Source organism: Nannobrachium achirus (genome assembly GCF_963921795.1).
Source record: "Nannobrachium achirus genome assembly, chromosome: 4".
Taxonomy (NCBI): domain Eukaryota; kingdom Metazoa; phylum Chordata; class Actinopteri; order Myctophiformes; family Myctophidae; genus Nannobrachium; species Nannobrachium achirus.
The window spans coordinates 35,608,963-35,681,051 of NC_137813.1; the positions used below are offsets into that span (position 1 = coordinate 35,608,963).

Below are 72,089 nucleotides of genomic sequence, written 5' to 3' on the forward strand. Positions count from 1 at the left end.
ACTGAGTCAGTCCACCAATTATGGTCCATAATTAATATGTCTATATTGTAATGATGTTACCGATCAATCGGCAATGGATCGGATCGGGCCGATCAAAGCGTGATCGGCGATAATCGGTGGTTTAGATCAAAAGGTAAATTCACCGATCCGATCGGTGCATCCGATCAACCAGCCGTTCAGTATGCCCACTTGAGGCCATTTTGGGGTATTGATTTCCACAGTGCTGAAGGAATAATTAGTTACTGCTATGATAATAAATACATAGTAATGCTGGTAAATAACTATAAGGCAAATATATAAATGAATTGTGAAATGAATAAGTGAATAATTAATTAAAGTTAAAACATTAACATTTAGAAAATATAAATAATATATAAATAATAACTTGATCGGATCGGTGATTGATCGGTATCGGGTGATCAAACTTTTGTGATCGGTGCTCGGTGATCGGTTCCAAAAAACCTGATCGGACCATCCCTACTATATTGTCATATACTCCTGGAGATAAAATTAAAGAAACAATACATTAATTGTCAAACCACATATGTATGTATATTATAAAAAAAAACAATAGATTAGGATAAGAATAACAAATCCCAAAAGACCTATTCAGTACAGATGATAATCACTGAATTACACCAGGTATGGTGTCGGTTGATTTAATTGTGTTTCTGTTGTTGGAACGTGGCTTCTAGGCTTGGTAAAGAAAACTAAAGTTGCAGGGCAGATATATGACAACATACACAATGAATGACTTTATACTATATAGGTATAGCCAATCTATAAGCTCAAAAACACATTGCATCGCTGCATGTTTTGAGCTTGTAGATCTGACATTTCTATTACTTTTGAAAATGTCTGAAAATATGGGACATTTTTTTTTACATGGAAACGATGACAATTATGCAATAATTAATTGCGATTATTTCAAATAATTACGATTAGGTGATTCAACAGGCCCAGGGGTCACTCACTGTTCATGGCTCCAGCCATATCCAATTCGATGCTCCTGGTAATCAATCCTGGTTCGCCTCGCAGCGTTGTTTCTTATTTCGTTATTTCTGGCGAAGAGGAAAAAAGTACAGAGCCAAATGTAAAGTTTACTAATTGAGGGTTTAGAAATCTTGTGAAATAAAATGTCGCCAACCAAACCGATGAAACACGAAAGTAGTAGTTGTAGTGTGTGTAAACAAACAAAACCCATGTATTTACACATTAACACTGATAACTACTGTGCTGTCAAACAGTCTATGATACCATCTATGAAAAAGTTTAATCTACAACAAAACTTTACACAATATGCACTGTTCAGGGGTTGACACTAAGGTCTCAGAGGCACTTGTCAGTCGGGCAAGTACAGGTCATGTTCTACTTGCCCAAAGGTCATGCCCACTTGCCTGAAAAGTAAATTGTCCATTATAAAATTAATTTAACATTTATTATCCAAATACCTATAGCCGAATTCGCCAATTCATGGTACAACACCACATTTAGGCCTACTGAGAGTGCATGCAATCATGGTTGACACTTACTGACTGACTGCAGTAGTAGTGTAGGGCAGGCTATTACTAACACAACGGGTCACTATAATAACAGAAAGTTTCTATAACAGAAAGTTTGTAATATAACGGCATTAATGTGACGTATTCCCAAGAAAAGTACACGATTTATAACACTTTACCTGGCTGTCTGTAATCTTGAACTTGGCGCCAGTTGAAATGCGTCATCAAGTTCCCCCTCCACGTCAATAGAGGGCGCCCCTTATCCGTCGCAAAATATTAAAGGACGGTGGTTGAGGGGGTGAAAGGAGGTCACACACACACACACGCACGCACGCACGCACGCATGGGTGCGAAGCTGAAGATGACAACATTGCGACCGTTCCCCATCCCCCTGTTAAAATGTAACAACATGTGAGTGAAATTGCCATCTTAAAAGATCCCCGCCATCTTTTGTCACTGACCATTCCCTATATGCAAAGTACTGTGTTCTATCCGTCTGTCTTTCAATGTTATATGAGTGGTTCCTATGTAAATAAGACGAAAAGCTTACTAGGATCTCCTTTTAGATGGATGACCTTGTACCAGTGATTTGTACTGTCACGAAACTGTACTTTTTCCAATGCAAACTTCTAATAAATTCTTCAATCAATCAAAAAACTGTCATCTCATATAGCTGACATTTGTTTTTTTTGGCTGAGGAGGCTTGATGCATTGTTTTAAAAGATAATTATAACTCATTGATCTGATGCCCCATTATTATATTTTAATTACACAGGTAAATATAATAATACTATACTACTGTAATGCAATAGGCTATTGTAAATAATATTGAAAGATAATTTATTTATACTAATCTATACTTCAACAAAATAACTTTCAAACTAAATATGTGATGCATCGATAAAGTATAATTTAGCTGTTAATCTGCCAATCAAGAAGCAGCAGCAGTAGCAAACCTCTGGAGCATTAATTCCACATCTATCTTTACAATGAACAGTTGGCTGGGCACAGGTGTAACTATAAATGACACACACAAAGGCTCTCTGTGTTTGTTCCAGATTAACACCATTCAACAGTTAGACATTATGCCAAAAGAACCTTGACAGTGACATTATGGAGCTTGAAGCAGAGCTCCCCTAAAGACCCACTGGAGCCTTACATCTGCTGCCTGCTGCTGGCGGAAGCAACAAGCAGAGCTGGATTTCTGGGATGTCACCCCTAGACCCGGGGACATAACAACAACACTATGCTGGACAATGCATTGAATGTAAGATCGTCATTGTTCAATGATGGAGACAGCTTTCTAAAAATGTGCAATATTTTAAGCAGTGCAGACATGTATGAGATGTTAAATTCACCAATCCCTTGGATTGTTTCTACAATGTACGGTTGTCAATAAAATGTAGCCTACTATATAATACATTTTGGGGGGCTTTTCTCCTTTTGTTGATAATACAGTGAAGATTAAAAAACAAGGTGAGAGAGTATAGAGGAGTTACAGCACATTGTCACTGTCGGGCAGAAACCTCATCTCTCTCTCAAAAAAAGCAACAGAATATGTATGTAGGCCTCCCTAGTTTATAGGAGAATACTGTAGCTGCATTCTGCAACCAAATTGTGTTTTTACTGGAAGTATTATTATTGTTATTATTATTGTTATTTTCATGTAATTCCTTATTAGCCCTATTCACGGCCCACCCAGTCAGCAAATTTCTCAGCAACTTCCTGGTGCTGACGTCAGCTTTGAAGGGTAAAATAACACAGAAATTGCTGGACTTAAAGCCAACAAATCATTATTTCGAACAGTAAAGTAAATTATAATGCTTTGTGCCTTTTACTATCTTGTGTTCTTGATCATGCTAGCCGTATTTTATACTTAACTATTCGGAAATTACATTAAATTTGCGATTTCTGTGTTAACTCTATGGGCTTTTAGCAGGGTTATAACCTTCAAAACGTGACTTCAGCACCAGGAAGTTGCTGAGTGGGCGGGCCATGAATAGGGCTAATTTCAGCCAAAAAAGCATCACTTAGGTTTATGTCAGCACTACATCCTTCTTGAGCTAAGGCAGTAAGTCTTGAGGAAGATGCCTTGGAGAGGATGAGCAGGTGCTGCTTCTACTGTAGTACAGGATGAGCTGTGAGATCAAGAAGGATCTTAGATATCAAGGGTGGATGAGGTATCATATTTGTTTCCATCCATAAATATGCACAATGACAGTTTCACCCAGTAAATACGTTAAATACAGACACACACACACACGCAAACGCGCACGCACGCACACACGCACACACACACACGCACACACACACACACACACACACACACACACACACACACACACACACACACACACACACACACACACACACACACATACACACACACACACACACACACAGTAAAAGTTAAATATAAAATTACACTGGTTGCAATTGATATGATAGCATTATTTTGTAATTAAATACATTTAGTTACATAGGGTAATTTGGTGTTCTAATTTACTCAGACTGTTATTGAAAGTGACTTAAATGTGTTTCTTATTGTAAATTAGACCTTGGATTACCGAGTTAGCTAACAACAGTAGGCCTACTTCACAGGACGGAAGGCATGTAAAAATAGTGCTTGGGGATAATCACCTGTTGCTGGAGACATTCTTATTACCACTTGAAGATCCTCTGCCAAATGTGCCGTGCAGAAATTGCTAATGTGACTTGATTGGGATTTGAATAGCATTACATTTCCAAATATGGACTGTGCCTTTTGCTTGACCAGCACATTCATCTTGATAAAAGGAGCTCGGCCTCTCTCCCGTGGTCATTAGGAGGCTTGTCATTGACTAAACAGTGGTAAGATCTTCCATTTCAACTCAAGCAAGCATCTATTAAATATAGCTGGGCATCTGATGTGCTCTTTATATAAACTTCATGGGACTGTTTGTGCTTCCTTTGCGGTAGGCTACAGAGGAACATTCAATCGGTCAATTCTATTGGGTCAGCTGACCACGGTAAGGCAAATAAGAACTGTTGTCAGTATGATGGATGCTGGATCATTCTGTACTTTTTGTTTTCAATAGTTTTATTCATGTCACATATGCTTATACTGTACTTTTTTTAAAAGCATGATGGATGATTGAACAGCAGACTGAACTCAAGCGGAATGTGTTTTTGTGTTGTTTTTCTCTCACTAAATTAGTGAGCTAATCACAATGAGCTCTGACGCGGAGATGGCCCAGTATGGGCCTGCGGCCATCTACCTCCGCAAACCTGAGAAGGAAAGGATTGAGGCGCAGAACCGACCCTTTGACGCCAAAACAGCGTGCTTTGTTCCCAATGCCAAGGACCTGTATATCAAAGGTGTAATTCTGTCAAAGGAAGGTGGCCAAGCCACAGTGAAGACGGAAGATGGGGAGGTGAGTCATAGCAAAATCCTGGGTGTTAATTAAAATGTTCACACCACCACTGTTGTCAGGCGGGCTAGATAAGCGATACCTACAGTATTTATCAAAAGCCATACCACCAGACTATGGAACAGTTTCCACCGTCTGTCTTGGTGACATGGGTCGTCACACAGGCATTATCACTTTATGACTATGAATAGAACTCCACTCCTGCCAAGTGATCTATTTTTTGCACAAGAGACTGTGATATTTGCCTATTTTTAATGAGCATGCATTCCTATATTTGTGTGTACTATTGTCATGTTATCTGATATTTTTCCATTGTTACTTTCTCTATTATTATGACTTTTACTGCAACATATTGGGTTTACAACATGTAAAATGCTCATGTAAACTTGTGATGTGAGAATGTTTAAGTTGAAAACATAAGAATGACTAATGGATTTGGACGCATGCTTCACTCTGAATGTCATTGTTTTTTATCAGACGGTAACAGTTAAGGAAGATGACTGCCATCCAATGAACCCCCCAAAATATGACAAGATGGAGGACATGGCGATGATGACCCACCTCAATGAGCCATCTGTGCTGTACAATCTCAAAGATCGCTACGCAGCATGGATGATTTACGTAAGGATTCTTCAAATCCTTCAAATGGACCCATAACCCAATTTATACTTGTTTGTGTTCTGGTGTCGCACACCCAAAATAGCAGATCTATCAAAGACACAACTAATTGGCACTGTATTGTGAGTTTTTTTTTTACAGTAGATTGGCTATTTTCAGTACATGTGACACTGCAACTAAGTATAAATCACCCTTAAAGCATAAATGGTCAATTTGGGTCCATTTCTAGACTCTCAAAGTTAAATGAACACCTCTGTGTATTTGACTTTGTTGCAGACCTACTCTGGGCTCTTCTGTGCTACTGTGAACCCTTACAAGTGGCTCCCAGTGTACGATGCAAAGGTGGTGTCTGCCTACAGAGGCAAGAAGCGCATGGAGGCCCCGCCCCATATTTTCTCTGTTTCTGATAATGCATATCAAAATATGCTTACAGGTAAGCTGGAATGATGGAATCTTTAAGCTGATGACTGTGCGAGCCCTGAAGCTCACAGCACGACACTGAGTGCTGTGCTGCGAGCTTGTAGATCTGCTATTATTGAATAGCATTTGTGAAAGTCTTGCTCAGATGGAATTGCCACTGAAACTTGTTTCAATCCTCCTCTAACCTCCAGATCGCGAGAACCAGTCTGTCCTGATTACGTGAGTCTGTTGCATTTTCAGAACCCTTGACATCTATACTATAATTTTGCGAATGTCTGAGTGAGTGTCTGTCTGTCTGTCTGTCTGTCTGAGTGAGTGTCTGTCTGTCTGTCTGTCTGAAACAGCGTTTCTCCTCAGTGGCTGGAGCAATTGATCTGAAATCGCATCACCATTAGCATATGAACACACCTGACATAACTGTGAAGCCCGTTTGTCACTTTCACAAATCGTATGCTGTAGATTAGCATTTTTATGGTGTATCTATATTAGCCTACAGTACCTTTTGTGACCACACATGTTAAGGGAGGGGCGCTGTTCAGGCCATGCACAATCACACACAAACACACACACACACACACACACACACACACTAAATGGAACGGGTATTTCTTACATTGATGCTCCTACATATTAGCATGCAAGCACCAGTTAAAGTTACTTTCCATCCCTCATATACTGTGTGCACAGTGCACATCCCATAACCCACACACTGCACATCATTTCGGAGCTCATATCTTTGAACGGGTAAGGGCTAGTTTAACAAATATAGAGGCACAATCTATAGGATTCAGGTCCAGTGGGCACATGCTGTAAACCTTGTGGGCACCTAGATTGGCAGTTTTGTTCATGTAAAAGAATAAATGTATGCTCCAGAAATAATGTGTGTGAATGGTTGAATGTAATGCATCTATGTAAAACGACTTGGATAAAGGGGCTATACATATGCACCATTTCCAATTGACCAATGTCAAGTATACATGATTTTAACATGCACAGTAATCAGACCTAAATGTACCCTTCAACCATAAGGTAAGGTGTAATTGGCTGGGTATGTATGTAGGTGACTGGGTTTTTTGAAGACCGTAGCCCTGAAACGGCTGGGATTCTGGGAATGTATGTACCGGTATGTAGGTGACACCGACAGCCAATGAGAGACCAGCATTCCTGGTGATGATGTCAGCAGAGTTTGGTATATAAGAGCGCTCTTACGCAAGTACTGTTTTTGGTTTGGTATGTACCGGTATGTACTGTAGGTGACTGAGATTTTTGAAGAGAGTAGCCCTGGAATGGCTGGGAATGTATGTATGTAGGTGTCCCCCTACAGCCAATGAGGGACCAGCATTGCTGGTGATGATGTCAGCAGAGTTTGGTATATAGGAGCGCTATTGATAATGTCTTCATTAACGGGCGAAGACATTAGGGACAAGAGCCCAGCAGTGCACAGCACGTGGCGGCTCTGCTTGCGCACAAGTAGGCCATGTGTGGCCTGCTTGAGCGTGAGGCGCAAGTTGGCACCTCGACAGAGTGCAGTTCTAGTTTCTACTGTATCTAAAATTACTGTGGTTTCGTAGCAATTTGTAACATTTTAGAAAAATTGGGCCTTAAATGTATTATAACAAGACGAACCTCGGTTCGAAGTGAAGCGGTGGACAGATAAAACCTCCAATAGCACATGAAACCAAGTCATTTGATGAGACGATCAAATTGTAGATGTTCCTCTCCATGCTGACTATAGCAAAGTTAATAATTATTTAGTATAAACCATGCTATTACCTATAGGGTTGAATTGTCATGTGAAGCTTCACCAATCCAATGCAATAGGTGAGACCTATGCAATAAGTGAGACCTATTGCATATTTGAAAAAGCCTATTCATTCTGGACTGATATTTTACACGTACGGGACAGGAAAAACCTGTTCATTCTGGCCTGGAGTGACCATATATGGACATAAGGTAACAGACATTCTGTTTTTGAAAAAACCTGTTCATTCTGGACTGAAATGACCATATATGGGTGTGATACACAGAAAGCCATTCATTGGAGGTAACGGACATTCTGTTTTTTAAAAAACCTGTTCATTCTGGACTGAAATGACCATATATGGGCGTGATACACACAAAGCCATTCATTGGAAGCGGTTTCCACCGCTTCAAAAATATATGTATTTTCCCCCTCCTTAAAAAGATATCAAATAAATAAACATTAAATGAATCGTGCCCAGTGTTCTAGGGGCCCACTGTTCCGGTTACCAAACTATATTGATGTCCCTCTTGTTCTATATCCACAGTGGAGAATCTGGTGCAGGGAAGACTGTCAACACCAAGCGTGTCATCCAGTACTTTGCGACAATCGCAGTGTCAGGTGGTGGCGACAAGAAAGAACAAACTCCTGGAAAAATACAGGTATGCAAAACATTTCACTAATAGAATGCATACTGTACAATGTAAGAAATAAACATATTGACGACATTATGAAGTACTGAGGGAGCTGGGTATCCTTTCCAGGGGACACTGGAAGATCAAATCATTTCAGCAAACCCTTTGCTCGAGGCCTTTGGGAATGCCAAGACTATGAGGAATGACAACTCCTCTCGCTTTGTAAGTATGATGATCTCCCAAATGCTGATCTAATTAAATTACTTGACAGTTACTTAGACAGATACTGATCATCTTGGTATGAGAACAATCAAGATATTTCCCAAATATCTGACAGTACATTTATTTCTCTTAGGGTAAATTTATCAGAATTCACTTCGGAACCACAGGAAAACTGGCTTCCGCCGATATTGAAACCTGTAAGTTTGTCTTGCCCGAACCTTATCACATTTGTTTCATAGGATGCTTGCAATGGATAATCCTTATTCTGTGCAGATCTTCTGGAAAAGTCAAGAGTGACATTCCAGTTATCTCAAGAGAGAAGCTACCACATCTTCTATCAGATAATGACAGGCCACAAAGCAGAGCTTATAGGTGTGGTAAAAACACAATAGTATGCGAATAGTACAGTAGCCTATCAGATCAAAATACAGCTGTGTAATGCTCTTATTTCCCTCTACAGAGATACTACTCATAACAACAAACCCATATGACTTCCCCATGGTAAGTCAAGGGCAGATCACTGTGGCCAGTATCGATGACAAAGAAGAGCTGGTGGCCACAGATGTAAGTGTAACACCCGAGATTCAAACCTCCTGCATGGAAAGCCAAACATTTACCGCTAGGGCCTTTTATCCATATTAGCCTTTTAGGCTTCAGGCTAAGCTACTCTGCTACATTAAACCCAGTGACCTCCTTCATCGGGAAACCCGATCTGGGTCACAGCATGCAACAACCAAGATTCAAGCCCTGTTCTCTGTGTGGGAAACAAAACTTCTACCGGATGATATTAGGCTTTAGGGCTTCGGTCTGAGCTACTTTGCTTCTCCTCCTGTTAATTCATTACTGTTCATTAATGTTGTATGCATCGACTTTAATGCCTTTCAAAAATGGTGATGTTTCCTAAACTTCAGACGGCCATTGATATCCTGGGGTTCAGCGGTGATGAGAAAATGGCCATCTACAAGCTGACCGGTGCAGTGATGCATTATGGGAACATGAAGTTCAAGCAGAAGCAACGAGAGGAACAGGCAGAGCCTGATGGCACAGAGGGTGAAAATCTGCACTGTTGTGAGCAAAATATTCAACACATTGATCACTATATGCTAATACATTGACATATTTCCTTGGTATCCATCAGTGGCAGACAAAGTGGCATTCCTCATGGGTTTAAACTCTGCTGACCTGGTGAAAGGCCTCTGCTACCCTAGGGTCAAAGTAGGGAATGAGTATGTCACCAAAGGGCAGACAGTCCCACAGGTACTGGCACAGCTCAAATGTTAATAAAGAATACATATTATTTTAGTGATTTGTTGTCAGAAACAGAGAATGTTCTAAAAAAAAATCCTTGACAGTGTATTCTGCCTAATGCCCTCTATTAGGTCAGCAATGCAGTTGGTGCCTTGGCCAAGTCAGTCTATGAGAAGATGTTCTTCTGGATGGTTATCAGAATCAATGAAATGTTGGATACCAAGCAGTCCAGGCAGTTCTATATCGGAGTGCTGGACATCGCTGGATTTGAAATCTTTGATGTGAGCATTAACTCTCAATAAACGCACAAATCAAATACAGTACATTGAATGGGTTTAGTTTATCATTGTTCTCTTCTCACTTACAGTACAACAGCATGGAACAGCTGTGCATCAACTTCACAAATGAAAAGCTGCAACAGTTTTTCAATCACCATATGTTTGTGTTGGAGCAAGAAGAATACAAGAAAGAGGGGATTGACTGGGAGTTCATTGACTTTGGCATGGACCTGGCTGCCTGCATTGAGCTGATTGAGAAGGTGAGATAAACAACAAAGATTATCATCGTTGCTGTCGCTGTCAGGCAGAAACCTTGTATGTCGAATATATCATATTTTGTTCATAAACAAATGCCCAATGTTATACTTTGTTGAGTGACAAATAATGTCATGCAAAAGTAGTGAAATATGAAATATCTACAAATTAACAAATATCTACAAGCTCACAATGCATCACATTGCGACACGTTGAGAGCTCATCGATCTGCTAATCTAGTTTACAATGTTTGGAGGAATAAATAGAAAGAAATAGGGACACCAGGTTGAAAATGGTTAACTCTGTGTTGTCTGCGTTTTTTTTTAAATAAATTTAGCCAGTGAAAAGTATTAACAAGAACTTGGGTCTGAATAATAACTGCATCAGAGCCATTGGAACACATACTATTTCCTGAAAAGTAACGGTTTTGGACATACAAGGTTTCCACAGTGATATCATGTTACCGTAGCTTTCATCCCAGAGATGACTATATCTCACATGTACCTACAGTATATGATATATCCAACAGCCAATGGGTATCTTCTCCATCCTCGAGGAGGAGTGCATGTTCCCAAAGGCATCAGACACTTCCTTCAAGAACAAACTCTACGACCAGCACCTTGGCAAGAACAGCGCGTTCCAAAAGCCCAAGCCTGTCAAAGGCAAGCCTGAGGCCCACTTCACGCTGCTGCACTATGCTGGCGCCGTGGACTACAACATCACTGGCTGGTTGGATAAAAACAAGGACCCATTGAATGAGTCTGTTGTGCAGCTGTACCAGAAGTCATCAGTTAAACTGCTGTCTCTCCTGTACGCCTCATTCTCTGGAGCTGAAGCAGGTACCGTCAGAGGTGTAAACTAAGTAACTAAGTAGGCCTACAGTATATGTACTCAAGTGCTAGACTTAAATACACATTTTATGTACTTTTACTTTTACCCCTCTACATCTCAGAGGCAAATATTATATATTTTCTTTATTATTTTGATATTGATTATTATTATTACAAAACTTTCAACCCTATATACATTTTTCCATTTGCCGATCTACAAGCCCACTATGTCGCGATGCGACACATTGTGATCTTGTATATGCTGCTATTTTTCATACAATCTATATGAAAACTTGTGAAATGGGACATTCTGCATTTTGACTTCCACTCAAGTAAATTTAGAATTCAATTTAGACTTTTACTTATTAGTATTCTACATTGCAGCATTGATGCTTTTACTTAAGCAAAAAAACTAACATTTTCCACAAAGTAATATAAGCATATTGTCACTGCCTTGTGTCACAATGGATACAATGTAGTTAATATTTAGTCACAAACACTGTTTTATACCTTCATTGATTAAATATGTATAAACCCCATAGACACACCACTTTCACAACAGGTTTCACAACGTGTCGCGATGAGACAGCATGTAGATTGACTATTTTTGTGCAACAATCTTTTATGATGAAGTAGGGCATTCATTTACCAAAAAATCACACCCAATGTGAAGTGAGCGGTGGTCGTGCTTGCATAACATCTTCAATCAGTAATTGGTGATGTAATACAGGCTACACACACACACATTGCTATGGCAAAACGCTGAGGAAAAAGACTAGGATATAGGTCTAGGATGTAATTGGTGATGTAATATGGCTACACACACATATATTACTATGGCAAAACGCTGAGGAAAACACATTGCTATGGCAAAACGCTGAGGAAAACACATTGCTATGGCAAAACGCTGAGGAAAAGTGGCTATAGATATGTCTAGGATGTAATTGGTGATGTAATATGGCTACACACACACACACACACACACACACACACACACACACACACACACACACACACACACACACACACACACACACACACATATTGCTATGGCAAAACGCTGAGGAAAACACATTGCTATGGTAAAACGCTGAGGAAAAGTGGCTACAGACACACGCACAGCCACTCTATGGAGCGGTTTACCACCGCTCAAAAACATGAACATTTTAAATTGTACTGATAGCTTTTTATACAATATAAAAAGAATCAGGTGGTGATGCTGCTGGCGGCGGCAAGGGTGCAAAGAAAGGAGCCAAGAAGAAGGGGGGCTCTTTCCAAACTGTGTCTGCTGTTTTCAGGGTAGGAAAATAATTATTAATTGTTCATTGAAAAGAAAATGTATTAAAAGCGACTATACCGGTACTATAATACTAACATGGCAATTATTTTCCTTTGCAGGAGAATCTTGGAAAGTTAATGACCAACCTGAGGTGCACCCATCCTCACTTTGTCCGTTGCCTGATTCCAAATGAGGTGAAAACACCAGGTGCTGTATGGCTTTTTGAACAAACATCTACAGTCCTTGTCATGTAATCTTAAGAAAAGTGAAATAATTGTATAACTTCTGTCTTTTATGTACTGATCTCTGTTCTACATACTGTAGGTATCATGGACAACCACTTGGTCATCCATCAGTTACGCTGCAACGGTGTGCTGGAAGGAATCCGGATCTGCAGGAAGGGATTCCCTAGCAGGATTCTCTATGCTGACTTCAAGCAGAGGCAAGTACTGGTTCCTACACCAACAACATCATACAGAATAAAACATATTGTATTTCTCATCTGTGTTGTTCATCTGGGCTTATGATTATCCATTTTTTGTTTCTTTGTTTGTTTTTGTTTTTACAGATATAGAATATTGAATGCCAGTGCAATCCCGGAGGGACAATTCATCGATGGCAAGAAAGCTTCTGAGAAGCTTCTTGGTTCGATTGATGTTGACCATACACAGTACAGATTTGGGACTACAAAGGTATGTGACCAAGGCTTTATGAATATATTTACAGACACACAGTAGATCATCAATAGCAGTAACTATCACACAATGTGATTGCAGGTCTTCTTCAAAGCTGGTTTGCTCGGCACTCTTGAGGAGTTGCGGGATGACAAACTAGTCTCTTTGGTGACACAAACTCAAGCAGTTTGTCGTGGTTACGTCATGAGAAAAGAATTTGCAATGTTAACAATTAAGAAGTAAGATACACTAGAACTAAAAGTACCTACTTTTCAAACAAGTACTGTATATTGTGTGAACTAAAGATTGTTGTATTTCCCAGGGATTGTGTGTGGATTCTACAATACAACTTGCGCTCATTCATGAATGTGAAACACTGGCCATGGATGAAGCTGTTCTTCAAAATAAAGCCCCTGCTAAAGAGTGCAGAAAGTGAAAAGGAGATGGTAACAATGAAGGAGGACTTTGTCAAATGTAAGGAGGATCTGACAAAAGCAGAGTCCAAGAGGAAGGATCTTGAAGAGAAAATGGTTTCTCTGGTGCAGGAGAAAAATAACCTCCTTTTGCAAGTGCAAGCTGTGAGTATTATGCATATTGCTCACTTTTCAATGTTAATCGTTTTAACGATTAACACTTTCGTGTCATGTACGTCAGGTAGCATACTGCGGTTGTCACAGTAGCTCAAAGTTTTCCCCCACTTCATAGGACACAGAAAACCTTTGTGATGCAGAGGAGAGATGTGAGAGTCTGATCAAAAGCAAAATCCAACTTGAGGCCAAACTCAAAGAGGTGGCCGAAAGACTGGATGATGAAGAGGAAATCAACTCTGAGCTGACCGCCAAGAAGAGGAAGCTAGAGGATGAATGCTCAGAGCTCAAGAAGGACATTGATGACCTCGAGATGACCTTGGCCAAAGTGGAGAAGGAAAAGCACACCACAGAAAACAAGGTTCTACAAGCACACAACAGCAGATCTACAAGCACAACAGCAGATCTACAAGATCTACAAGCAGATCTACAAGCACACAACGCCTCTCGGTGCGAGGCGTTGTGTGCTAGGTAGATCGGCTGTTTTCACTATTAGTTAATTTTTCAAACGATAAATACAAAACGAACGGTTTTGAACATACAAGGTTTCCACCAGACAACGACCATATATATATGGCCATTAGTGAACTTTACCCATTGATTGAAAGCGGACCAGGGCAACCAAACTTGCAATTTCCAATGGCATCTTTCTAGTATTGATGTGTAAACCTATTGCAGGTGAAGAATCTAACGGAGGAGATGACTGCCCAGGATGAGAGCATAGGCAAACTGAGCAAGGAGAAGAGAGCCCTACAGGAGGTCCACCAGCAGACCCTGGATGACCTTCAAGCAGAGGAAGACAAAGTCAATTCTCTGACAAAAGCTAAATCTAAGCTAGAACAACAAGTGGACGACGTGAGTCACTCTACGCCAGTAAACATTTTTGTGCCAAGACCACCAAATTGATAGATATATATTTGGCTGCGGACCACCATCTGAAAATGTTAAAAGAATTCAAAATTATTCCAAAATGTCCAAACATTTGACATTTTTCAGAAATCTTCAAACATGGCAGTTGTACAAGCTCGCAGCATGGCACGAAATGACGCGCTGTGATCTTGTATATCTGCTATTTTTGAATAGCCAACGTATACAGGTAACGTATAAATGGATAAAGTGGTTAAAATGATTGTGCAGCTATACATTAACTACTTTTGCTGGGGACCCCCTGGAAACCCCTCAAGTACCCCTGGGGGGTCTCCGAACCCCACTTTGAGAACCAATGCTCTACAAAATAAAGTACATTTTTTTGTATAACTTAACAATTGCTAAGATTGATCAACTTCATTTCAAGCTTGAGGGGTCACTGGAGCAGGAGAAGAAGATCCGTATGGACCTGGAACGAACCAAGAGGAAGCTTGAAGGTGATGTCAAACTTCTGCATGAATCCATAATGGATCTGGAGAATGACAAACAACAATCTGAGGAAAAGATAAAGAAGTAAGTGATTAGGGATGGGACGATATGAAAATGTCATGTCACGATTATTGTGACCAAATAATTTGCGATTTACGATATTATCACGATAATCGAAATATCCCCAACATCCATTATCCTGGGCAGAACTTTTTCCAAAAACGTGACGTGCTGTGAGCTTGTAGATCGGCTATTTTTGGCAAAGAGATTTGGCAAAGAGACTCGAGAGTGAAAAAAAGACTGTATCAAGTACAGTAGGCCTACGTTATTTCCAGGTCCAATTATAGTGGGTTTAAGTGGTACCAGATATGCAGCTCGGCAAATAAAAGGTGAATTGATCCCAGTGCATGGAGTAGGCTAATTTCACAATAAATTTAAACCTCCACGATAGGATTATTGTGAGTGTTTTTTATCACTATAAACGATAATAACGATTATCGTCCCATCGCTATAAGTGATGTCCTGAGGTCATGGTACAATGTACATGAGGGGGGAAAGGTGTTGGATTCAAACAGACATTTATTTTGTCTTCCCAGGACAGAATTTGAAAACAACCAACTATTCAGCAAAATTGCAGATGAGCAAACGATAAATATCCAGCTTCAAAAGAAGATGAAGGAACTACATGTAATGCAGCCCGTATTTATCCATGACATATCAATGAATCATTTTCAACTGATATTATAGTAAAGACATATTGTCTGTCCCAAAGGCTCGTATCGAAGAACTTGAAGAAGAGGCTGAGGCTGAGCGTTCTGCTCGGGCCAAAGTGGAGAAGCAGAGGTCTGATCTCTCCAGGGAACTTGAGGAGATCAGTGAGAGGTTGGAGGAGGCCGGAGGAGCCACTGCTGCTCAGATTGAGATGAACAAGAAGCGTGAAGCAGAGTTCCTCAAACTGCGACGGGATTTGGAAGAAGCCACGCTGCACAACGAGGCTACAACTGCTGCGCTGCGCAAGAAGCAGGCAGACAGCATGACGGAGCTGGGAGAGCAGATCGACAACCTCCAAAGAATAAAGCAGAAACTTGAAAAGGAAAAGAGTGAATTGAAGATGGAAATTGATGATTTGACCTGCAACATGGAAACCGTGGCAAAAGCCAAGGTATGTTATTCTGAAATACCTAAGTGTGCAGGACAAAGCAGAAGCTCTAATTTAAACAGTTAAATGTCTAACCTTTTAATGAAAAATGTTAAGGTCAACTTAGAGAAGATGTGTCGCTCGCTTGAAGATCAACTTATCGAGCTGAAAACCAAGAATGAAGAAAACATCCGTCAAATTACTGATCTTAGTACTCAGAGGGCCCGTCTTCAAACTGAGAATGGTAATCTGTTGCAAATTTTACATTTTCTCACCCGTTAAAAACTTAACAGCGAAAAAATATTGATCCTCTATTGTGTTTTAGCTGAATCTTCTCGACAAATGGAAGAGAGGGAAAGTCTAATTTCTCAACTGACACGGGGAAAACAGGGATTCACAACACAAAATGAAGAACTGAAGAGGCAGATAGAGGAAGAGACAAAGGTAACACCTCTTAGGAGGTCACTTGTTTGATAGCAAATAGCAAACAAAAAAACTTTGAAATATCATCGCAGTTATAAAAACACTATAATCACAGGGTAGGGGAAACAAGGGGGTGGGGCTAAGGTAAGGGGGGTGTGCTCACTTCTCGCCTGTCTATGGGAGAAGTGATAACTACCGGTACCTCCGCCAGAAAGGAGAGTTTTCAGGGCAGTTTTTAACCAGGCCAGCGAGCTACATGTTTTAAGGGAAGTAGTCAAGGAATTCCACACCTAGGTGGCAGTATTGTAGAAGGAGAAGTTACCCATATTTGTCTTATGGGTTTGTGTTATCATCACATGCTGTGTAGAATAGCAGTCATAAGCCCTGACCACAGGATACTGTGTATTATTGTACTCAAATCGTGCTCCTGATCTCCTCTTTAGGCTAAGAATGCCCTCGCTCACAGTTTACAGTCAGCCCGCCATGACTGTGACCTCCTTCGGGAGCAGTTTGAGGAGGAGCAGGAGGCCAAGGCTGAGCTCCAGCGTGGCTTATCAAAAGCCAACATTGAGGTGTCTCTGTGGAGGAGCAAATATGAGACTGATGCCATCCAGCGTACTGAAGAACTGGAGGAGGCAAAGTAAATGTTTATATATATATTATTAACCAACTGGTTCCCAAATGCATTTTTTTTAAATTATATTATTATTACAAAACATTTTCAAAAAACAATCCCAAATGAATTAAAACTAGACCAGGTCAACCTGGTTGTGCCAGACCCCCTGTCTGTCATCATCATTTATGACATCATGCCTTTTGTAGGCATGTCATCATCATGTCATCATCATATATACCCTTTATATAGAAAAGGGACAGACCGACATTTGCTTATGTAGGCCTACCCATTTCATGGGTCTGGCAAAAACAACGATTTCTTTCAGTAATTTCATGAATAAATCAAAGAAAAATCTAAGAAATTCCATAAATTGGAAAACAATTGTAATGAAAATAGACGATCTACAAGCTCACAACGTGGCATGAAGCGATGCTTGTAGATATTTTCACTAGTTTGGGTCCCAGGCCAATGTCTGATTTCTCTTTTGAGTCACAAGCTAAAAATGTTTGAGAACCACTGTATTCATTTGTCAGTCTCTCTTGGCACCTAGATGAATCTTAATACTGTTGTGTTGTTTTGTTTTCTCTTTTCCCCTGTGCAGGAAAAAGCTTGCCCAACGCCTCCAAGAGGCTGAGGAACAAATTGAAGCAGGGAACTCAAAATGTGCCTCCCTGGAGAAAACCAAGCAGAGGCTTCATAATGAGATGGAGGATTTAATGGTTGATGTGGAGAGGTCCAACTCCTTAGCAGCCAGCCTTGATAAGAAACAGAGAAACTTTGACAAGGTACTCAATACATTAGTTAGTGTGGTTGCCCCTGCAGGGGACTATAGTACTTGTTTATTCCTTCCATCTTTCCAGATAAGCTTCTTTTTTTTGCCGCGCTATTCCTCCCACAGTTTTGGTGGCACGCACTTGGGCCATATGTCAAATCGACGACTTCATCGGGACACGTACAGTAGGGGTGCATTTTGCTAAGAGATACGTAATATATATAGCTTAATTTATATAAGTGTATTCGTGAATTCATTTTCTCCATTGACTTTAATTAAAATGTTGACTTTTCCCAAATATGGAGATGACTGACATAATAGATGTCTGACATCATAGATCAGACCACATGAGACTGACACAGTATGTCCATATTCATATGGGCATTACAAGATATGGGCTTAATATTGATGACATCAGGGGTCTCCATATATGGGCATTTGTTTTTAATGATTCAGATTCTAGCTGACTGGAAGCAGAAGTACGAAGAGTCTCAGGCAGAGCTTGAGGGGGCTCTGAAGGAATCTCGTTCTCTAAGCAATGAGCTGTTCAAATTGAAAAACTCCCATGAGGAAGCCCTGGATCATCTGGAGACTCTGAAACGAGAAAATAAAACCCTTCAACGTGAGTGAAGTCAGTTACTCCTAATATTATATATTTAAGAATTAAATGAAACCGCCTGAAAGAAAATTTAATTAAAAAGTAAAGACAAAAATTATACAAATCATCACATTATGTGATTTTCATCTTTCAAAAATACAGAGGAGATCTCAGACCTGACAACATCTTGGAGAGAGTGGAAAGAGCATCCATGAACTGGAGAAATTCAAAAAGCAGGTCGAGACAGAGAAAAGTGAGATGCAAACAGCACTGGAAGAGGCTGAGGTAAAATAATGATAATATGTAAGCAAGCAGGAATAGCTTTTAGCTATAAAGTGGATGCACTGTAATTTGTGCTGTTATCCCAACGATGAGATGGGAGACACATATTTGTTGTAACATAGGGAGAGTCAGATAAAAGCTGCAGTGCTTGCTGCAATATTACAGTACAGTGTGGTACTGTATAGATGCCAGGGTGGATGTACAGTATGGTGGACATCTGTGGTGTCTACCACTGTAATCTTTCTACAGGCCTCTCTGGAGCACGAGGAGTCTAAGCTCCTTCGTGTTCAGATGGAGATGAACCAGATCAAGGCTGAAGTAGACAGGAAGGTGTCTGAGAAGGATGAGGAGATGGACCAGGTGAAGAGAAACAGCCAGAGAATCATGGAGTCGATGCAGAGCACTCTGGACGCAGAGGTCAGGAGCAGAAACGATGCCCTGAGGGTGAAAAAGAAGATGGAGGGAGACCTGAATGAGATGGAGATCCAGCTGAGCCATGCTAACAGGCAGGCTGCTGAGGCCCACAAACAACTGAGAAGTGTCCAGGGGCAACTTAAGGTAAGTGCTTATAGGCCCCAAGTGTTAAACTATAACTTAATTTCACACATGTTAAAAAGAAACCGAAAACGACTGCTCTTGGCTGCAACCGCAGCGAGGGTGTATTTACTTTACCTTGGAAGTTGGAATACTGGCTGCACAAGACCAGTCCAACTGTTGTGCGAGATCAGCCGCAGACACTCAAATACACCCACACAGACCATCTTCTAGACCAGTGGTTCTCAAACCTTTTTGGCTGGAGTACCCCTTTATACTGATTTCTGAAGTGGAGTACCCCCTTCCCCTGAATACAGTATTTTGCTTAGACAAAAATTACATCAAAAGTCCAGTTCCCATGCCAATATGATCAAAATAAAACAGCATAATGGCAAATAAACATTGCTTTCTATTCAATAAGTTGTACTAATCAAGGTATTGATGTAATTTGGTTTAACAATTTACAAATGAGCAGGTTCACAGTACACAAAGTCTGTCAATATTTTATCATTGACCATAACATAAAATACATATTCCCATTTTCTAGTTCTTTTCTCACGTACCCCCGGCAGTATCCCTGCGTACCCTTAGGGGTACACGTACCCCCATTTGAGAAACACTGTTCTAGACAGCCCACCCCCTATGTGCCATGCTGTAAAACAATAATACATGTACAGTATGACTCTGAGCCAAGCCTTAATGTGATTTCAGGATGCTCAAATTCACCTGGACGACTCTGTCAGAGGGCAGGATGACATGAAGGAGCAAGTAGCCATGATGGAACGCCGAGCAACCCTGATGCAGGCTGAGATGGAAGAGCTTCGGGCAGCCCTTGAGCAGACCGAACGTGGCCGCAAGATAGCTGAGCAGGAGCTGATTGATACCAGTGAACGAGCAGCGCTTCTACACTCACAGGTCAGTGTTTTCCAGTGTTTGGGGGATTGTCATGTTCAATTACATTTCTTTAGTTCAGTGATTTTCTGGATCAGGGCTCGCTTTAGAATCTTGAAAGCATTTGTGGCCCCCCAATCTGACCTCTTAGTCTTAACAGGTGGCTGCATACATGTTCAGTGCATTTTACTGATCAATCAATCTATTGTGTTCCGGCTGGATGTTTATCAGTATCAGAATGAAAACACATTTTTTTCAAGGTTTTAAAGACAGAATAGCGTGAACATCTTTCTACATGATTTATTTTACATTTGTCATATTGCCATTAAAGTTTTGCCAATTAGTTGGGGGCCCAATTGGCAATTGCAATATCCTCTCTGCCCACCAGTGGGCCCCGGCCCACAGGTTGTGAATCACTGCTTTAGCTCACATTATATCATCACTGTTGGGCAGGAAGTAACTCCAAGTTTCAAATTTGTATGTTTTTTCGTAAAGCTTCATCGTACAAGACTGTCGAACAAAACTAGTGAAAATAGCAGATCTACATGCACACAAAGCCGTGATGCGAGGCGTTGTGTGCTTGCAGAACGGCTATTTTCACTAATAGATCCTTTTTAAAATAATAACAAAAAAAGGAAGGTTTTGGACATACAAGGTTTCCACCTGACAACAACGATATGCTGTTTGGTTTTCTGCAGAGCACCAGTCTTCTGAACACTAAAAAGAAGCTGGAGGCAGACGTCACTCACTTTCAAGGTGAAATAGAGGATGCCGGCCAAGAGGCCAGGAATGCAGAGGAGAAAGCCAAGAAAGCCATAACAGATGTGAGTCCCTCTCCCAGTCCTCATTAAGCGGTGAAAAGCATTTAAGATTGAGCTTTTAATGAAGTCGATGAATTAAAGAGGAAACGAATACTTTTGCACCAGAAGGTCCTGCCATCGAACCATAATGATTGGTGAATAACTTGTTCCAAGTCTATGAACGGGCTATTACGTTTGGGCACAGAAACTCTCAGAGTGGATTCATGTTGTTGTCAAAGAGCAGCGTTAACTTACAAATGGGTCATTACTCATTACAAGATCTGGGAATTAGAAGGGGGAAAGGGGAAGGGGGGGGGGGTTAAGCTTTTTCAGCACAAAAACATGTCCTTCTCTAAGCTCACAATGCGCTGCATCACTTGTGGATCTTCTAGTTGTAAAATATTTTTACACACTTGAAAACTTGAAATGGGACATTCTGCATAATTTACTTTTACTTTTGGTAATTTAAGTACATTTTGATGCCAATACTTTTATATTTTTACTTGAGATGTTTTTGAATTCCGGACTTTTACTTGTAACTGAGTATTTTTGCAATGCAGTATTGATACTTTTACTTACAGCAAGTAAAACAATTTCATGCCTTTTTCCGCCACTTCTCTTTCAGGCTGCCATGATGGCTGAAGAGCTTAAGAAAGAGCAGGACACCTGTGCTCACTTTGAGAGGATGAGAAAGAACCTCGAGGTGACTGTCAAGGACCTGCAGCATCGCTTAGACGAGGCTGAAAACCTGGCAATGAAAGGTGGAAAGAAACAACTTCAGAAGCTGGAGACTAGGGTATGCATGACAAGTTGCACGTTTACGTAATCCTCAATTATGTGAGGTGTGGAAGGAGCGAGTTATCTTAATGATGATCTTTTACCAAGGTCTGTGAACTGGAAAATGAGCTTGACGCTGAGCAAAAGCGCGGCGCTGATGCCATCAAAGGAGTCCGTAAATATGAGAGGAAAATCAAAGAGCTCACTTATCAGGTAAATCCTGAAAACCGTATTGAAACTTTCAATTTAATCCTATATTATGCCATAGATATACAATAGTTATTGTTAGTGTCAATGTGCATTGAATTTTACAAATTAATCACATGAACCCAGGGTCCCGATTCTGGAGCAAACATTACAAGGAAATAGCAGATCTACAAGCTCAAGCAGCTTGCAGTTATTGTCATCAAAGGGATTTGGTGTAGAGGGGAAAAAAGGCTTAGTATAGAGCCCTAGGGGACCCTGGTCAAGATAACAAGAATCCCTTGCTTACTAGTTCAGCAACTTAAGTGAGCCACATGTACTGATTTTTTGCAGGCTGAAGAGGACAAGAAGAACAATGTCAGACTCCAGGACTTGGTGGACAAGCTCCAGAATAAAGTGAAAGCCTACAAAAGGCAAGCTGAGGAAGCTGTGAGTTAAACATCACTAAAAGAAAAGTATTTAAATGTTTTACACTATCTGACCATCACACATTCAGTGCTTTTTTGAGCGGTGGTCAGCCGCTCCTCAGAGTGACTTTGTCCCTCCGTATCATGAGCTGCAATACCGCTGGTGACCAGGTGGCGCTGTTGCGTCACACGCACACACACACACACACACACACACACTGAGCTGCAATACTGCTGGTGAGCAAGTGTGGCGCTGTTGCGTCTATTACAGAAGTGCTCGCACACATACAGGTACACACACACACACACACAAACACACACACACACACACACACACACACACACACACGCACCACCGCTCACTTCAAACTTGGTTTGATTTTTTTATTTACAGGAGGAGCAATGTAACACCCACGTGGCCAGATTCAGGAAAGTCCAGCATGAGTTGGAGGAAGCTGAGGAGAGAGCTGATATAGCCGAATCCCAGGCCAACAAGATGCGAGCTAAGAGCCGGGAAATAGGAACTAAGGTAATGGAGGTTCCATATATTGCATACTGTATATACAGTAATACATTTCTGTCTATCTGTCTTGAAATGAATAATGACCTGTCAGGAATTTGATTAATGCTACAGTATAGCAGAACATTACTTCACAGCGAAATACAGAGTGGTCATTTAAGTCTGAAATTGCAAAAGTTAGTATTCAATTAATAACACTCCAGGTTTGACTGTTTGTGAAACCAGGACACTTTTAGGATAATGCTGACAACTGTGTATTTCTCAAAATGTCTTTTATGAAGGCACAAGACGGACAAGGAGAGTAGCAGAAAGAACAAGATGGCCCCTGTTTGAGTCCCAGTGGACTCAAACTCATTAAAATGTTACATGTGCATGATGTGAATGCTACTGAATATGTGTTTGGGAACAAATTGCATTTCAGTGCTTCATATTACACAATGTACTGAAAGCTTCCCAAAATATGCATGATCTGTCAACGTTGATACTATGAATTCTTTATTAAGTATAGTATAGTTCATTCAAAGCTAACATTATTGTATAATCACTTTGGTAATAGTACTAAGAATTGAATTTACATTATTTAGATCTAAATATTTTGAAAAAACTTTGACATCACTGTCTATGATCAAAGAAACACCTCTATTCAAAATAATTCACCTGTGCAGCATGTTACTTACAGTACACAGCACTGTAACTTCTGCAGAAATCATTCTAAAATTATGTACTAAAGTGATGTACCGGTACTGTATAGTGGCAATTCTGTCTTAATAATGGCTAACAAAAAACAATAAAAATAACATGTTAGTGTTTGTTCAATAACAACATTAACACTGTAAAATCTGTGAAAATGGTCCCTCATGAATGCTTTAATTGAAGTTAAATGACACCAATTAACTCCTTCCATTGACACAAAGTGGATTATGTGTGATGTTTATTTAAAATACAAGTGAAGAACAATATTTATTTTTTGTGGATTCATTCAGTGGCATTTCAAAGGATTTAATACTTGCATGCCTTCTATTGACTAATACTGTAGAAGTAGAATGCTTCTTACATCCCAGCAATGCAATAAATGTGTTTTTCCAAACAATACAATTAATCATGCAGGGAAAGGGTGGTCTTTTTCAGTTTTATTTAAATTGTGGCAACATACATCCACTACCACACAATAAATACATTTCAGAATACCCCTTTGTATTTTACTTAATTGAAGAAAATAAGAGATATTTGGTTAAGAGTATGTTGCATACTAGATAATCACACTTCAGCACGCCTCCTCTTCGCTATGCCAGCCAGGCACCACTATTCACCACTGTCCTTTCCCTGTTGAGAGAAATAAAATGGAAATAAAAATACTGAAATTCAAACTTCTGTGTACTAGAGAAAGCATTTCAATTAATAAAATGTCATACTGGAAGCAAAAACAAAACAAGAAGAACTCCAGGTAAACTGCCTCTTGCTTTGTACAGTATAAGAGATTTGTTTTGACATTAAAATATTACAGCGAACCACATGGAAATCTCTGTGAGTTTCTTTACATTCAATTGACACGCTACTGCTCTCCTAAAACAGTGTTTCTCAAAGTGGGGTCCGGGGACCCCCAGGGTTCCTCGGGGTTGGGGTGACTCACCTTGCCCATGTCACGACTCTTGACCCTCATCTTATTAACCTGGGACTCTGCAATGTCAGCACGTTCTTCAGCCTCCTCCAGCTCATGCTGGACCCTCCTCAACTTGGTTAGATGGGTGTTTGCTTGTTCCTCCTGTTAGGTCACATACAACAGTTAGATGGGTGTTTGCTTTGTCTTTTCAAGCAGCACCCCCCAAATAATCACATTTGAACTTAAAATACATATGAGGATGAGGCTTTACTCCTTGATATTTCACTACTGTAGATAATATATTATATATGATATGGTATAAACTCACTAATACTACTATTGTATACTGTATGACTGATTATCCTGTATGCGAAATACAGTAGTTAAAGCAGCCTATGTAACTTTCTTCTTGGTTTCCTGTTTATATGCAGAAATGTTTGTTTTGGGGCTTTTATGCCTTTATTGGATAGGACAGTAGACTGACTGTAATGACGCAGGATGAATAAATTGCATGTATGTTTTTAATGTTATATTTTAAACCAAGTGGGTCCGGCAGGGGGTCCTCCAAATCTTTGAGTGATAGAAACTTTTTTTATTTTTTATATTAACCACTTGAACCCTAGCGTCCAGATTCTGAGAACGTTAGCCAAAAATAGCTGATCTACAAGCTCACAGTGCCTCGCAGTTGTGAGCTTGTAGATTTTTGGCTATTTTCGACAAAGAGGTTTGGTGTAGAGGGGAAAAATAGCAGAATAAGTACAGAGTGAAAGGTCAAGTTTATTGTAAGTATTGACAGTTCAAGTGGTTAAATATCTGAAAACACAAATGGACAAGAATCCAGAATACACTGATGATTGTGCTGTCAAACAATGCAACTATGGAATCTCTGAAAAGTTGTGGGGGTCCCTGCTTCATCTCTCTCTTAACTAAGGGGTCCTTGGCCTGAAAATATTGAAGACCCCTGTTTTAAGCTGATGGTTAGTGGCGAAAATACTCACAGCCTCTTCAGCCTGTCTCTTTAACACTTTGATCTTCGACTGCAGCTTGTCCACCAACTCTTGAAGTCTTGTGAGGTTCTTTTTATCTTCCTCAGACTGGTTTTCAATTATTGAAGGAACAAATATTTGAAAAATAAAAACGGAAAGGTACTTGTATTTATCACACTGTTCACACAGGTTGCATAGTGTGAGGTACCTGATAGGTTAGCTCTTTGATCCTGCGCTCAAATTTGCGCACCCCTTTCACAGCATCAGATCCATGTCTCTGCTCTGCTTCAAGCTCATTCTCAAGCTCCCGCACCTGGAACACATTCATGATGCCATTGTAACACAGTTTGATATGTTGACTTACAATAATTCACTCTAATGATGGCTGTCACACTGGTGCACCGTGATCACATGTCTGAACCCCAGTAATCCACTGGTGGTGAGACTGGTGATGATCAATCACTCTGCTAGAACACATATATTTTGTCTAATTAATAATCCAAATTCCAAAAGATTGACGAATAGCATAGTGCATACATGGGCAACTGGCGGCCCGGGGGCCACATGCGGCCCCCCAACTTCACTTAATGCGGCCCGCATAGCAGGTTAATACCGGAATACTGAATATATTATTGATTTCAGCTGTTACAATTCCAAACATGACCTGCTTTAATTCCGTCAGTCTATATTAGTAGTAGTGACTAGTATAGTAAATGTATTTTTTTTATGTCCAATGTATTTGTATTCAAGTTCATAAAGTTAACATGAGTATATAACTAAATGCGTTTGAAATTAGATAAAAATGTTAAATTTCAGGATTCCAATTCAAAAACGACAAAAAATAATTCAGGATTCCAATTCAAAAGAAGCAAGAATAGCCGATCTACAAGCTCAAAACGCATCGCAGCGCGATGCGTTTTGAGCTTGTAGATCTGCTATTTTTGCTTATTTTTTATGAGATACTAGAATGACAAAGTAGGACGTAGCAATATGTAATGTGGCCCTCTGGAAATATAGTGGCCCTCGCCATCATCAAAGTTGCCCACCCCTGGCATAGTGGTACATAGTGCTTCATTAACTGATGTTGCGCTCAAGAAATAACAGATCTACAAGCTCACAATGTATTGATGCACTGTGAGCTTCTAGATCAGCTATTTTTGGTGCACAACACCAGTGTGCAACTTCAAGTATGAATCATGCTCGACAGTAAATACTAGATTTACTGTTGCCATGCTGCTATCCCTGCTAGTGACTTTTATGGGAGAAAAACAACTATGAAACATAGATTGAATTTTAGATGTATTTTTCATTAAGATACAATACCCTTGATTCCAGTTTCTGGAGTTGCTTCTTTCCACCTTTCATGGCAACGCTCTCAGCTTCATCGAGACGCTGCTGCAAGTCCTTCACTGAGGCCTCTAGGTTTTTCTTCATTCTCTCCAAGTGAGCGCTAGTGTCTTGTTCTTTCTTCAGCTCCTCTGCCATCATGGCAGCCTGATTAATGCAAACAGTTTTTATTAAAATAAAAATTCAACATAAGTATAGACACTTTTTTAAAGTATATTGTTTGGTATTTCTGCTTTATTTCTTTGATAGTGAGATAAGTTTGAAAGGTGGGAGAGAGAGATGGAATGACATGCAGCAAAGAGCCTTGAGTCAGATTAACGGATATAGCCTTATTTATGTGGTATACTGATAGACTCTTAAGTTAGATAATAAACATGCTTACATCTGTGATCGCTTTTTTAGCTTTCTCTTCAGCATTTCTGGCCTCTTGGACGCTGTCCTCCATCTCAGCCTGAACCTGGGACAAATCGGACTCCAACTTCTTCCGGCTGTTTATCAGGCTGGTATTCTAGAAGAGATAGAAAGTCAGAGGTGACAGAGAAAAGAGGGTCTGGAAGTCAAAGGCTATATGTTCAGGCTGGCAGCACAAGTCGGATTTCTGACCTATTGACTGGAATCAGATGTTTGTGATCAAGTCTGAACATCAAATCAGATTTAAACCATATTCCTACAGTAGGTGGTTTGAAATCCAATTAAAATTTCTAAAGATGTGTCTCAGACTGGACACTGACGCCTAATTTATACTTCTTCATATGGCGGTGTCACTCGCTTACTAAATTTCCCCCTTGGGATAATAAAGGTATCTATCTGACAATAGCCGGTTGACAAGCTGCGTTATGAGCTTGTAGATCATCTATTTTCGGCGAGTGACAATGTCACACATGACAGAGCATTACTTAACCCTAAGTAACATTACCTTCCTTATACCGCAGCAACCAATGCAGATAGGTTGATGATGTCCACAATCTGATCACTTGCAACAGTGTGGGCAGTCAGATTTAAGACAGCAAATCAGATTTGCTTTCAGTCTGAACAAAACCAAAGAATTGGGCATGGGCACATGTTGAGCACATCAATTTACACAATTACTGTGTGTGTAAGGGGGATTTCATTTTGTGTCTATAAATCAAAGGGCAATTCCCGAACCTGTGAGTGAAGGAGCTGCGCTCTCTCGCTGGCATCCAGCAGCTCCTGCTCGGCCACTTTGCGACCCTTCTCAGTCTGCTCCACGGCTCCTCTGAGCTCTTCCATCTCAGCCTGCATCAGGGTGCTCCTGCGCTCAGCCATGGCAAGCTGCTCTTTCATGTCCTCGTTGCTTCTCAGGGCATCATCCAGGTGAAGCTGTGCATCCTGGAGAATTGAAATGCAAAGGCTGCGTTGCAGAGCTTGTAGATTGGCTATTTTCACAACTTCTTAAACAAAACAGTTATCAATGGTATTTAGCTTGAAAACAAGCAAAAACGGGGGCAACGGTAGTTTACCTTGAAGTGAACCTGGACATTTCTCAGTTGTTTTAGGGCCTCTGCAGCCTGCCTATTAGCATGGCTCAGCTGGATCTCCATCTCATTCAGGTCTCCCTCCATCTTCTTTTTCACCCTCAGGGCGTCGTTTCTGCTCCTGACCTCTGCGTCCAAGTTGCTTTGCATGGAGTCCATGATTCTCTGGCTGTTTCTCTTCAGCTGCTCAATTTCCTCATCCTTCTCAGCTATCTTCTTGTCAACCTCAGACTTCACTTGGTTCAGCTCGAGCTGGACGCGAAGGATCTTAGACTCCTCATGCTCCAGGGAGGCCTAGGATTTCAGTCGGAGAGGCAACGTTAACCTAAATTATTTTCAACAACACAATGGACTAGACCCAGTGGCGAAATTAGACCTTATTCCCCATGGGTTTTCAGATCAAGGGGGCCCTGATCAAAGGGGCCCGGGTCTGTTGTCTTTGCGCGATTTAAGCGCAAACTGCAATGAATTAGGAAAGTAGGGCCCTGGGACCCCTAATATATTGGAAATTACAAAATATATATAATATCCCAGTATGAATTTATGTAGATATGGGTGCATTTTTTTATTTAGGCCTATTAAAAACAATTTTTATTTTCGCCACTAGGGGGGCCCTTGGGTTTTTAAAACCCAAAAACGCTATCAAATTATGCTTGTGACTAGAGCTCTTCAAATGTGCAATGCCATCACCTCTGCTTCGTCCAGTGCAGCCTGGGCCTCCAATCTCTCCTGTTCAGCCTGCTTCTTTGATTTCTCAAGCTCGTGGATAGTTTTGCCCATCTCTCCAAGCTGTTCAGTGAGATCCATAATTTCCTCTGAAAACACAAGAAAATGTGACCACTTCTTTGAATTTCTTGCAGTAGTAATGTTTGCCATGTACAGTGTCATCTATAGAAAAGGCCATTACGTACGTTGCAGGTTTTTGTTTTCACGTTTGAGCGTCTCTAGATGTTCCAAGGACTCCTCATAGGAATTCTTCATCTTGAAGTTCTCAGTGCCTATAGAACGCACCTCCTTCAAAGAGGACTCCAGCTCCGCCTGAGTCTCTTCATGCTTCTGCTTCCACTCGACCAATACCTAGATGTACATGCGCAGTGGTATAACTGCAAACACCCATAGAAACATATCTCATGGATTCCAGAAATAACTTCCTTAGCTTCAACTTTTTCAATTTATTTTCCAACAAGGGTAGATGAATGAATGAACCCAGGGTAACTAGTGTATCATCTATAAACTGAAGCCTGATTATTTTTCTCATCAGTTATTTATCAGCACACAATCATGAATGAACTGAAGGCTCCATAGTTGTCAAACCTGTCACAAACATTGTTGTTACCAGGGGTGTTGCACCAAATTCTGGGCCCTGGGTACTTTAACTTTTGAAAAATCGTGAAAATGTGTGCACGTCTTTGAATATTTCAAATCCTTCTAAGGTTTTTTGAAAAACCTATGTTTCTATGTCAGTGGTGCTCAAATGTTTTCATGTGAAGGACCCCCAAAATTATATGTATTTGGCTACGGACCCCCATCTCCAAATATTTAGTTCCAGGGACCCCATAAGCGAAATTTGAGTTACAAATGTTCACTTAAAAAATACGTATATTCAAAGATTTGCACACATTTTCACGACTTTTCAAAAATAGCAGATCTACAAGCTTGCAGCGCAGCACTCGATGCCGCGCTGTGAGCTTGTATATCTGCTATTTTTCAATAGCTAAAGTATAAAATAATTAAGGTCCCTCCACCTTGGGCCCTAGTAACTCAGTCCCACTTCTCCCCCCCTTGTGACGCTCCTGGTTGTTACCATTTCACAATTTGCACAACTTGCTACATTGGCATTTGGACATTGTATTAAAATACCTTGTCAAAATGTCTTTGCTTCTTGTCCAAGGCAGCAGCAGTAGCATTTGACCTCTCGACGTCCATCATCATGTCCTCCACCTCTCCCTGCAGCCGCTGTTTAGTCTTCTCAAGAGAAGAACACTTGCTGTTTACGGCCTCCACAGCTTTCTCTGCCTCCTGAAGACGCAACGCAAGCTTCTTCCTGTGCGAGAGCGTACAGTACAGCAGTGGTTCCCAAACCTTTTTAGCTCAAGACCGAAAAGAGATTTTTTTTTTCTCGTTTCCGGGACCCAAACTAATGCAGAAAATAGCAGATCTACAAGCCCACAACGCGTTGCTTCACGCCTTCTTGATTATTAGATGTTTTCATTTATGGAATTTCTTAGATTCTTTTTTTTGGTATATATATATATATATATATATATATATATATATAATGTAGGGAAAGAAACCTTAATTCGTGACCCATAAAAATTGGTCCGTGACCAACAAATGGGTCCCAACCCACTGTTTGGGAAATTCACTGCTGCAATTCCACACCTAAGATTTAGCCCATTATAAAATGATATTGTCATAATTCTTACTTGGCCTCCTCCAGCTCCTCAGTCCTCTGAATGGCATCAGTCTCATACTTGGTTCTCCACTGAGCCACCTCACTGTTGGCCTTGGACAAGCAGCGCTGCAGCTCTGCTTTCGCCTCCTGTTCCTCCTCAAACTGTTCTCTTAAGAGCTCACAGTCATGACGCGCTGAATGCAAACTATGAGCGAGGGCATTCTTTGCCTTTGAAAGAATGCCAGATAAAAGTGTAAATAAAAAACAAGACTCAAAGATTTAAATCCGAAACATAATTTGCGATGCTTTGGTGTCTTTACCTTGACCTCCTCCTCAAGAAGTCTTTTTAATTCCTCAATCTGTTGAAGGAAAGCTTGTTTCCCACGAGTTAGCTGTGACATTAGAGATTCTTTTTCTTCCAGCTGGCGGGACATTTCACCTTGATGAAGTATGAGAAAGAGTTTCAAATGTATTTGTGTGCGTGTATACAGTACTTGTTTTCTTGATTGTTTTTAATACGTTCTCAGCATTTTCTATCTGTAGCCGAGCTTTCTCTGTGTGTGTGTGTGTGTGTGTGTGTGTGTGTGTGTGTGTGTGTGTGTGTGTGTGTGTGTGTGTGTGTGTGTGTGTGTGTGTGTGTGTGCGCAATTACTTGATTTTTCCCCCTTTTTTGTCAATAAGCTCTCACCATTTTCTGTCTGTAGACGAGCTTTCTGACTTGAAAGGTCGTTAATCAGTCTCTGATGGTCCTCTTCTTTGCTATTCACCTCATTCAGATTGTCTTCAAGTGAACGGCACATTTTCTCCAAATTAACCTATAAATTTGTACAATCAATATTCAGGTCCATTTGGAGACATTAACAGAGGATTTTATAGTGTAGTGTAAATATAAACTCTGCTTTGTACACAATCTAGTAAGTTCCCAATGAATCATGATCTGTAATGATGCTTGATAACAGACCTTTGATTTAGCAATGGCTTCCATGTTGCTCGACAAGTCATCCACTTCCAGTTTTAACTCGGTCTTATCTTTCTCCAGTTTCTGTTTGACCCGTTGGAGGTTGTCAATTTGTTCTCCTAGCTCAGCCACGCTGTCTGCGTGTTTCTTTCGCAGAGTGGCAGACGTGGCATCATGCTGCAGTGAAGATTCCTCAAGGTCACGGCGCAGTTTCTGGAACTCTGCTTCGCGCTTCTTGTTCATCTCAATCTGAGCAGCAGTGGCTCCTCCGGCCTCCTCCAACCTCTCACTGATCTCATCAAGTTCCCTGGAGAGATCAGACCTCTGCTTCTCCACTCTGGCCCGGGCACAACGCTCAGCATCAATTTCCTCCTCTAGCTCCTCAATTCGAGCCTGTGCACGGGAGTTTGATGTACATTTTACAATGGAAATCCCTTTGATAACTAAACAACCAGAGCTACAGTAAAAGTTATTCTCTTGGGAAATCCAGAGCAGTGAATCACCTGAAGCTCTTTTATTTTCTTCTGAAGCTGTGCACCAAGGACTTGTTCATCTTCAACCTTGCTCTGCAGGTGTGACAACTCAAAGTCTTTTCTGTAAAATCAAGGCAAGCGTGGGGATGTAGAATGAAAAGGAAGACAGACAAAACTAAATAAATACCACCAACGAAACCTTACATACTATGAGACAAAAAACCTCAATAACTATTTATTACGATAGAACCCTGGGTTCTTCACTATATAACAGGGTTATCAATAAGGAGAAGTGTTACTTTTTCAGCTTCTCATCCAGCTGAAGCTTTTCATTTTCCACGTCCATGAGGGACTCATGAGCCAGTTTCACATCAGACTCAAGCTTCCTCTTCACTCGTTCAAGGTCCATGCGGACCTTCTTCTCCTGCTCCAGTGAACCCTCCACCTAAAAGATTGAAAAGGCAATATCTTTGCACGTTCTGAGTAAATGTTTTCTGAGTAAAAGTCTTTGCTTTTGACTAATGAAACAACATACATGAAAAAAAAAAAAAAACAGATTCACATGGCGATCCAATATTCATCCATTATTTGACTGTCAGTTGGAGATCGGATTAAATCAATATTAGTCCCTGTTACAACAAAATATACACGTCACACACACGCTAATCTCTCAAGACAGACTCTGATGCTACGCAAGTCAAAGGAAGAGGGACAAACAGAGTGGGCGTTCCCTTTTCTTTGACGACGGCTATAGCCAGATTGCGCACACGCACACGCACACACACACACACACACACACACACACACACACATACACACACACACACACACACACACACACACACGCGTTATTATTAGTTTATTAATTGCACCTTCCATACAATGTATATAGAAGTGATAGATACCCATTATGGAATGTAGTGATTTTGTTATACCTTTTGTGTGTGTAAATGCAACTCACATCGTCCACCTGCTGTTCCAGCTTGGCCTTGGCTTTGGTCAGTGTGTTGACCTTGTCCTCCTCTGACTGAAGGTCATCCAGAGTGTGCTGGTGAGCTTCCTGCAGGGCTTTCTTCTCTCTGCTCAGCTTGCTGATGTTTTCCTCTTGGCTCATGAGCTCTTCTGTGAGATTCTTCACCTGAAGTTAGAAAAACACAGTCAGTCACTGTGGCTTAACACAGTGGTTCTCACACATGTCCAGGACCCTCAAATGTGCGTACACTGTATGTATGTATTAGACCAGTGTTTCTCAAACTTTCAAATATCAGTGTCTCCCGTTAACAGGTTCATTTGGTTCCATTTGTACACTGTCAGAGTTACAGCCTTGTATGGGTCAAGTAAATAAAAAAAGTACCACTGGCTTAAATGACAAGGATCGTGGCAGAGTGACGTGACAGTGACCACGTGACCTTAAAGGAAACGCTGAATCCCCAGCTGCTCCCTCACAGTCTCTGGCTCTACAGTACACAATGCCTGATTTATACTTATAGATACGGTACGGGACGTTGTCCCATGCCAGAAATAGCAGCGCTCATCTACGTACAGTTTATTACGTTGTACTCCACAGAATGTTTCTCCTTCACTAATACTATCTAAGAATGTCCATAGCACTGGTTCTCAACGTCCAAATGGACAGGTATGTACTGTAACCCTGAGAGAGTACAAAAGTAAACAAGTGGATTTGGTTCCATTTGTACAATTTCAGAGCTAAAATAACCATTTTTTTACAGTGTAGATTGGGGTCCTTGGCTGGGGTCCCAGGGTTCCCCAAATTATTTTGGGGGTCCCGAGATGATTAACTTAATGTGCAACATTGTTTTCTCACTCAACAGTATAAGATACCCTCTATACAAAAGTGTTTAGAGGGTATCTGCACATTTACAAAGTGAGAATTTAAGCATGTGAGCATGTGGATGTGCTATTTTCACAATAGAACCGTGTTATACAAAATGTATATGCCTCAACTCTTTGTGCTCGTCAAGGTGGGGGGGGGTCCTGGTTAAAATCGGATTATATTGGGGGTCGCGGCCTGAAAAGGTTGAGAACCACTGGGCTAATACACCCATTTGCATTGGGGTCCTTGAAAATGAAAAGGGTTGAGAATCAACTAAATGTATTTTTACCTTGTTCTCCACTGCATGCTTCTCCTTCTCTACTTTGGTCATGTTGAGCTCCAGGTCATCCATGTCCTTCTTGAGCTCAGAGCACTCGTCCTCCAGCTTCCTCCTCTTGGCGGTCAGCTCAGCGTTCAGCTCCTCCTCGTCCTCCAGCCTCTCCATCACCTCCTTCAGCTTGGCCTCCTGCTGGATCTTGCTCTTGATGAGTCCCTCACATCTCTCCTCCGCATCCAGTAGGTTGTCGCACTCCTAACATTATATAGGAGAATGTATTGATGTTACTTAAGCCTTGTGGCAGACCAAAGACCAGATGGAGGGATTATATCTCAAAACTGGCCTGGGAACGCCTCTGTATACTCCCAGAGGGAGTGGAGGAAGTTGCTCAGGATAAGGAACTCTGGAACTGTTGGCCCCACAAGAAATTGTGATTGTGAAATTTGGCAATTAATTTGCTTTTGTCAGTTGTTGCTCCTTGCCCTCATGTCCTCGCCACTACACACGGTTTAATAACCAGAAGATTTCACAACCTACTGTATCTCTCCCATCCATCAGGCTAACAGAGGGACAATAAAATCACAGATCATTTGTCCAAATACAGTATATGTTACCGACAACCACAATGAGAAACAAACAATGCACACAATGAAAAAGATCAGTGTATAAAATTGGCGAAGTGTCACTAGCATTTAAATGTCACTATTGCGGGTGAACTTAGTGCCTGTATGAAGGTGTGCTGTCACTGCTGTATAATTGTGAACTTACTGCCTGGAATTGAAGAAGAAGGTCGTTCTTCTCTTGTACAATGGAGACCATCTTCTCCTCAAGCTCTTTGCGCCTGCTGTCCGATTTGACCAGGTCCTCCGTGACCTTGGTGAAGTCCACCTTCATCTGGGCCATTTCCTTCTCTGCTTCAGCACTTTTCAGAAGGGGCTTGAGTTTGAAGTACAGCTTCATCCATGGCCAGTGTTTGACATTCATGAATGAACGGAAGTTGTACTGGATGGTGAAGATGGCCTCCCTAATTAATAAAGTAAGACCAGAACGGTTTTCTGCTCCGAGTTCAACTTGTACAGTGATATTAATGTTGATTTCAAAACAGTAGGTTATCTTTACTTTCTGAGCATCATCTCCTGGTATTTCAGTCTGACTACATAGCCACGGCATAGCGCCTGAGTGGACGTCACCACCTGGGCCAGGCGCTCGTCTCTCAACTCCTCCAACGTTCCAAGGAGCCCAGCTTTAAAAAAGACCTGAAAGAACATTGGATAGATTTCTTGTTTATTTGAAATACAGTGTAAGAGCCGAGATTCCGAATTCTAACTACTGTACAACCGCCACTGAGGCTGCATGTTCAGGTCAGGTGTCGATGGTTCAGACAAATTGAGTACCTTGGTGTGTCCAAACTTGTACTGGGTGTGATCCACATTGATGGATCCCAGGAGTTTCTCTGCAGCTTTCTTGTTGTCCATGAACTGTCCCTCTGGAACAGCACTGGCATTGAGAATCCTGTACCTGTGGGTGGGGTCATAGGCCATAAACCATAATAGTGACATACAGTGCATAACAAGACAAAAAGCCACTCCAAGTGCATTGCACGTTCAGGGCATGGCCATTTGGACAGGGTGACTGTTCAGAACGTATGCCCATACAATCGGAACGGTGGCTCCCGTTAGAAGAACTGCTGTATGGCTGTTTCCAGCATTCTCAAGCCCCGCTCATCCAATCGACTTTACACCAAACAGTGAACTCACCGTGGTCCCTCAGGAGGATACACAACCAAGCATGAAGTCAGTCGGATTAACAGTTGTCAAGACATTTGAAGGATAGACAAACGTACCTCTGCTTGAAGTCCGCATAGGCTATTCTGCTGGGAAATCCCTTTCTACATATCCTGATGCCCTCCAGCACACCGTTGCAGCGCAGCTGGTGGATAACCAGATGGTTTTCCATAATACCTACAGTACAACAAAGTAAAAAACATACACTCATCTGCATGTTCTTTTAAGGAAGAGATGGATTTATCTGACTGTGGCGATTATCAAACTGACCTGGGGTTTTTGACTCATTTGGAATCAAACACCGTACAAAGTGAGGATGAGTGGTTCTCAGATTGGTCATGAGCTTGCCAAGGTTCTCCTGGATAAAAAAATACATAAAAATAAAAATGAGTTTTCCCTTATTTTCCAAACATGCTTTATTGTAGCTTTTGTTTTTATGTCAATGTAGTGCATGTGCAATGTTCATAATATGTACTATACTGTAGGCCAGGGTTCCCCAATAGGCGGCCCGCAGGCCATTTGCGGCCCGCGGGGGGCTACTGTCTGGCCCACACCAACCCCAGTAATAATGGTGGTATAAGAGCAGCAACAACACTAGTATATCATCGTTGTCGTGTGGAAACCTCGTATCTCCAAATGTGTACGTTCTTTCGCAAATCATACAAGGCCGTCGCACAAAAGTAGTGAAAACAGCAGATCTACAAGCACACAACGCCTCGCACCGCGAGGCGTTGTGTGCTGGTAGATCGTTGTGTGCAATCGTTGTGTGTAGATCGTTGTGTGCTTGTAGATTTATCATTTTTAAAATGATAAATTCAAAACAAACGGTTTTGGACATACAAGATTTTCACCCGACAACGACGAAAACTGTCGCTGGAGTAGCGGGAACGCCACCGTCGCCCCCTGCATGTTGTGGCCCTCGGCTTGGTACCCTAGACATAATTCGGCCCTTGGGGAAAAACTAATTGGGGAACCCTGCTGTAGGCTATCATGGTTGTTTACCCTGAACAGAGCTGACACTGTCTGGAAAGATGATCCCTTCTTCTTTGCCCCCTTCTTGCTCCCACTACCTGCTGCACCTGTGTCTGCAGAAAAGAAAGGAAAAAAGCACATTGATGTGCATTATTTATACTAATGATAAACTATGGCCAATGTTCCTTTTGAGTCCATGATCTTGGTAATCTGTTACTCATTTACTGATGAATTGAGAACAATGGACCACAATGGAATGACCATTATTTTCTATAATTGAAAATCAGAGGCAGGACTGGAAAACACTTCATTACCATCTGTTCCAGAGAAGCTAACTGATGACTTCTGTTACAGCTGTACAATGGATCCAGTCCAGTGTAGTTATTATTTAGTCACAAGCTCTTGTTAATACTTTTAATTGATTAAATATCTATAAAACTCACAGAAAGACTTAATCACTTTCAACCTGGCGTCCCTATTTTGAGTCATTATAGGCCTAGGTGATCATTTTCAAAGATTTTGAAAAATGTAAAAAAAAAATCGGAAAATAGTGAAAATAGCAGATCTACATACAACACAGGTCACATCATAATGCGTTGTGGATCGGCTATTCTTGCAACATTTGCACAGCATTGTCACATGACAAAGTATTAGTGTAGCGATACATTTCAGAATTATAAATGTGATTAGTATTTCATAACTGAAAATCAGAGGCATATCTGACAAAACCCGCCATCATTACCATCTGTTCCAGAGAAGCTAGCGTACAGCATGGCCAGTATTTTGACTGATGACTTCTGGTACAGCTGCACCACAGACTCGTTGAGCGGGTCTTTATTCTTCTCCAGCCAGCCACTGATGTTGTAGTCCACGGTGCCTGCGTAGTGGACCAGGGAGAAGTGGGCCTCTGCCCGGCCCTTCACAGGCTTGGGCTTCAGGAAGCAGTTGTTCTTGCCAAGGTGCTGGTCGTAGAGTTTGTTCTTGAAGGAAGTGTCTGACGCCTTTGGGAACATGCACTCCTCCTCGAGGATGGCGAAGATGCCCATTGGCTGTTGGATAGGTACACATGAAATATAGTAATCTCTGGGATAAAGCTATCGTAACATATTGCAGTGGTTCTCAAAGGGTCCTTTTCCACCGGCAAAGAACCGGGTTGTTTCTCCCGCCTATGGGATGAACCAGAGGTGCGCTTTTCCACCGAGAACCAAGTTGTTTCCGAACCGTAAAAGTTGGTTCGTGGCCAGTTCGCAAGAACGAACCAAGGTTCCAAGAAAATTGACCCTTACAAGTCGGGTCCATTTGGTTCCATTTGTATACTGTCAAAGTTAAAGGAAAACGTTGAAATGTAAAGGTTTGAGAACCACTGACATATCGGGATGGAGGATGGAGAAGATGCCCATCGGCTATTGAACAAGATTTTATCATTACTTATCAGAAACGGCACAAAGCTAAAAGCTCCATTTTTATTTGACTTCCTCTGTAAAATATTCATTTCCATTTGTAAAGCACTCAGCCTGTGCTAGTTAACCTACTGTATACCTACCTTCTCAATCAGCTCAATGCAGGCAGCCAGGTCCATGCCAAAATCAATGAACTCCCATTCAATCCCCTCTTTCTTGTATTCTTCTTGCTCCAACACAAACATGTGGTGATTGAAAAACTGTTGCAGTTTCTCATTGGTGAAGTTGATGCACAGCTGTTCCAGTGTGTTTAACTGAGGAATCATGCATCATACAGTGTATTCATATTCATTATTCATCAAGCCATCAGCTACACATTATGAGCTGTGCATGCACATTTCAGCACATACATCAAATATTTCAAAGCCAGCGATGTCGAGAACGCCAATGAAGTGCTGTCTAGACTGTTTTGTGTCTAGCTGTTGGTTGATTCGCACAACCATCCACAAGAACATCTTCTCGTAGACGGATTTACCAAGGGCTCCAACAGAGTTATACACCTAGAGAGAGAAGAGAATAAAAGAAGGTTTTCATTTATAAACCAATGCAAGAAACATGAAACAATTCTGGCCAATTGGTCATTAGGGCTGCACAATTGATCTCATCACCATTCCACAAGAGTTTATGACCAGAGCATCGTACAATCCATCTCCACGTCTCCATTAGGCTCCCAAAGGCACATTAAAATCACAGAGACCATTGCAGACCATTTGACCAATGATATGTTACTGATAAAAAAAATAAGCAGCAAAGGCATTAAGAAAGTGAAAAATACAACCAATATCATGAATATCAAAAATAGTCATTATAAGAAGGTATAATTATAATTTTGGCTTATAATACAAGTATGCTGGCCATTGCATTCTTAGTAATCATACCTGCTGAACATTCTGTCCTTTAGTGACGTACTCGTTTCCAACTTTAACTCGGGGGCAGCAGAGATTTTTAAGCAGGTCTGCAGAGTTCAGACCCATCAGATATGCTGCCTTATCAGCTTCTGAAAATTTTGGAAAACATTAAAGACTTGGTCAGGTGATGTCAATCAGTGGTTCCCAAACTTTTTAGCACAAGACCCAAAAGATAAATTTGACGTTTGTTTGCCCAGGGCCCAAACTAGTGAAAACAGCAGATCTACAAGCTCACAACGCGACGCTTTTGTGATGTTGTAGATCGTCTATTTTCACTACTTCTTAAACATTTGTTTTCTAATTTATGGAATTTGTTTGGGAAAGAGTGATGTAAATGAATTGGGACTAAATTCAAAGTTAAAGAGCTACGTCACCCTCGGTGCCATCAGGCTCTGCTTGCTCCTCTCGTTGCTTCTGTTTGAACTTCATGTTCCCATAATGCATCACTGCACCGGTCATCTTGTAGATGCCCATTTTCTCATCAGCAGTGAAGCCCAGAATATCAATGGCTTCCTGTTCCGTAAAGTAGATATGCTTAATTAAGAGCTATCGATATAAGGCAAAAACCATGATGCCAGCACATTTCACTGAGTCAAACTCACATCAGTGGCCATTAACTCCTCTGCATCATTTATACTCTTCACACTGATCTCCCCGTGACTGATAAAGGCAAAGTCATAGGGGTTGGTGGTGATGAGAAGCATATCTGAAATGAACAAAATCAAGACGGATTCAAGAGAATTGAATCTCCATGCGTGCGAGTGAGAGAGACAGGCAGACAAGCAGAGAGAGAGAGAGAGAGAGAGAGAGAGAGAGAGAGAGAGAGAGAGAGAGAGGTTACCAATGAGTTCAGGCTTCTTGTTGCAAGTAAGTTGATAAAAGATATGATAGCTCCTCTCAGCTCCCAACTGGAATGTCACTCTGGACTTCTCCAACAGATCTTTCAAAGACACAAGACAATATATTAACAAGTTATAAGAACGTGCCAGTATTGATTGTTTCAATTAGCATGGATGAGATTATCAATTTACGTGAAAGTAAAACTTACATGTTTCAATATCTGAAGATGCCAGTTTGCCAGTCGTACCAAAGTGTATTCGGATGAATTTGCCCTATTCGACAAAAGCAGATCTTACTGGCCATATTGTCCAAATTCGTATTAAATGAAATAAAAAAACATTTCAGTGCACAATCATAACAATTTATGCAGACTTACAAAGCGAGAAGAGTTGTCATTCCTCAAAGTCTTGGCATTCCCAAAAGCCTCCAGCAGAGGGTTGGCCTGGATGATTTGATCCTCCAGGGTCCCCTGTTCAAGAACAATACACAGTAAAATCCTGGGTGTAAACTTACGTTTCCAGATTTAAATGTACACTCTGGACTTTGCTGCATACAGACAAAGACTGGTAAAAGAAGCGAGCACACCTTCATCTTGCTTGCCGTCTCTTTTTTCTTGTCTCCAGACACTGTCGCGATTGTCGCGAAGTACTGAATGACCCGCTTGGTGTTCACAGTCTTGCCTGCACCAGATTCTCCACTAAGCATGAAAGAATACATTTCAACTTAACATTTGGCTGTTATATATAGAATCTAATTAAATGAATTATAATAATATAATACCATAACATTGACACTGTCAGGCTGAAATCCTTTATGTCCAAAACAGTTACTTTTCAGGAAATGGGAAAAATAACCTGTATTCCAATGGATCCAATGTAGTTATTACTTAGTCATAACCTCTTAATACTTTTAATTGGTTAAATATCTATAAAACTTAAGGCCCTTTCCCACTGGGCGTGATAACGATGAAAAATATCGTTTTCAATTGAATTGGATGATAAAAAAACGATAAAGCCACCATAATTGATGTGAACGCCAGACATATCGTTATCGCGTCTGGGAATGAACCTTTACAGTCAGACTTTTCACGCTATTCTTGCTACATTCGCACAACATTATATGACAAAGGTTTCTGCCTGACAGCTAATAATTGTACTTACGTGATAAGTATAGACTGATTTTCACGATCTGGCAAAAGAAAGATCTTAGTGAGTGACTAAACCAAAATACCTACAGTCCACAGCCCAAACCGTAAATTGGTGGATGGACATACCAGTGAGCATGAGCTGATATGCATTATCAGACAGGGCAAAGATGTGAGGGGGAACTTCCATCCTCTTCTTCCCTCGGTAGCCCTGCACAACCTCTGGGTTGTAGACCGGGAGCCACTTGTAGGGGTTCACCGTCACACAGAACAGCCCAGAGTAGGTCTAGTCACAAGGGGGGGAAACGTGGGACAGAGTTACTAGGGGCCCAAGGTGGAGGGGCCTGGAACAGCGCGGCACTCTTCTGCTATTTTTGAAACGTTGTGAAAATGTGTGCAAATCTTTGATTATGTATTTTTTTAAGCGAACATTTGTAACTTAAATTTTGCTTCTGAGGGGGTGCCTGGAACTAAATATTTTGAGATGGGGGTCCGTGGCCAAATACATATTATTTTGGGGATCCTTCACATGGAAAGTTTGAGCACCACTGACATAGAAACATATTTTTTTCAAAAAACCTTAGAAGGATTTTAAATATTCAAACACTTGCACACATTTTCAAAACATTTCAAAAATAGCAGATCTACTTGTATAATATGCTATTTTTCAATAGTTAAAGCACAAAATAATGCGTAATAATGCGTTCCCAGTTCCCCCAATGAAGAACATTCATGGGGGGCCCACAGTGAATCCGTGTACCCAGGGCCCAGAATTTGGTGCGACACCCCTGGGTCTAGTGACGGGGAAGGTAAGTTAACCACATTTAACTCTGGCATCCCATGTCTGCCACATCAATATAGGCAAAAATGTAAAATAAATATATAAAATGGTGTGAGCTATAGTTTGAGACTTTTCTAAATAATTTAGATTCATTTATGTTTTGTATTAAGTGGTTAAGATGTATGTAGACGGAAAAGGCAGGTGCATTTCTCAATCACAAGAAATGTAAATCACTGTCTTCACCCGCCTAAGTGTACAGGAACAACGAAATGCTTCCTTTCCCTTACAAAAGCCATGACATATAGTACAGTAGTGTAGGTGTCAAGTAAGGCCCACTTCTGGTTTAAGGCCTAGGATTATTGACTGCTTTAACTATTGAAAAATATTTAGTTCCAGGGACCCCCCCCAGAAGCAAAATTTGAGTTACAAACGTTCGCTCTAAAAATACATATATTCAAAGATTTGCACACATTTTCACGACTTTATTTTTTTTTGCAGATCTACAAGCTCGCAGCGCGGCACTCGGTGCCGCGCTCTGAGCTTGTATATCTGCTATTTTTCACTGGTTAAAGCATTCAATAATTCTAGGCCTGAATGGGTTAAGAAAGACCACCAACTGTACAACTGGCCCAGTGATCCCTGAATTACTCACATAGATCATCCATGATGAATAGCGCTCTTTGAGGTTGAACAGAACCGCTGGCTCGTGGAGGTGGGTCATCATAGCCATATCCTCAATTTTATCATACTTGGGTGGGTTCAAGGGGAAGACTTGGTCCTCCTTCACCGTTACTGTCTAGGGAAACAAAAATATAAATATATAATATATAATTATACTGTATACGTCAGGCACATCATGAACGTCCTGTTCAGTAAATCAGGTAATATGAATAAGCAATTTTCTGCATACACTACAGACTGCATCAGTAATATCATACTGTCCATTTCATTTTTGTACTTCTCCCAACTTCTTATCAACACCTCCTTGCTCCTGCCGTGACCCTTAAAGGGATCTAATAATCTTATTTTCTCATTTGATTTTACAGATTATCTTGAAGCTTTTCCAGACTTCAGGCCTACCCTGTCATCCTCAGTCTTGACGGTGACTTTTCCGTCCTCCTTGCTCTGGACCTCTGCCTTCACATACAGATCCTTTTCATCGCTGATGAAGCATGCCGTCCTGCTGTCAAAGGGACGAGACTGAGCCTCAATCCTCTCCTTCTCTGACTTACGCAGGTATTGTGCGGCTGGCCCGAAGATGGCCATTTCCCCGTCTGTGCTCATTTTCTCTTCCTGTGTCAAAGATGGAATCATCATCATGATCATCATCATCATCATCCTTTTCTTCTCTTATATACTGTACACTGTGGTCATCTGGCATGATTGAACTCACCTACTTGCTGCACCAGACTTTATCACAAAAGAAGCAGTGGCCTGTTGTTTGAATCGTCCAAAACCTGTGGGAGTTGTAAACAACAACAACAACAAAACATTTACAAATACACAAGCAGTTAATCATTGCCACGACATAAAATACATTGCATCGTGACAGACACTGTCTGTCACCATTCTGTACATTGTGGGACTGCAGTGAAGACTTACCTATAGTAGTTGATTTGGCTGGGCTTGTTGTAGAGGCCCTTTTTATATCGTATCATTGTCCTAGGTGCAAATCCTTCTCTCTTTACATGGGCATGTAGTGGTTAAGCTCTGTGAACCTATTGCACATCGTGGATAAGTTAATTAGTACAGGGTGCTGTACAGTTATATTTAGCATTAACACTGTAAAATGTCATGTTTTTTTTGAGCCATGGCAGGAATGCTGTCATGCAGATTTCAATAACAATGTTGTGTTGTTGAAATGTGCAAATAAACTTGCGTTGCCTTGAAATGAATGTGCTTTACGTATTCAAGCCAAGCATGACACAAATTGAACTCACCACAAACGTGTATAAAAATGCTCAATCTTTTATCAAAATGAACAGTTTTCTTAAATACTTTTTTTTAGGGAAAGGCCCATTAAAGGCAGATTTGCAATATATACATCATCAAAAAGCCACTTTCACATAGGCCTAGTGCAATTTTTACAATAATTAAAATTCAGGAATGTTATCCATATGCAGGCAAGATAGCTAACCTTACAGTACAGTTTGATTTCACATCCATCAAATTCAAACATCAGCACAACATACTAGATGCAGTAGGTTATTCAAACAAGATCTATACAATCTCATCAGAGACAATACAGTAGTCCGTATGTAGAGCTGTGCATCTCCAAACTAAGCAGGCTAAATATTCCCCTTGATGGAACTTGTTGTGAAAGCCTTGCAACAGCTATTTCTGTAGATAAAGAAAACTAACATGATTAGTGTCCGGACACGAACAGCCTGACAACCTTTAGAAGGGGATTGGAAGAGGATTGATTATATTCTTTTTAAAGGATTATTGCGGCCAGCTGGGACGGAAATACCGGCCATCAAAGCCTGAGTGGGATAGAGTTGTTTTAACAATGAGAACATGGCGACAGTCCAATCCAAACAGTACTTATAATATGATATACTGCACTCCTTTGCTGCATGGTCATCTATGAGAAAGTCCTGTAATCCCCAACTTCACCGGTTGCAAATGAACCTCACATAAAATAAGTACAAAATAATTCAATAAACTGAGCAATTTGTGTCATTTGTGTTGTTTACAGTCATCATTTTGGTCAAAGTTTTGGATAAATTTCATTTCCTTTTACTGTACAACGCAAACAAGGTGAGGGATAGGAGAGGATCTTTACATTAAATGGTTTAGCCATCAGGGTTTAGATTTTACTTTGATTGCACATTTGTTAGTCTAGACTCTAGAGAGACCTGAGCTTGTTCTATAAAAGGGGTCTCTTTGAAATTAATTGTATGACATGCCCTTGCAAAATGTTTGTATTTCATTCATGATTTTAGTCACAACTTAGTGGTTTGCTGACTGCAGCAGCATGCATGCTACATGTTTAGTGAAAGGGACCAGAAATGACTCCATGTCCAACTGGGGGAAGACATTGAGTTACGTTTGTACGACTCTCCCCATTACTAACCCTTTCTCTGACCCTAACCCTAACCGTACGCGTAGCCACATAGTCTGAGTAATGAGACGTCCAACTGACGTATTCCTCCCAATGCTCTCTCCTCTGTCAACAGTTGATGAGGTGCATTTGAACAAAGCATTTAAAGAGAGATTATAGAGACACTGGAAATGGAATTATGTTTTCACTTACAGCAATGCTTTAAGAATATTGCTGACAAATACCTATAGAGCTCACTTTATCAAACATATAATTTTCCAAATGTCTGTCTGTCTGTCTGTCTGTCTGTCTGTCTGTCTGTCTGTCTGAGTGAGTGTCTGTCACAGCGTTTCTCCTCAGTGGCTGGAGCAATAGACCGTTTGTCAGCCTTCTGATTGGTCCCTGAGACTCCCTGACTGGCCAACCAGAAAAAAACATTCACTTTTTGCTATCGGGGGTGGAGTTTGTGCAGTGGAGAATGTTGCTTCAGGCTTTCAACAACTGTCCGCAGTGCGCGACACGGAGATCGGCCGGTACGGTGATAGCGACGGCAAGCGTCAAGCGATCTCGCTCATCATAACGAATAAGCTTCAACAAACTAGTTCACATGTACCTTATCAATGGTCTAAGAGTCACGATTGGGTACATATAATTTAAATGGGCAGAATTACGAAAAGCCAGCCTATTATGTGAGGAGAAACATTCTCTCTGTCCTCTTCCTAGTACCCAAGATGCAATGCGCTTCTCTTTCTATCTCTGATCCAGAGGATTAAACTAATTAAAACATTTATTTTTCGGGGGAAAACTACTGTTTTGCTATGTAATTACTGTACCTTTTTCTTCCCTTTTTATTAATATCACGTAGATGTGTTTTTTGTGGTACTTTATATAGCTGTAATGAGGCTATGAAGGGAAAAAAAATCCCATCCACTTCCACTATAAAAGAATCTGCAAAGAGGATTCTGTCCCACTGGGATTAAACAAATTAAAACATATATTTTCGGGTAAACCCCCTGTTTTGCAATGTAACTACTGTACCTTTGTCTTCCCTTTTTATTAATATCACCTAGGTGTTTTTCCTTTGGTACTTTATATAGCTGTAATGAGGCTATGAAGGGAAAAAAAATCCCATCCACTTCCACTATAAAAACAATCTGCCCAGGGTTAATGTCCCATCATAGTAACAGGGCAGAATGGGGCGGGATTTACAAAAGGGTTTATTGATCTGAAATCGCATCACCATTAGCATATGAACACACCTGACATAACTGTGAAGCCCGTTTGTCACTTTCACAAATCATATGCTGTATATTAGCATTTTTATGGTGTATCTATATCTATTCTGCATCTAGCTTGAGGCATATCTATTCTGCATCTAGCATGAGGCAACATGTTTAACCAGCTCTGTGTGTGTGTGTGTGTGTGTGTGTGTGTGTGTGTGTGTGTGTGTGTGTGTGTGTGTGTGTGTGTGTGTGTGTGTGTGTGCAGGCAGGTTGGGCGGGGGGGGGGGGGGGGGGGGGCTGGGGGGGGCGGGTCGGTTGTCTGGCCCTGTTACAGATTTTGTCCAAAAATCATGCAGATCGGTACACAGTATCTCTGTAGCCATTAAACAAAACGGGTATTTCTTACATTGATCCTACATATTATCATGCAAGCACCAGTTAAAGTTACTTTCCATCCCTCATATACTGTGTGCACAGTGCACATCCCATAACCCACACACTGCACATCATTTCGGAGCTCATATCTTTGAACGGTTAAGGGCTAGTAGTATATATTTCAAGTAGATGTTTTAGGTTAAAAAGAATCTACAGTAACTAACTGTACAGTACAACACAAAAACAACACACAACCCAAGGAAAATGCCCTGAAGAACTACTGCACTGGTTAATAACATATTTGAACATACTAGCTGTCAAATATTACTCATGAACAAAGATGTCATTAAATTAACATTCAGATAAAGAAACACGCAATTTTGTTTTGGATTTTGCTACTGTATGTTTAGACCAGACAATTGTATTATAAAATGAATTATAACAGCTCACAGTGATGTCCTATGGATCCCACTTTTCTCCTGAGAAACCATTTAATTTATGTACAGTAACAGTTCACTGTTGTAGTAGGTGTCAATTTGATGGTACAACTAGAAATGTGTGCTCAGTTGAGCACACATCTCCGCCAGGCCGGGTGGAACTCCATAATTGGACAAGCCTGATGTCATCAACATGACATCAGTCATTGGAGGCCACTGTATCAATATAACAGTATTCAACAACACTAGAAGAGGCTGCTTTTATTGACCGTCATCTGTTTGTGAAATGTTGTTGTGGACCGTGTGTCTGAAGGAAGGACCAGCAGAATGGTCTGATGCTGCTGTTCCTGTGGGACCCAATATTTACTACTTTGGAAGGTACAATGTGAATGAGAGTGATCAGATTGAAGTCCACATCTTCAATATAGTGTCTTTGCGCTGGAGGAAGTTAGCTCCAGTGACGACTGGAAGTGGAGAAGAACGTCCTGTCGAGGTTCCCTCCAAGCGCTGGGGACACACAGCTGTACTGTTACAAGATATCATTTACATCTGGGGAGGATATACTTTCAGTACATCATACTGCAACATCCTTTATGCCTTTGATGTCGACACCCACAGGTGGTTGAAACCCAAGGTGTCAGGGACTGTTCCAGAGGGGAGGAGGAGTCACTCAGCCTGTGTCTTTGGGAAGGTCATATATATCCATGGAGGATACAGCTTCCAGATGTCTGGATTCTACACTAATGACATCTACAAGTTGGACACCACAATAATGGTCTGGTCTTTAATTAAAACCAGAGGCACTACACCACCTGTTTCATCAGCTCACTCTGCCACCATCATTGGGACAAAGATGTTTGTATTTGGGGGCTGTAGACGTGGTGAATACTCCAACAGCAGAGTGTTTGACATAGAGACCAACTGCTGGTTGAGCACACCTTCTGCACAGCTCCTTACAGAACGACGCTCTGCTCATTCAGCCTTTACCTACAATGGAGAGCTGTACATATTTGGTGGCATCAATGGGAACCAGTACTCTAATGATCTGTGGAAATTAAATCCAGTGACCTTCTTCTGGAAGAAGGTTAAGCCCAAGGGAAAAGGCCCAGGTGGGATGTATGGGATGTACTGTTGCATGGTGGGGGATCGTATCATACTCTTTGGAGGATACCCCACACCCCATGACCTGTACATCTTAGACTTGAGTCCTAGTCTGAAGTCATTATGCAAGCTAGCAGCTATTCAGTACGGTGTGAAGCAGTCAGAACTCCCACACAACATTAGGTGGGAACTGGCAGCCATGAATAAAAAAAAAAAAAACAATAGTGGACAAATTAACTAGTGTCTATAGTTTTGAGAGAGCTGTTGACTAAATAACTACATTGGATCTTTTTTTTCCATTTCCTGAAAAGTAACCATTTTGGGCTAAAAGGTTTCCACCCGACAGTGACGATATGAGGTCATAGTGTCACAGAACATGGAGAGAGATCAACTCAAAGAAGCTTGTCTGCTCTCCGCTGTGTACAGATCTAATGGCCTGTTATTCCACACCACTATGACATGTCACCATCATGTCAGCTATTCTGATACATGGGCACAGATGGACAGATGCATGGTGTCATGGTCATGGAGGGAAGGGATGAGACCATAGACTGTTAAAAATATGGACGGTGGAAACCATTGGTTTCTATGCTGCGAAAATGAAGCTTTTTTGCCCTTGTATGGGTGTCACCATCATGGTACCCATTACTACCCAAGGAATGCTATTGGCTGCCAACGGTCACGTGCAACCGCAGGGATACACGGGACATTGTCTTGAGCTTGCCGAAAATAAAGCACACAAAGAAGAATCATCACAAGCCTATGATCACAAGCTCCTCGTACAGCATACCCTGCTTTAAGATCAATTATAACATAAAAATTGGAACATTTGCTTGTACCAGAACAGCGCAACTAGCGGCCAATCATTGGAACTTTTAGTTCTGTGTTTGCTTCATTTTAAATCCGGACAACTGGCCCCCTGGATGAGACATGATAGTCACACTACACTGGAAGTTCTGTCTAATCTACCGCTTATTTGTGCTGCACTTGAGTACTACTGTCCACCACTGCAGATACTCTAGGAGGCTATATAGATACCCTACTCACTTTTATATCAAAATATTGCTGTATTGAAATGTTGAAATATTCCCCCTAAAAAAAAAAAAAAAAAAAAAAAAAAAACAGTGCTCTTTCAAGCACAGGTCTCCGCCAGGTCAGGCGTCCTGGTGGCGCTATAATGGTCAATGTGAAAAGGGTGGCATTTGATGTGTGGCAAATTTCAAGGTAATGTCAAGCTGCGATTTGAGACAATTCTGCAAACTTTGGAAGGCAATATTAGCCAATTAGGATGGAATATGAAATAGCGGACAGATCGGTCTTGATCATATGACTATAGAGATACTGTGTTCATTTGCGTGATTGTTGGAGAAAATTTGATAGAGTAATAGCAAAGAATGTGTTTTACAGTACATAAGTTGGCCTCCTGGTGGCGCTATAAAAAGAAAATGTATAAAATGCAGGGCAAAGGTTTTGTCTCTAGTCTAGGGAGTGCGCATCCACTGATCGGTGGAGTTAAAGTCAAAAACACAAATTGGCCTGTTACAGCGCCACGCCGCCACCATGAGGCTGATTTGAGAAATGTTAAAGGGATATTTCACTTTCAAATTTTTTTTGGGTAATTTTATCATCTAATCAGGCTTTTATGAACACCCTGAACAGTTTTTAATTAGCTAGATTGAATATGTAGATATTTGATGTAAATGTTACCAGGCCCTCCAGGCCCAGGGCCTCTCCCCACGCACACCCATTGTAACTTCAAACTTCATTTTAACCATGATAGATTCATTAAAATCACCCATCATTTGAGCAGGCCGTGTTTTTTCGATAACGTTTTTCATTTATTTTTATTAATTATTTTTTTGTATTTAATTTTTTCCATTTTCCCAAATAAATATTAAAAATAAATGAAAAAAGTTATAGAAAGAACACGGCCTGCTCACGTATTAGGAGGGTAGTATGAGTCACCAGAAAAATGAATGGGTGTTTTTAATGAATCTATCATTTTTAAAATGAAGTTTGAAGTTACAATGGGTGTGTATGTGTGGAGAGAGGCCCTTCCACTGCTCCCTGTTGAAAGTGGAATATCCCTTTAAGTGCCATTTCTTCCTCTGCCTAGTGGGAACGTGCCTGCCCAGATTGCTAAAAACTAATGACACAGACAGGCAGACGGACAGACAGACAGGGGTGGAAACATACTCTCCTGGCAGAGAACAAAAAGAAGAAGACTCATAAAATATCTGTTATATCACCTTCACTTCCTATTTAGTTTCATCAATTGTTTTTAAAAACAATCAGCATAGCATTGTCCAAGCATGTTGTGTGTACATTTTATTAACAGCTGTATGTTAGCAATACACAGTATAATACACAGCAGATTTGATATTTTCTGTTGTATTACTACAAATCCCTTTCACAACTTCCACTAGAGTGCAGTAACCTACTGTAACACGATTAATGTTACAGTAGGTTGAATTAAGAAATTGCAAGTACTGCCACGGTTTATTACCTAAACCTAGTACTAGTTCAAGTTCAGAACTTCTAAAATGAACTAGTTCATTTTTAGTTCATAATTCCCCATTATGAACTAAAGTTCATGGTTCCCCAAAATGAACTACATAGTTCTTTTTTAGTTCTTTTTTTAACCATATTTTTTTTATACTTTTGGCTATTCAAAAAAAAAGAAAAAAAAAAGGAAAATATATAGATATAAAGGTCTATATATATATAAATGTTTAGACGTTGCTGCATGCTATTATTTGTCAAAATTATTGACTCAGCCCATATAGAACCACACACAGCAATAATTTCATCCAACTTAACATTGAGGTGCCCACAATATTTATGTGCCCACTGCCTAGTTCCCAGTCTTCCTGCACCCTTATTGTGAAGGGCTGAATGTAATAACCATGTTATTGTCTCATTGTGTGAAATATCATAATATTCAAAACAAATATTTGACTCCAATTGATTCCCCACACAGTATTGACTTGATATAGCAATACAAATATATATATATTACACAGCAGTTGTGGGAAAACTAAGACATTGTTCAAAAAACACAATTCCGATTTTGGTCATTTTGGAAATAGGGCAAAAAATATATTTGTCTTCAATCTACTGTCTTGACACTCTAACCAAAATTGTTCTATAGACCATAATCTACAAATTGGAAGTGAAAGAAACTTTAACACACATTTGAAATAAAAACAAAAAATTACATGTACAAGGAACCCCACTAGAAAAAAAACAAAAAATTACATGTACAAGGAACCCCACTAGAAGGCAGACGTTTCTCGTGCACAGCATGTTTCCGCGTTGGTTAAAGTAGCTGATCTACAAGCTCACGTTGTCTCGTGGATGCGACGTGTTGTGAGCTTGCAGATCAGCTATTTTCGCCGTGCAACACACATAGGACAAAGTATAGTCAGTCAGGCTTGCGAGACGAGGAGGAGATTCACAGTGCTGCAGCAGAGTGCAGACAGCACCGCATATCAACGGAGGAACGTTCACGAGGAGCTGCGTGCAGTGCCTACTATTGGAGCATGTGAATGAAAAGAGAGACGAGAGGAGCAGAGGACAGACGACCGCGGAGGCGCGGACCGCCGCATGAACGGCCGACGAACGCCGACGAACGTCGTTCACGGGCGTCAGAATGACCGCGTTCGACAATATCGTTCATCAAGCGAAAACAATTACGTTCAGTTCACGTTCGCCCAAAATATGAGCGTGTTAATGAACGATCGTTCTTTGAACGCGTTCGGGTACAACACTGTCTAACCCTAACCCTAAACTTAACCCCTATGGGAGTGTTGCCACACCGACAATAAGAAGTCAATTTCGGAGTGGCGACATGTCGGAATGGAGAGAGACTCCCAAATCGAATAGACAAATAATACAATTGTGCACTTGGACTCATGAACTGATTATAATTTGGAGGTCAAAGTTAAAAGGTCAAGGTCACTGTGACTTCACAACACATTCTGGACCCAGTGGACATCTGCATCATGCATGTAAACTGCATGCAACTGTTTGGCTGAGGTATTTCTAGAATGTTCCCATGTGGATTGGAAATTCCATCTAGCTATTGTACTAACCTGACTATAGTTAATCAATCATTGCTCATTTGAGAAATCACTTTCTCGGGTTAATAGTCCCTTATTTAATTCTTGAAATGAACCAGAAACATACATTAACAGCTGGATGTGGATGATACATCTAAATATTCTCCTTTATGGTTGCAGAGTGCCTGCTTGACCATAGCAGGCAGGCACTCTGCATGACCATAAAGGAGTATGATGAGTATATGTATATGACAGTAGAACATGAGTTTGGGAAAGGTAGATTGAGAACAGAAGCAATTCTGTAAGCGTATTGGGGAGTATGTTGTCACTGACTGCGTCATGCACCCAAGTGACCATAGGCCTGTGTTTATCTGGCCCTAGGCAAAGTGCTGATCCCGCACCATAGAGAGCTATGAAAACATAAACGTTCAAATTCAATACTAGCTATACTGTAACCAGCAACTTCACTTGTGTGCCATGGGTGCATGCCTTGGGTTTGGGACACATTATTATTGCAATACAGACAGCTACAAAACATGTTTTAGTTGTTTTTAAATGTATTATTTCAGTAATTTACCAATGCATCCAGTGCCAGTACTAGATGTTCTGTAGGAAACTGTAGCCAGCATATTTCATTTATATATATAGGCCTATATAAAAATATATATTGTAAATATTATATATAGGCCTATATTACTTAACTCACCTTCTTAAGTAAGGTGGACGACAAAAGAGAAGGTTTTGTTCCATATGCCTTCATTTTCTTGGTTTCAGAGAGCACAAAATACCAACTTTTGCCCCAGTCTTGTGTTTATTTTCCATTGATTTATGCCCAAGCATGGTGTTGTTGTTTTGAGTGGAGGAAGCCAAGTCAAGTCGTCGAGGGGCCCGGCCAAAAGAACTCTGACTGTTTCCTCTCTGAACGGTGGGCATTTCAAAACATTTTTATTTTATTTTTATTTTTATGTCTTTTTTATTGGATACAATGCGATCATTCAATCAACAATACACTTTTATTTTGAAATCGTAGTATACTACTGGAAATAGAAGCAGAAGCCACCGGGCTACTTAAATATTTTCTCAACTGCCTTTGCATATCTGCCGCCCATTGTTTTTTTCTTCTTCTCCTTCTTCCTTCATTAATGGCCCCCCTGCTGTCTAGGCCCTGGTGCAGCGCACTGGCTGCACATACCATATTTACGCCTGTGTTTTGGGCATGGATTAGCCTATTAGGTGAAACATGAACATCTTGCAAAGAGTACGGTCAGTGATAACTTAGCCTACTTGTCTTTGTCTTTAATGATAAATGTTTTTCTCTTGGACGTAGTCTGATGAACTTAAGAGATGTGTGTTATATCTATCATGGTTAAAATGGAGTTTGAAGTTACAATGGGTTTATATAGGAAGGGGGCGTGTCTGATAAAAAATAATATCAAATATCTAAATCTAAACTGAATCAAACAACTCAATAACTGTCCTGGGTGTTCCCAAAAGCTTGATTAGACGATAAAATTACTAAAAGTTTTTTGAAAGTGAAATAGCCCTTCAAGAAATAGTTCAAAATTGACAATTCGGCAGCTATTTTTTTATGCAAAGGCCAAAAACTCAGAATTTTGCTTGGGAACCATTTTTTATAGATTTAGCACCCTTGAATTGTGTCTGGTTCCCAACTTTTACCCCCAAATGCCTCTAACAAACTAGTAAGAGCAATTTACCTTGTATTTTAATGGTCTTTGAACTGGACATGTCATCATGGGGCTCTCCTAGAAGGGGTGTGTCAGTTTGGAATGGGAAGTCTACAGTAGGTGCATACATTAACATTTTCAGTAAACTTGTAGCCTAGTTGCCATGTCTTAATTCGCCTGTGTGTGTGTGTGCGTGTGTGCGTGTGCGTGCGCGTGCGCGTGTGTGTGTGTTTTGCATTCTACTTTGAAGCAGAGCATGTTTAGCCTGTGTTCACAGCTAACACCCCTGATGTCATTGTTGAAACCCATAGGGGGAGTTTATTCTCGGGTCGGCTGTACCTTTGATTACAGCTTAGAGGAAGCCTTCTTAACCAAAGTGTTAAAATATCATCAGCTAGAGCAGACCATAGTACAGCTAGGCTATTGCCTGGCTCCAGCCCATAGACCCGCCCACTCTCTGAGCGGACTGGTTCTCTTGGTCTGGTGTTGCATAATGAACCTAGAGTTTACCTGGTCTGAGGCAAGACCAGGCCAATGAGAGTCGGAGCCTCGGAGGAGGGGGTGGGTCTAACGAGGCAGCAAATCAGCAGAAACAGAAAATCAACAGAAACAGTGGAGGGAGGGGGAGCTAAGCCAGAGCTCTTAATTGCTCCCTTTGAACTTCAAAGGGGTTTGTGCACACCTCGTTAGTGATCTCTCTAATCAATGAAAGCATCCAAGACAACAACCTGTTTGATGCCTGTCATAGAGTGGAGGGGGAGGGGGGAATGTTTGTGTGTACACACAAGTCAAACACAACCCCTCCCACCAGATCTCTTGTGATTGGGAATTTCAAATTTGAAATCCCCTCCCCTTTGAAATCTCTTGTCAATGGGACAATGTCAGACTCAAGCTCAGCGCAGTCTGAAATCAGGCTAGCTAGGCTGCAGATGTAAACTTTTGATTTTTATCTTTGGGAGGCTGTAGGGCACGTGCACAAGTTGGTTGTGAGGGGCCTTCAAATTAGCCTTGTAAACCAGACTCTCCTTTCGGGATACTCCTCGAATTCGAACAGAGGGTAGGAGGAGTCAGTTTACTAGGCTACCTTCAAATGTCCGGCCTCTCCAAAAGGAGGGCCAAACAGTTACAGTACTGTAGCAAGGTACTGCTCTGTATAGCTATAGGAAGCCGCTCCGTTTGGAGGAGGCGTTGTTATCTTTACCCATGATTGTTGTCTGCCGTGTTTGACATCTATGCCAACAGTATTGTATGTAACAATGTTCTGCCCTACATGCACTTTGTAACTGGCTGTTTTCCCAATTAGCTGACTGTACTGATTTTGTTTATGTCCTTTGTACAAGGCATTCTTGTACTTCCGCTTATGTGGACATATTTCAAATGTGTGTGTGTGTGTGTGTGTTACACAGTAGTGTGAACAATAACAAGCCAAAGGCTTTGGTTCGAGAAAGTGACCATAAATGGGGAGGCACCACACAAACCACACAGTAGGCAGAAGTACAAAAATCAATGTTCTTTTATTCCACCTAAAACTAATAAAAGCAGAGCAGTCCAATAGGGGGCTTGGGCCTAGGAGGGAAAAGTTTGGTAACTGAATGTTCAGGGGAATGCACTGTTCAGGGGTCAAATGTACAATGGGGGAAAGGGGATGTCTTCAGTGCCGTCCAAATCCAGTACGCACTGTTAGAAGATAGATACAGAGTCAATTAGGTTCCATTACATGCCAGCGCAGCAAAGTGACTTGTGCCCGGATTTCCCACTACAGTACAGCAGCAAAGTGACTGGTGCCAGAGATGATCCACTACAGCTCAGCAGCAAAGTGACTTGTGCCTGGGCTTATCCACTACAGTACAGTAGTAAAGTGACTTGTGACAGGGATGATCCACTACTGTTCAGCAGCAAAGTGACTTGTGTCTGGGCTTATCCACTACAGTGCAGTAGTAAAGTGACTTGCATGGGTTTGTACTTCCCTTTCCAGTGGGGTCCAGTAGGTTCAGTTGGTTCCTGCCTGAGGCCAGGTCCTTCCTCCTCTCTCCTTGCTGGGGGTCCGTGTGCGCACCGTCGTGGCTAGAGCAAAACTCCCTCGCTCCCCAACAGTGGCCCTTAAATAGAGAGGGCCTCCCAGCCCAGCTCCAATAGCAGCCTGCAACAGATAATTAGTTCATGCCCTGCACCTGTCCAAGTTGGGGTGGAGTCCTCCATGCTGACCTGCTGCACTATAAACTGGCTTCCAAAGCACTGCAATTCAAAAATAATAAAGCAAAGAACACATAAAGAACACCAAATCAAAATAACATAAGCCAGCCAGCAAAATAAACAAGCAGTCAGTATCATGACATGTGTGTGTGTGTGTGTGTGTGTGTGTGTGTGTGTGTGTGTGTGTGTGTGTGTGTGTGTGTGTGTGTGTGTGTGTGTGTGTGTGTGTGTGTGTGTGTGTGTGCGTGTGTGCGTGTGTGTCCTCATGTGGCCTATAGTCGCTTAATTCTTCTGGGCTTGTTTTTGTAGACCTGACAGCTTGTTTATGTGGAAAAATCTGGCAACACTGATTAAGTAGCCCGATTATCTTAGAGGTAGTACTATGTTTCTTTCACTTGCTAGGAATAACTAGCTACTGTTGTAACTCCACCACTTCATGTCTCAGCCTCTTGGATGTGGTATTTGTGTCCCACTCCCAATGCAGATGAGAACCACTCAGTCAGAACACTAACGCTTTGTTGAAATTAAGAATGAAGGATTTGCATGTTGTTCTGAAATCTTTATTTCATTTAGCTCACTGACTTTGACAGTCTGTTTAACTAGTTGCCAAACAGTGTGGTCTGCATTCTTGATAGAGAATAGCCGTCATCATCTGTCCGAATCAGCGATGGGTGCTGCAAAACGGACACTCTATATATGTAGGGTCAATTTGATTTAGCATAAAAGTACAAGCTTGGAAGACAGAACAGTCCCTGTTGTGTTGGACTAAATCACAGTTCTGTTAGACAGTATCAGCTTTTGTGCTGCCCAACACTGAGTGAGGCTCTGCTCACATCTGGGCATGGGCCACTGGACCCTTACATCTGCTCCTTACACTCAACAAAGACTCATAGAAATTGTTTTGCACTGATTAAACCAAGGCGTGTCTCCCTTCCAGACCTTTTTTTTTTCTATAAATGAAGAAAGAAAGTTGGCTAGAAAGCTAGACACTGAATAGCTTATACACTATTCAGTGTCTCTTTATTCCATTCTATGTCCTAATAGCTATGACCCCAGGCTTTGAATAATTTTGTACAGCAATGTGATCCTGTATGTGTAAAAAGGTTTCAATTCAATTTTCCATTCTAAAGAAGTTTTATCTCTCTATCCACTCAGTGGCTTGTTAACGGACACCTTTGTTTTGGCTCTTGGATTTCTTCTGACGAGGTTAGACAACAACATTGTGGCACATGGTAAGGATTTAATTTTAATGACCTGATAATGTACTGTGGCCTCTTACCAAGCCTTATGTGGATTTTGTAGTGAAGTGAACATAATATCACTGTCTGTACTGGATACAGACTGTAGCTCCAGTCTGTCTTAAAGCCCTTTTAATAAAGGCATTGATGCATGTCAGTTGATGCCAGACAGTGAGACCTGAGTTGCATGAATTTCACCCTCACTGCCTGCAGTTTCCTGTCTCATCTTATTTAAAACAAAAATGCACCCTAAAACTAAATAATGAAAAATAAATTCAAAAAACTATAAATAATATCATGTTCTAGATTCATTTCTTGCTATTATGATTTAAGACTTGCTTTCACAAGAGTAGTTGAACAATGCTTCACTGTATGCAACTGGTTACACGTTTCCTGAAAAGCTATCCCTAAGGCATTATGACGGAATCATTTTATTTTCAGTATAAGCATTTTATGGGTGTACTATAACCCTTAAACGTTTGACTACTTTATGTGACTGCTGTACAGTAATAGATATAAAGGTAATACAAATCACATTGTATTACAAAATGTAATTTAATAATGTAATTATTATTTCACAATTTACGAATATAGTATGTATGTAATATAAGAATTATATGCTGTTCCACGAACTGTACTGTATGTAGAGATACCGATAAATGATATTATTTATGGGGGAAGTACAAATAAGTACAGTAAAAACTGTCAGTATTCAGTCCAGTTTGTATCAATCCATCAGTTTCTGATCACACCCACACAATCCTGAGTGTTTATTAACTCTGAAAGAGATGTGTTGCCCTCAGATGTCTCATCCTCTGATCACAGCTCATACTTCGTGTAACACTGACACCCAATTGGTATTATTAAGATGCCAAATGTGTTTCTGTTGTCAGCGGCCCAGCACTTAATTCTTTGTCTGTTCCTATGTGTATTCTCTAAAGCTGTTTTCTTTTCTTTTTTCCCCTTTTTTTTCTCTTGGAAAAAGTCTAGACAACCTGTCAACAGAAGTTGAGGTTGCTACAGTATATGCCCATTAGGCTGTGTTAGGAAACAGGAACCATTGGTTTTTCCCTGGCCTCTATGTTCCATCAACATCCTGTGTTGCCATATAGATTCATCTACAATGCTTCTCCATTTTATAATTGCTTTACTGAGAATTCCGTGTATACTCAATATACTGTGCCCTGGGGAAGAGAAAGCAAATGGGAGGAACAAATTGCTATCAGAGCTGTCTAAAGTTACATGCATTTTTATGGCCGGAGCTATGCCGTCTAGAAGAGGGTTTGTCTGTGTAATTGCTAATCTCACAAACCACTGGACCGACCAGCGCCACATTTCCTCTTGTGCATGCTCCTCAACAATGGTTATACTGTATCTCTTTCAGAGTGATACACCTCAGGTCATAATTCTTCTCATTATCCAGCTATCCCTTCTGCTACTCACACTCAATCTTTTTAGAGGGGTCACAGTCTCACAGATAATATGGTCTACATGAGAAACAGTGAAACAACAAAATATACAGATGTAAGAAATCAGTCAGGCTTATCATTTACTGGAGCTTTTCCTACTAATCTTATTCCAGGTTCATTAATCCTCTTTCCAGGTACAGAGTAGTCCTTTATTCAATTCAGTCAATCCTTTGAACCAGCTCAAGCAGAGAAAAGCTGAGTTGAGCTGTCCTCTGACGGAGTTTGACAGAGCTTGTCTTGTTAGTTTCTTGATATGCAGAGAGAACTGAGGATGGAAACAAGCCCCCATGGCTTTTTGTGTTATGCTTTTAGCATAAACTTTGACTGAACTACCTATACTCTTAACAAACTTGTTAATAAAGTGGTCAATCAATCAAGAAATGAGTGGAGTAGGGACTGTGCATTCTGTTTTCAAGACTGAAAGCAGTGAGCCAATTTTGGCACATGCTTATTGCCAGGGGTAGTGTGAAATCCTTTGGTGAAAGAGATCAACGGCTGATGATAAAGAAATCCTCATGAGAACCTATCATTTGCATATCTACAAGGGGGATCATTTAGCTGATGATTCACGATTAAGATAGAAGGCGCACCTTCAGGGCACCTTCAAAGTTATGTCCTGATTCCAACTTCTTTGGTTTAGTGTCATATTGGGATATTTGTGGCATATACTGACAATTTAGGACCTGGATGTTTTTTATTGTATTCACATGCAACATTTACTGCAAGGGCAGGAGTATGGAATACAAAGGAAGAACCTCGCAGAGGTTGCTGTTAACAGAGCATATGTCAAGGGAGCCGAGTTACGGGTCTGTGCAGTAAATTACCTGTCCGTGTGAAGTCAAAGGCTGACATACTGCAGCAAAGAAGCACAGCTCTGTGATGGAGGCAAGGAAGCTATTGTGCTCACAGCAAACTCCAAGGCCAGCACCCTACATCAGCAAGATAGAAAGATAGTGAGCAGGGACGTGCTGGCTATTGGGAAAAGCGGGACAACTCCCGAACGGCCGGTTCATTCCCGGCCGGTCCAGGCTGGCCATTAGGAAGAAAATTCAAATAAAATGTCGACCTTCGTTCCATTTTTGGGTCTGGGCAGCCATCACTGTCGGGCAGAAACCTTGTATCTCCAAGTTTCAAATTTGTAAAAATTTTCACAAAGCAAAGCCCTGCTTCATCATACAAGGCTGTCACACAAAAGTAGTGAAAACAGCAGATCTACAAGCACACAACGCCTCGCGGTGCGAGGCGTTGTGTGCTTGTAGATCAGCTGTTTTCACTAGTTTAAATCATTTTTAAAATGATAAATACAAAACAAACAGTTTTGGACATACAAGGTTTCCACCTGACAACGACGAAATATAACTCATGTAATTGGCCCACTGGCTTGTCACTTGTCATGATCTGAAATGGCAAATCTTTGAGTAGCAGCAGCGCTATAGAGAGAGATCTCTCTCTATAGCGCGCAATGAGGGCCCCTCCAACTCTTTTTCCCGGGCTAAATCATGGGCCCAGCACGTCCCTGATAGTGAGAGAGAGAAATCCCTTTTATGTTAAACATCAAATGACTGTGTCCGCCCACTGCATCCTGTGGGCCTGCATGGCAGTATGGCACACACAGATCTCTGTCTGTGTTTTATGATTTCATTAATGCTCCACCATTAATCCATCCATCCACACTCTACCCACACAGTGGCTATCCCCAGATGTCTCAGTTTCTGATGTGACGTGCACTGTCCTGGAGCACAGACTGAGTTCAGCAGCCCCTCAAATAACAGCAGAGAGCTGCGAATGGGCCATGCACTGTTTGCATCTGAAAATGAACAGTCTGAACAGCCTGCCATGCAATCGCTGGAGATTGAAGATGACTTTTCCCATGTTAAGTCATTTCTGGCCCAGTGTAGCCAGAAACCATTATAGGTCTGTCTAAAGGGTATAATGGCTATGCAGTGCGGGCTCATGGGTAATGCTGATAACACAAAGGAAACAGTGTATGATTTCATACATGATTTAGCAAGAGCTAAACTATTGAAAAGTGCTAAAAATGTGAACATATTGATCAGATGAAGAAGTGTTTACCACTGTAATTACATTGGGGGGGGGGGGGGGGGGGGGGGGGGTTCATGGGAGACATTGCCCTTGAAGTACTGCCTCTTATATAAATATGGTATAATCCTGAAAAGAAAACACTCCAGGGGAATGAAAACCAGATCACTTCTTCCTGTGAGGTGACCTGCCTGTGATGCTTAGTGGCATGGTGGTGAAATGAGGTGATGTTTGTTTGTGACAGGAACCAGTGGCCACGAGCCTTGCATCAAGGGAGGTGGCTGACAGCGGGCCTCTGCCCCCAGGCTGGAGATGCTACATGTCACCTGAGGGACTCAGCTATTACGTCAACAGTTCCAGCAAAGGTAAGCAAGACACAAATAAAAACGGATAAAGGATAAATAATAATAGTAAAAGAATATTATAGAAATCGTATGTCATGTAAAGTTTGTAGGTGTGTGCATGCACTCACTTTAACCATACTAACAATCAGGGCAGGAATTTCATGGAGGCCATGAAGGCCATGGCTGCCGTTGCCCCCCAGTTTGGCCTTGTGCCCCTAAAACCAATGGCATGACCTGAGGCCACAGTGGCCTTAATGCCCCAGCTGACTGTACCACTTTCTCCTCTGTCTCTTTCTGGTCAATATGTAGACAGTAGACACCAGTGTCTCTTTCTGGTCAATATGTAGACAGTAGACACCAGTGTCTCTTTCTGGTCAATATGTAGACAGTAGACACCAGTGTCTCTTTCTTGTCATGTAGACACCAGTGTCTTTTGTTGAGATTCTAAAGTCTTAACTCCCACGAGTCCCCTTCTTTAAACCAGTCCAGTGACTTTGATTGGTGCAGGGCTGAGCATGGATTCATCAGATTGTAAATACCATCATTTATCTATTTCACTGCAGATTAGGTTATCATCCCTAAACCTTAAATTTTGTTTCATTTGATGGCCTTCCTGCCCTGGCATTTGGCCTTTGTGCCCTCAAAAAATGGACAACACCAAAGGTATGCCCCTAAAATGATGAAATTCCAGGCCTGCTAACAATGCATAACCTTAACTGAATAATAATGAATTAAACCACACTAAATCCAACTCTTAAGCATAACAAACGACGCAAACAGTGAGGACCCTGAACTAGCAAGCTACAGTATAACCATCTGATTGCATGCCTCCAACCAATCAAATTGAGAAGATTTCACCATTTGTTTATTTCTATGTGCTTGGAAATTCTGCTTGGATTCTGACATCAACAAAGGTCTTCACTTCAGTGTTGTTGTTTTTTTCCTCTGAAAAATAAACCCTTTTTCCCCACGCCGCATTTGATGCATATTATGCATTTACCAATTAGATAATGAATAGAAGTATTACCACTTTCCTATGTTTTGTTTTTGTTACCATAGCATCCAGTTCTCCCTCACTATACTCTGTGAACTCTGAAGACTCATTGCTATTCCTCTTCATCATGATCATCTCCACAGTCCATTCATGAAAAGAGGGGCCTACCCTACGGATTCTATCTGCTATAATCAGGTTATCTTAAACGTGTGACACTCTCTGGCCAAGTGGCCCTGCCAGTTTCTCAGCAGCATGGTTTGTGCCTTCAGTGGTTGAGTGATGTATCTGTAAATTGACTTTTGTAACCACCATATGGGAAAAAACGGATTGCATTTAATGCCGAGGCTAATAGGCACCTGACCTTTCACAAAGATGCCCAGCTTCATTTAATTACTCTAAAGTGTGTGCGCGCGCGTGTGTGTGCATAATATTAGAATGTGCTCAAGCAAGTGCAGCTGAAGCTAAACTGCATGTGTGTGAATGTGCAAATGTTTTGGGCCTAGATGTACTGTATGCATGCAAATGCAGCTGTGCATTTCTGTGTCCCTGTGTCGATCTGCATGTGTGTGCGAGGGTGCGAGCGAGCACACGAACGCACGCACGCACGCACGCACGCACGCACGCACGCACGCACGCACGCACGCACGCACGCACACACACACACACACACACACACACACACACACACACACACACACAGTACACACAGTACATACAGTATATGCTTACATGTGTCTTACCCAAATGGAAAGGTTTATACTGTTAAGGAATTTAATAGGATTCCTTTATGTATGAATACTGTAAGTTATGCTGCAAGCTACGGTTTAAATTCGACATTTTTGTAATGAACTGGTCTCATCCTTTTTTTTAGGCACGCAGTTTTGTCTGAGTATTTATGCCTCATTTGGAAAAGATTCCCAGGGGAGGACAGGCTCCCATGGGACAGAGCAAGGCTACGTCAACAACCCTAACACTCTGGCAGGAGACTGCACCTTGGCAAACCTCTCAGTAGAGTAGAACAAATACCCAAAGGGTATTTTTACACATACATACTGTAGCATAGACATATGCTCTTTCTTTTTCTTTTTCTCTGCTGCATGGCATATAGGCAGTTTAAGCCTATAAATAAAAACATTGGTTGGTGACACTTCTAATTAATAATAACTGTGTACTTCTTAGTAGCGTGCATGATTTGTGTGTTCAGTGTTTGTGTGTATCAGAGATGTGAACTGATTGATTGCTTGATTAAATTATTTATTAACACAATTGTTAACAGTACAGGTAGTAGTACAGTAAAAGGTTATGCTAGCTAATGGATAACACAAAAAGCCCCACAGGGCTTGTTTCCGTTCATTGTACTCAATTCATCTACAATACAATACAATACAATACAATACAATACAATACAATACAATACAACAATGCAATACAATACATATTGGAGGCTGTATTTTTGTGCCGCGCACCACACTGTTCAAAGACAGAGAGAGAAACAGAGAGACCAATCAGACCATGGCACCTGTGACGTGCACGAATGCATGCGTGCGCACACCACACACGCTGAGAGACACGTCCTGGAGGAGATTTGTGCTCCGCAATGCTCTTTTCTAGATGAGTCCTCTTTTTGTTACTGCAAAATAAATGATAGTTTTTAAGAGAAACGATAAGTGGAACGGTGAATAGTCTTTTTTCCCTACTCTATGCCTCTCTTAAAAACATAAAGTACACAGGCAACCACGACCTCTTCTTACCTTGAGTGCCTGAAGAGGTGGTACTTTTCAAAGAATCTGTGAAATACTGTATTTGGCGTGGGCAGGCTTAATTGACTTTTGCTTCTTTTTGTAATCTTTGAGTTTTAAAGCCAGTGCAGAGTGGATGGAATGAGACGTCAGTAGAATGTGTCCCTTTTTTAACGATATCTTTACTGCTCCTTGTGTCATTCCAGAAACAACGTGGGAACGGCCTTCCATCGCTGTCATGTGTCCACAGTCATCTCTGACACAGCAGAACTCCTCAACATATGGTGATATTGAGCACTATATTTTTTTCTTTCAACACCATATGCACCTACTGTACACCTACACTGTAGTGCCAATGCTCTGTATGTACTGTATGTCTCATATATATTATGAATATCTCTAGAATAATACTGTAGATCAGTGGTTTTCAAAGTGGGATTTCAATATCATATGTAGGCTACACACAATTATAGTATGACATTTAGACCATTAAAAAAAAAAAAAAAAAAAAAAAAAAAAAAATCATATCAGGAAAAGGGGTCCCATGACTGAAAACATTAACATTTGAAAACCTTTGCACTATATACAGTATGAAATCCTGCTTTGTCTTCATACAGTACTGTATGTGCTGTCTCTATAATGACATGCCCAACACCTAGCAGACAGCAGATGGTATCCTTCTATTGCCATGTGGTCTGAGCCCACTTGAAGTTAACCATATGAACCCTAGCATCCCAATTCTGGGATGCTTCTATTTTCTGCAAAGAGATTAGGTGTAAAGGGAGAAAAAAGGAGCTGACCAATAATAGAGCCCTGTTGTACCTCAGGGTTTTAAAGGATGGGGAAGCAATCCTGTGCAGGGAGTTTGTACAGTATTGAAGGAACTGTCATAATGAAAGGATGAAACAAGTATACTGTATGGGCTCTCTGGGCACTGTGGGCAGTGTACGTGCCCGGACACTAGAGACAGTAAACCAGGGATTTGACGTAATGGACAAGACAGAAAGAAAGACTGATGTAGCATTGCATAGGAAGTGTGCAGAGATAAGATGTCACTGTACATGTAGGTGGAATTTGTTTGCATTTACCTGGGCTGCGTCATCACTCACAAACAAACGCACGCACGCACACACGCCTGTACACACACATGCACACATGCACTCATTCCATCATCATCATTAGATCAGTAGGCAGCTAGGGCTAACAGTTAGATTATACATTGTGGGGGAAGGTATTCTGATCTTACATTTCCTGTTATTCTGTACATTTTGCCATGATTACAGTTGACACTTTTACATACAGTTTAATGAAAATGTTTAGTTTATTGGACCTTTGCAAGTGGAGTCCTTTCATAAGATCCCATTTTGTAAGAGCCGAAATTTGAAAATATACCCTCGTACTGTTCTCGTTTAACAATAACAAAAACTGTTAATTATTGAAAGCGGTTGCTGTTAATCAAAATGTACATTTCGCAAATAAATGATATGGGTTGAAAAATTATCATATGACAGAAAAGGTTCAGATTAAATCCTAACCATTGGTCATGCAACCAAGTACTGTATCAATTAGACTTTAGGCTTCATGTTTATAGTCCCCTTTATTATTGCAGGCAGACAAGCTTCCTCACTATACAGTAGCTATTGTCCGAGCATGTGATGTGTTGCCTCCGGGGTCACACTACTGAACCCACGTGTTTACCTTGAGCTGGAGACGGTCGATTTGATATACAGAGAGCGGATAGTCCATGAATCATAGGTGACGAGGAGCCATTAGTGGCCCATATGGTGCGTTATACTGTACGGGGACACAATGATGTGCAGCATCAGAGCCCTTGCCCTTCCCCTGTGTTCTGTTTGTGACTCCGAGCAACCATGTACTGTAGCTCCTACCTGAAATAAGCAACAGTCAGTGCTGAAGAGAATTCCTAAAGTGTTAATGATTGATATATTATTTGTAAACAACAACACCTTCTCATTCCCATATGAGATACAATAATCCATCACACAGAAATAAGACAGGAGAGTGATCAGAGTGAGAATGGAATGTTTACTATGGAGAGAGAGTATTCAAGACAAAGGTACAACAGAATAATCAATGGTTCGTGCTCTCTCTGACAAATTATGTTTTTACATGAGTATAAGTATGGTCATTTCATCAGTCAATGGATGACGTTTCAACACAAGACAAAGAGTCCATATACAGGGTTCCTGGGAGGAGAGATGTCCTTGCTCGTGTCTGGATGACACTGAGCCTTATAAACCAAAACAATTCTCATTGTTTTCGGTACAGGCTCCAGGCAGTTGATAAGGTCTGATTTCAACCAGACGGAGACCTTGTGTTGTACTGTACATGACATTTTATGACACAGTCACTGTGCCTTCAACTTCAGGTGGTCATCAATATGTATTGATAAAAAGATGATATGAACCATAACAAAATACCTATCAATTCCACCGGCTGGTTAATATTGATCTTTTTATCAAATAGATCAACAAAAGAAAACAAAATAGGCACACAGTGGGATGAAAAATGGTTAGGGTTAGGGTTAGGGTTAAAACATTTCTTCAATAGTAAAAGGACTGTAATTATCGTTAGGGTTAGAGTTGACATGACATTAATGACAAAAATGTTATCATGTTTACACATAAATGAAATAACCCCTTGTAATCAGATTGATACGTCAAGATTAGTTGATCAGTCTTCCCCTGCAACCTGTCAGGACAGAATAAAAATAAAAAGGGGTCCATAAGTCCATAAGTCATCGATATGATGAGGGCTAGAGACAGAGCAAAGTCCAGGGATCGAGTTGAGGTTTTGTTGGAGATGGGTTGTAGATGGGCGGAGACGGGTCGGAGATGGGCGGAGACGGGTCGAAGAGTGGAAGAGGGTTCTTTAGGTGGGTTTCAGACAGCTCCTATGGACAGAAGCTTGCGGCAGTTCACTAATATCGATACAATGGATTCTTCAGTCATAATTATAGCGGCTTAATTCTTCGACAGTGCGATTTCAGAATACTCACAGGCCCGGGAGGCTGCAATAGCCCCCCGCTGTGATGATGGCGCGTTCGCACTGCCCTCTGGCCTCTGGTGGTTCCTTGGCACCGCCTGGCGTCCATCGGGCCTAGAGGATGACAGTGCTTGGCGGCAGATCACTTGTATTTCAACAATTTACAATCATAATTTCTCCACCTAAATGTTTTTCTTCACAGTGCATTTCCGTTACCCACCGACAACCAGAGCATAGCTCTGGTCCTGCGGTTGATTGGCTCGTGCACTGGTGACCCATCGTCTGTTGGTGGTGCCCCTTTTCACTCTCCGCCCTCTGTATTTTTTCCTCCGCTGTGGTGTTGTCATGGTTAGCCCTTATAGGTGTTGAGTGGCTGTAAGCCGTTCTGATAGTCAAACATACTCAAAACATACAAAGTTTTAAAATCAAAAGTTTCAAAATCAAAATTAAACGTTAAACAATGAAAATCAAAGCCTAATCCAAACAATCAAGCATACTCCCCCCTCTTGACACAAGGTGTGGCAAAAATGATGTTGTTGATGTTTGGGGCTAAATGGTTAAAATAATAAAAATAAAAATACATTTTCAGACCACAGATTTATAATCTGTTCACAGTTCTTCAATTATTCTCAAAACTTTCAAAACAAATTAAAAATGACTTAAAATCATAAAATAGTTAAATCAGTGTCAAATGTTTCTTAATAGGCCTACCAGTAAGTCACCCAAAGAGGACCTGGGAACAGGAAGTTCCACAATCAGAATGTTGATGAAATCAGTAGAAAGGAAGACAAAACATATCTAACACTTTCTCACACATACCCGCCATGGCCATGGCACACAGTCACACGCACGCTCACGCACGCAGAGGCAGAGAGGGAGTAAAGTGTCCGAGCCTCTTCTGTAACATAGGCACTGTATGAACAGGGCCCCTTTGACATCAGAACACAGACAGAAGGTTTAAATACAAATAAAAGATAATAATAACAAAATAAATAAAATATAATTAAATGGACACCAGCCCCTAGGGAAGCAAAAAACAAAATGAACGGCTCCACCGGACATGGTGCCCCTTTCTCAACAAGACAGGAGGACAGAGAAAAACGGACAAAATCAAATGTAAATAAAACATGAGGTCAAATCCGTCCAGTCCAACCAAAATAAATAAACCTGTCATAAACCTGGAAAAACAAAACAAAATGAAATGAACAGTTGACATGAATTTATATAGTTACTGTAAGACATGATGTAATATCATGTCAAGTGGTCACCTCATGGGCTGGGTTGACCTTAATCAGTGGACAGAACACAACTGAGTTGTTGACATGATGGTGAATCTTGTTGTTGACAGCTCTTGCCGTCACCCCATGAGGATAAAGATTGTTTACTGAAATATGGTTTACCAGTGAAATATCAGACACTTGTTACAGTGTCAAGGCCCACAGTTTCTCCAAATAAAATAAAACATAGGCAGAGCTAGCGCAAGCAGCAAGCGTTAAGCAGCAAGCCTAAATGCGAGCCAGCGACTCACACATACCGTACAGTACTGTACTTTCACTCAATTGACCAGGGGAGAAAAATAGGATTAAAACACACATACATACAGTACATGTATCCATGTAGACAATTTCTCATACATTTACACACATGGGTCAGTCAGTTTAGAGGTCATCATTCAGAAGGGGGCTTCTTAGTTCTCAACACCTCAGCTGGCCTGAGATGGAATTAAAAATAATAATAAGACTAAGACGAAAACGAAGACATGTAAGCGTAAAGCATGAAGATTTCTGTCAGAACGTTTGTTCTGGAGCATAAATGAAATCTAACAATTATTAAAATAACCACGCTATTTCTTATGTGATTAAGTAGCTGGAAACAGCTATTATTGATAAAATAACCACGCGATTTGTTATGTGGTTAAGTGGCTGGGTTATTGCACTGGCCAAGAGATCTCCCTTCAGAACAATTGCTTTTGTCCTGGGTACACTAAACGAAATCTTGTAAAGATTTCCTTCAGGACAGAAATAACTTTCGTCCTGGCAACACTAAACTGGAGTCTCGTGCTAAATAACACCAACTAATAATATGGACAAGCATGAATCTGTGACCAACAGTCTGCTATGTCCTCAGAACAGGAAACCTCAGTCTCTATTCTGTTACCCAAACGTGCAACAAAAAGCAACAAAACAATAGACCAAAAACATTAAACATTAAAAACGCAGCTGTGTTAAGACAGCAGGTAAAAATCTTTAAGCACTGGACACCTCTGTGATTTACAGTGCAAAAAGGCATGAATAGCCTACAATGAAAACTGAGAAATAGATTTAGAAAGTTAAGGTGTAGAAAACCAACTTCAAAGACTTAAAAAGAATAACGCGACCGATTTAATGTCTGTTTTTAAAAGGGCCGCAGATAAAAAGTAATTTGTAAGGCAAACCGGAACGACGAAACAACGGAATTTGGAACACATTATTTAGGACACAGGGGCCTCATGGACAAGGTTAAATCATGGATAAAAAAATACGATTTATAACAACTTAAGCAAGTTTTTGTCTCATAACTATCGAAGGAAGGGTTATGAGTGTAATGAGAGACATACAGGTTTTCTTTAGTGGACAAAGGCCTGTAGTAGTAGTGAGAGCAGAGAGACTGATAAGAGATAGATTCAGGCTACTCAAGGCAATCTGTTCTGTAGCAAGTTGGATTATTTTGAAAATATTCTAGACAAAGTGTGTGAATTGGGGTTCCTTGTAAATTGATTTAGTGTCTTTATTATTGTGATAATCAATAATGTATAATAATCTAGTATAGTTCACCGGCAATAATATCTACCAAGATTTAAGATGCAGTGATGAAAGTAATTGAGTACATTTACTTGGGTTCTGTAATCAAGTATGGTTTTGAGGTATATTCTTTGTTTTCTGAGTAGTTCCAAGTTTCAGTATTTGCCAGACCCATGAAATGGGTAGGCCTACATAAGCAAATGTCGGTCTGTCTGTCTGTCCTGGTTTTCTATATAAAGGGTATATATGATGATGACATGATGATGACATGCCTACAAAAGGCATGATGTCATAAATGATGATGACAGACAGGGGGTCTGGCACAACCAGGTTGACCTGGTCTAGTTAGACTTTGAGACTACATTATATGAGCTTGTAGAGCTGCTATTTTCTTTCACATGGCGAGAGAGAGAGAGATAGAGAAAGACAGGAAGTAACAATATTGATTTATTTTAGGTTAATTGAGAGACAGAGAGCATATTAGAGAAAGAGAAGAGTATAAATGTTGAATTGTATAAATTCAACATTTATACAAGTTTTTGTCTCTGAGCCTTTAACTTCCTGGGCCATATTAACCTAGTCTGACAGTGTGTGAGTTGTATTAGGGTACCTGGGTGGTGTCCTGGTTGGCTCTGCTGTCGGCTTGACCCTTTGCCAATTTGAGTGACATGTATGATAAAACAGTGAGCTCACGTGCCATGGTGGGGAGAAAAAAAATCCTGGGGGTTCCACCGACAGCAGGTCCAATCGTCCAATCGGTCCACTCCTTGAGAAAGTGGAGAAGGAGACATTTTAGTTCTGTCTTAACTTTACTTGTCAGATTATAAACATTTGAATATTATTAGAGGCCTTCATGCCAGTTATTTTACCAGAACAGAAATGGTCAAAATACGGTCTAAAAAATAACATATAGCTTCTGACTCCCTCACTCTGCTTCGCGACGGCATGCGAGGGGGTGAGAGGCGCAGAGTAAACGGAGCGAATTCGGTACCAAAACAGACAGATAACAAAATAATACTGGACATTATTGATAAAATAACCACAACTTTTCTCATGATTAAGTTGCTGGAATCAGCCGTTGTTGGTTTAAATAACACCGGTCAAAAGATTTCCATCCGATACAGGCAAAACCTCTGTACTGGGAATCCTCCAAAGACAGGAAAAACCTCTGTCTGGGTCAAAATAAGTCCACCGGTCAAAAGATTTCCATCCGATACAGGCAAAACCTCTGTACTGGGAATCCTCCAAAGACAGGAAAAACCTCTGTCTTTTACCCTTTTTTTTAGAAACAGGAACAACATCTGATTCTGTGGACCGTGACCACCGGCGGCTATGTCCAAATTCTTCAGAACCAGGCAAACCCTCTGATTCTGGTAAACAATGTGCAACAAAAAGGTACCGAAAAAAATAAAATAATAATGTTTGAAAATCACAGAAATAACGACCGATAAAATGACCATCTACTGTTATCCAAACGCAGATAAGGGTTAATTTACGACGCTTGTCAAACCAAAACATAATTAGGAGTTATCTGACTCCGACGGGGAGAACAATAATTCATTATTAATTCAAAATTCAAAGACACGACACGTAAATGTTATAATTTAAAAGAATGTTATAAATCTGGTCCTACTGTATTTCCCCTATGTTGGGCTGGCACAGACAATAGCCTATGATAGGATGTGTCCGAGCAATTTATGTGTTAAAACAAGTGAAGGTAAAATAGACTGAGCGATACTAAAACATTATTTAGCCTTGTCCGACTCCCTGAAATATCAAAAATCAAAACAATAATTCAAACTGAGAAGCGACTCATCGCACACAGATAACTGAAGAAAACAGTATACTTATCTTAAAATATTATTCCGGTCACCAGTGGTGCATAAAGATCCGTCCTCGGACCGTGGAGCATGCAATCAGAAAACCATGTGTCCAGCGGTCCAGTGGCGGATGTCCAAGCAGGGAATGTTATAAAATAAATTGTACTGTTGTCAAAATAATAACCTTGTCTGAAAACACAGTAAACTTCCAAACTCACAGCTGGTTCTTTTATACGTGTTGTAACACCGACCCACCGGGGGAGAGAAAG

General features: G+C 40.9%; 1 protein-coding gene and 1 pseudogene across 2 annotated transcripts; one reads left to right on the plus strand and one right to left on the minus strand.

Annotated features, from left to right (window-relative positions):
- The first annotated feature begins 4,711 nt into the window (after positions 1–4,711).
- Positions 4,712–23,322, plus strand: LOC308282864 (myosin heavy chain, fast skeletal muscle-like; annotated as a pseudogene). The gene is made up of 39 exons: positions 4,712–4,915; positions 5,390–5,533; positions 5,807–5,963; positions 6,142–6,169; positions 8,239–8,353; positions 8,456–8,548; positions 8,682–8,745; positions 8,822–8,920; positions 9,009–9,112; positions 9,460–9,598; positions 9,687–9,805; positions 9,928–10,077; positions 10,164–10,334; positions 10,859–11,168; positions 12,370–12,458; positions 12,558–12,645; positions 12,763–12,880; positions 13,007–13,130; positions 13,215–13,351; positions 13,435–13,690; positions 13,818–14,060; positions 14,378–14,554; positions 14,994–15,139; positions 15,652–15,742; positions 15,828–16,217; positions 16,311–16,437; positions 16,519–16,637; positions 17,060–17,256; positions 17,834–18,017; positions 18,461–18,626; positions 18,765–18,887; positions 19,134–19,442; positions 20,130–20,333; positions 21,008–21,133; positions 21,735–21,905; positions 21,995–22,099; positions 22,424–22,519; positions 22,892–23,026; positions 23,299–23,322. The product of its transcript is annotated as a myosin heavy chain, fast skeletal muscle-like (transcript).
- Positions 23,323–24,319: 997 nt separating this feature from the next.
- On the minus strand, positions 24,320–43,556 carry LOC308282865 (myosin-4-like; the record flags this gene model as incomplete). Its single annotated transcript, XM_080723252.1, has 39 exons — positions 24,320–24,340; positions 24,648–24,779; positions 25,616–25,711; positions 25,812–25,916; positions 26,927–27,097; positions 27,333–27,458; positions 28,097–28,300; positions 28,432–28,740; positions 29,137–29,261; positions 29,358–29,523; positions 30,307–30,490; positions 30,873–31,069; positions 31,162–31,280; positions 31,530–31,656; positions 31,803–32,192; positions 32,303–32,393; positions 32,572–32,717; positions 33,234–33,410; positions 34,396–34,638; positions 35,152–35,407; positions 35,503–35,639; positions 35,778–35,901; positions 36,227–36,344; positions 36,438–36,525; positions 37,170–37,252; positions 37,882–38,188; positions 38,683–38,853; positions 38,950–39,099; positions 39,478–39,596; positions 39,882–40,020; positions 40,110–40,213; positions 40,349–40,447; positions 40,556–40,619; positions 40,724–40,816; positions 40,933–41,044; positions 41,508–41,535; positions 41,621–41,777; positions 42,925–43,068; positions 43,353–43,556. 39 exons carry the CDS (start codon positions 43,554–43,556, stop codon positions 24,320–24,322), a joined length of 5,826 nt encoding a protein of 1,941 aa, XP_080579378.1.
- Between the last annotated feature and the right edge of the window lie 28,533 nt (positions 43,557–72,089).